Source organism: Staurois parvus, unplaced genomic scaffold, assembly GCF_062004578.1.
Source record: "Staurois parvus isolate SC_StPar_1 unplaced genomic scaffold, SC_StPar_1.0 ptg000423l, whole genome shotgun sequence".
NCBI lineage: Eukaryota > Metazoa > Chordata > Amphibia > Anura > Ranidae > Staurois > Staurois parvus.
In genome coordinates this window covers 4,836,209-4,907,050 of record NW_028318219.1, presented here as the reverse complement: position 1 = coordinate 4,907,050, position 70,842 = coordinate 4,836,209, and the positions used below count along the sequence as shown (strand labels likewise).

The window sequence follows — 70,842 nt, the reverse complement described above, 5'->3', positions numbered from 1 at the left end:
GAGAGCTGGACAGGGCTGTAGAAGGTTCTTAACCCATCAGCAGGACCGGTATCTGCTCCTTTGTGTAAGGAGGAACAGGATGAGCACTGCTAGAGCCCTACAAAATGACCTCCAGCAGGCCACTGGTGTGAATGTCTCTGACCAAACAATCAGAAACAGACTTCATGAGGGTGGCCTGAGGGCCCGACGTCCTCTAGTGGGCCCTGTGCTCACTGCCTGGCACCATAGAGCTCGATTGGCATTTGCCATTGAACACCAGAACTGGCAGGTCCACCACTGGCGCCCTGTACTTTTCACAGATGAGAGCAGGTTCACCCTGAGCCCATGTGACAGACATGAAAGGGTCTGGGGAAGCCATGGAGAATGTTATGCTGCCTGTAACATGGTTCAGCATGACCGTTTTGGTGGTGGGTCAGTGCTGGTCTGGGGAGGCATATCCATGGAGGGATGCACAGATCTCTACAGGCTAGACAATGGTATGCTGACTGCCATTAGGTATCAGGATGAAATCCTTGGACCCATTGTCAGACCCTACGCTGGTGCAGTGGGTTCCTCCTGGTGCGCGACAATGCCCGGCCTCATGTGGTGACAGTATGCAGGCAGTTCCTGGAGGATGAAGCAATTGATACCATTAAATGGCCCCCACGCTTGCCTGACCTAAATCCAATAGAACACCTCTGGGATTTCATATTTTGGTCCATCCGACACCGCCATGTTGCACCTCAGACTGTCCAGGAGCTCAGCGATGCCCTGGTCCAGATCTGGGAGGGAATACCCCAGGACACCATCCATCATCTCATTAGGAGCTTGCCCCGACGTTGTCAGGCATGCATACAAGTATGTGGGGGCCATACAAACTACTGAGGACCATTCTGAGTTGCTGCAATGAAATTTCAGCAAAATAGACTAGCCTGCTGCATCATATTTTCACTTTGATTTTGGGGGTGTCTATGAATTCAGTCCTCTGTAGGTTGATAATTGTCATTTCCATCAAACGATGGGGCATCCTTACGTTCCTAACACATTACCCCGTCCATATCAGTATTGAGATCCAGCAGGAGATTTTTCCCCATTAAAATCTGATGTGTTTTTAAAGTGTTCCTTTGATTTTTTTCAGCAGTGTTTTTAAATAATGTATTGAATATTACTATATATCCAGTTTGTGTGTGCCAGATGTCTTTGCAAACCCAGATATTGCCATATAAAAGAGCAATGACATCATCATTGTGCTGGACATAGCCTGTGCAGAGAGCAGAGCTGTGGGAGGGATGCAGCAGGCTCCACCCACTACAGGCTGCTTTCAGAAAACTACAGGAGGGGGCGGAGACAAGACCAGTCACCCTGCACAAGGAGAGAGAGCAGCAGTGAGTGGTCTTTATTACAGGAAGCTCCTGGACAGAGGCAGAGTTTCACACTTTGCTTATCAAGGAATTTAGCTTAATGCAGAACTTCACCCAAAAGGGGAAGTTTTGCTTCCTTACATCCCCCTCCACTGCTACAATTGGCACTGTTTTGGGGGAGGGGAGAGCAGGTACCTGGTTTTGACTTCCAATCAGATGCGCCGCAGTAATCTGAGCCAGAAGTTTGCCCGCCCTTCTTCCCCCGCAGCCTTCTGGGACACTTCACAGGTCCCAGAAGACTGCTGGACCATTCACAAAGTGAAGCGCGTCTCGCGAATGGACAATATGGGACCGGCTGTGAAGCCACAAGGCTTCACTTCCGGTTTCCCTTACTGAGGAGGCCGGCAGCCGAAGCAGATTGAAAAATTGGCTCAGAGTCAGGACATCACTGGACCCCTGGACAGGTACTGTAAGTGTCCTTATACTAAAAGTCAGCAACTACAGTATTTGTAGCTTCCGACTTTTTTTGGGGGGGAGCCTGGAACTCCTCTTTAAGAAAGCTAAAAAATATCCAACTTCCGCACCACCAAAACACAGTCAACTATTAACCACTTGCCCGCTGCCCTTTAGTAGAACTACTTTTACAAGGCGGCAGGGCTGGGCAAAATCACATATATATGTGATTTGCATTTCCGGGTAGGGGGCGCACGCTCCGCCATTGGCGGCTAGGGATATCCATCACTGGGTCCCAGCCGGAGATTCCCGGCAGAACCTGGTGATCGCCATGTAGAACTGACAGGGGAGAGACCTGTGTGTAAACAACAAGGACATGCTGCTGTGTATTTCTCCCTAGTAAAACACACACAGCACACTGATCACTGTATTAGTGTCGTTGGGATGTAAGTGACAGAAAGTTGCCACCCAGTGTCAGAATGCCAGCCGCAGTCCTGCAGTCCCGCTATAAGTCGCTGTTCGCCACCATTACTAGTATAAAAAAATAAAAATTCCAGTACATATACTGCCATTTGTAGACGCTATAACTTTCACGTAAACCAATTAATTTTTTTTTAGTAAAGACATGTTGCAGAATACATTTTGGCCTAAACTTATGAAGAAATTTGATTTTTAAAATTTTTTTACTGAATATGTTTTATAGCAAAAAGTCAAAAATATCGTTTTTTTTTTAATTGTCAGTCTATTTTTTTTATAGCGCAAAAAATAAAAAACACAAAGGTGATCAAATACCACCGAAAGAAAGCTCTACTTGTGTGGAAAAAAGGACATAAATATAATTTATGTACAGCATTACATGACCACGCAATTGGCAGCTAAAGTAACACAGCGCCGTATAAAAAATGGCCTGTTCAGGAAGAGAGGTAAATCCTCTGGCGGGCAAGTGGTTAAAAGTGCATAAACATAACAAAAAATAATGAAAAATTGGCTGCAAGCATGCAAAGTAATATCACTTTACCGTAAATAAAATAAAATATAAAATAACCAAAAAGTGCAGGAACAGCCACTAATAATGAAATTAATCCATATGCAACAAAATATTTAAACAAAAAATAAAAGTACATCAACAAATACGCATTACATGCATTATGCGACAAACAAATTCATACATGTAAATAAAGTCTAATAAAAATAATTTTAAAAAAATGTGAATTTCAACATTCTAATAGTTCATGAAAATCGCACAAACTTTTGGATGTGATTTTCACAGACTATAAGACCTCATGCACACGGGACGTTTTGATAACGCTGGTAACGTTAGTTGTGTAAAGTCATGTTAAAAATGTGAGTTTTTCAGCGTTTTTGCATTAGCGTTTAGTGATGTTTTTTGCCGTTTGTGTTTCTTAGAGTTTTTTTACCAAAATAAATTTTTTTGGGTCAAAAAACTTCCAAAATCACCGGTTTCTTGTGTTTTACCACATTTTGCTGCATTTTTCTGCATTGGAGCGTTTTTACAGCTAAAAAACTCCTCTAGAAACCCACTAGTCTTTTTTTTTCCAGCCAAAAAACATTCCAGCCAAAAAATGCTGATTACAGTCTATGTGTGCATGGACACATAGGACAACATGCTGGGGGGTTTACTAGCTGTAGAAAAAAAACATCAAAAGCAAAAGACAGCCGCTGTAAAAACGTCCCGTGTGCATGAGGACTAAGAATGCTGGAATTCACTTTTTTTTTTTGTATTGGTACACTTTATTTATATATGATTCAATTTGTCACATAATGACTGTAATGTGTATTCGATTGATTGATCAATCGTTAGTGAATAGCCCTGTACTTTTTGGTTATTTTAGCTTTACAAAGTAATTTAACTGTCATCGGTGTCCCCACCAGAGAGATTCCCTCACTTACCCATCATCTAATAGACCCCAGATTTTTCCACAAAGAGGACCTGTCACGGCCCATGCTATTACAAGTGACATTGTTTATCCCTTGTGATAGCAATAAGTTGCAAAAATATATAAAATAGAGCATAAAAAATTAATTTATAAATCAAATAATTAAAAAAAAAGAAAAATTAAAGCACCTGTAAAGGAAATTTGTAAATTCTGTAAAAAAAATTGTGTTCTATTTTGTATGCTTTGCCTATGTATTGTACACTGCGCTCATTGTGCACTAATAATGTTTTGATTACATTTGCATTCCTTCAAGTCGTGATTAGAAATTAGCCTGCCTACAGTATGTAATGCCCCGTGTTACCATAAAAGTACAATTGTAATATTCATGTGATACCTATATAATCATATGTATAAAGACTTCAAATGCGCCGAATATACAGAACAGTTATTTGCAAAGATGCTGAATGTATCTTTTTGTGTCTGTTCCCTACTGCAGTAGTTATTAAAACACACAGAAAGTAGGTTTAAGGGTTGTCAGTGTCAAAGTTCACATCAGTGCTTGCAGTTCCAGTGCGTTTCAGTTGCAGCAAAAGAAGTAGAACAGGCTGCAATTTTTCTGCACAGAATTGTACTGGAACACGGTAAAACGCATCAAAAAGGCACCGGAACACACCGAAACCAGAACTGGAATGCACATGTCCTTTTTTAACCTCCCTAACGGTGTTCCCGAGTGTAGCTCGGGGTAAAATGTCAGTACCAAAAGCGGTAACTCCGAGCTACACTCGGGCTTACCATGCGGCGCTGCATAGGGAGTCCCTGCAGAGCTTACCTTGTCCTTCGCTCCCGCGATGTGTCCCCTGCAGCGTCCCCGGCCATGTCCTCCGGCTGATGCCGGCATCCGGCTTCTGTGTTCCAGTCCCTGTGACGTCGGGACGTACGGGCGCCGCCGGCGGCAGGAAATTTGAAAATTTTAAAAAAATGTCATTTTTTTTCAAAACGATTTTACATAGTAAAACATTGCTGTTTCAACCCATTTCACATACATTTTCTCCCGAGTGCTTTGTCCGGCGCCCTGCCTGCATTTTTACTGTTCTTTCTGCCTGGAAACTGAGAAACGTCCAAGGCGTCCAAAAAGTGTCTTTGCTCAGCGATGTGTGAACTTGGCGCAATATTTCAAATTTCAGTGTTTTTGGTTTGATTATATGTAATATTATTATATTATTATTTATTATGATTATTTATTAAATTATAATTTATGATTTCGTGTTTCAAATTTTATCATACCCGGGATGTTTAACAGACTCTTGTTCGGACAGATTTCAGTGAGTTATTCCTAAATATTACAGCCTACAATAAAAAAACTACATATTTCCATCCAAAATAATGGTACCGCTTTCAGCACCGAAAATCTGAAATAATCATACCGCCAGGGAGGTTAAAAGGAAAAAAAGAGAGGGGGAAAAAAATCTGGAATGCATAAAAAACACAGTGGAATGCAACAAAAACGCATAAAAAAAGTGCATGCAGAAATGCATCCAGAATGCATCTGGACTACATTTCTATAGTGTGCACCGGCCCTAACTCTAAACTGGTAACCTGTAAAGGCTTTTTATGCGTCGCCTATGGAGATTTTTTAGGTATTGCAGTTTGTCGCTATTCCATGGGCGTGACGTGTTAGGAATGTATTTACTTGGCGTAACATCATATTTTATATTTTACAAAAAAAATGGGTATTACTGCTTGTGTGTACTATAATTCACCAAATTGCACTAAAAAATAAAGCATATTTTCCCCAAAAATGTGCATTTAAAAAATTGCTGTGCAAATTTATTTATTTTATTTATTTCAGATACTTATATAGCGCCATCAATTTACGCAGCTTTTTACATATCGTGCTGCATAAAAAATTGCAACAACCACCATTTTTTTCTCCAGGGCCTTTCCTTTATGCTTCAAAGTTTGGGGGTTTCAAGTAATCATCTAGTTTAAAAAAATGCAGTTTTTCCATGTATGTGAGAAGTGTCTGAATTATTTTGGGCAGCAAAGGGTTAAACAAAAACAAACAAACAAGTAAATGTCTGGAGTGTAACTTCTTTCCTGGTGACACAGCAGGAAGTGAAAGACGATTTCTCCAAAGTGTGCAGAAATCCCCTCTTAGATGTCACCACAACACTAGTAGGTGATTCTCCTTCACCTACATTATTGTTCTGGTGACCACTGTAAAATTTGGGGCTTCCCATCATTATCTGTCCCACAGCAAACCACCACTAAGACCAACCTTCTCAGCATGGGACATACACTATATTGCCAAAATTATTGGGCCAGCCCTCCAAATCATGTGATTCAGGTGTTCCAATCACCTCCATGGCCACAGGTGTATAAAATCATCACCTAGGCATGCAGACTGCTTCTACAAACATTTGTGAAAGAATGGGTCGCTCTCAGGAGCTCAGTGACTCCAAGCGTGGTCCCGTGATAGGTTGTCACCTGTGCAATAAGTCCATCCGTGACATTTCCTGGGTACTAAATATTCCACGCTCAACTGTTAGTGGCATTACAAAAAAATGGAAGCAACTGGGAACAACAGTAACTCAGCCACGAAGTGGTAGACCACATAAAATGACAGAGCGGGCTCAGTGCATGCTGAAACGCACAGTGCGCAGAAGTCGCCAACTGTCTGCAGAGTCAATAGCTAAAGACCTCCAAACTTCGTGTGGCCTTCAGATTAGCACACCAACATGGTGTAGAGAGCTTCATGGAATGGGTTTCCATGGCCGAGCAGCTGCATCCAAGCCTTACATCACCAAGTGCAATGCAAAGCATCGGATGCCGTGGTGTAAAGCATGCCGCCACTGGACTCTAGAGCAGTGGAAACTTGTTCTCTGGAGTGACCAATCACGCTTCTCTGTCTGGCAATCCGATGGACGTGTCTGGGTTTGGCAGTTGCCAGGAGAACTGTACTTGCCTGACTGCATTGTGCCAAGTGTAAAGTTTGGTGGAGGGGGGATTATGGTGTGGGGTTGTTTTTCAGGGGTTGGGCTTGGCCCCCTAGTTCCAGTGAAGGGAACTCTTAAGGCGTCAACATACCAAGACATTTTGGACAATTTCACGTTCCCAACTTTGTGGGAACAGTTTGGGGATGGCCCCTTTCTGCTCCAACATGACTGCGTACCAGTGGACAAAGCAAGGTCCATAAAGACATGGAGGAGCCAGTTTGGGGTGGAGGAACGTGACTGGCCTGCACAGAGTCCTGACCTCAACCCCATAGAACACCTTTGGGATGAATTAGAGCGGAGACTGTGAGCCAGGCCTCCTCCCCGACATCAGTGCCTGACCTCACAAATGTGCTTCTGGAAGAATGGTCAAACCTTCCCATAGACACCCTCCTAAACCTTGTGGACGGCCTTCCCAGAAGAGTTGAAGCTGTTATATCTGCAAAGGGCGGGGCCAACTCAATATTGAACCCTACGGACTAAGACTGGGGGGCCATTAAATTTCATGTGTGTGTAAAGGTCGGCGGAACAATACTTTTGGCAATATAGTGTGTATATATATATTTATAAAATCTTAGTTATGCAGATTAATAATGGAGTTATTGCTGCTAAATTTGGTCTGGGCATCTAGACATCAATTAACTTTTGTCATGAAAGGGTTAAATTTACACTAAAAAAATTGTTGTTTTATGTCTTTTTAAATAAACTTAAAACAGAAAGCACCCATGACCTGGAATGTTTAACTGCAGTCTGGGTTTTCTAGAGAGAACACAGTTGTAACTGATTAACTTGTCCCTCTAGCTAAAAACTCTATATGGAGTTACACAGGACATAGCTTGGTCATTCAGCTATTTAGATATTCAGTTCTGTAAACAGGCTCTTTTTTCAGCAAAGCAGTTAAGTGTAGCCTGGTACTCATGTGGAGGGAAGCTCAGAGATCTTCCTGCTGGATGAAAGTAGTAACTAGGAAACGCGGGTATGTAATAAATTATACTTGACTAAAAGTGCATTTTTAAATGATATCTTCTAGTCCTGAATAATATACAGAAAAACGAAAAAAATACAAAACCCTTTAATGGTGAAGTCCAGGCAAATATAAAAGACTCACATGAATGCAGCTCTGCAATCCTCAATACACAATTAAGGCTTCATGTACACAAGCAGCTCCTAAACTTGATTTTAGAAGCTTTTAGCATTTTTTTCCAAAGCTCCTAAACTCCATAGAAGCCTATGTGTCCATGTACAGATAAGCTTTTAGCAGAGTTAGAAGAGGGTAAACCTCTCCCTATCTGGGTATTACTCGTCTTGCAGGGTGAGCTACAATTACCCGGCAGGGGCTATATTAGGCCTTCCTGTGTCCAAACTGGGTACCCAAATCTCAAGAGAGCTTTGTGTCCAATCTGACACAGGCTAACCCAAAATGGCTCCGGGGATCTGAGTACAGAGGACAAGTCAGTAATTCCGTTTGGTGGTGCCGCCGCCAGTTCACCATCGCCTTACCCATGGTGGTATGTTGCATTGTCGAAAAAAGTGCAAGTACAGTTTTCCTGAGGCTGTGTTCACCCTACTTCAATGTGATTTTGATGGAATTTGCATTGTAATTATGTCATGTGGCCTTGATGCAACTTTGGTTGCGTTTAGGATGTGGTTTGCATATTCTATGGGGCCAAATCACACTGTAAATTGTACCATACTAGCACAGGGCCACTTCCCAAATCGCAAGTTTCACTGCATTGATGTGAACAGGCACCTCTGGAAGCAATGTCATGTAATTCAGTGTGACCCAAGTCGCATCTGAAATTGCACCAGTGTGAGCCAGGCCTTAATGAGCGAGCTGCCTTAAAGCTAGGTTCACATCTATGCAGTTTGTGTTTGATCCGTTTCTACACATGCATTTCTGATGCGTTTTTGCCGCGTTTATGATGCATTTTGCGTTTTTTTTTTTACTTGTTGCTGGGCAGATTAAAACAGAAAATACATCAAACACGAATAAAAAACGCACTATGTGCTTTTCTGCAGCACCTCCATTGAAGTCTATTGAACCAAAAACGTTTTGCGTTTAAAAAAGTCCCTGACCCTTTCCAAAAAATGCACCGGGTGAAAACGCGGAGATGGGAACCTGTCCCATAGGAGATCATGTTAAATGGACTGCTGTGCATTTCCATGAAATGTAAGGTGCTGCGGGAAACGCATAGGTGTGAAGCTGGGGTAAAGCGGTATTAAAGCCAAAACCAAAAATGTAACATATTGCAGCTTACCAATCATTAGATGTGGTGGTTGCATTCGTTTTCTTTTCTTTAGGCTTTTCCCTGATTTTCACCTGTGATCTGGCCAGTAACACACCTCCTGTATTAGGGCGCCCCCACTTTGGATGAAGGAGCAACAGAGACACTTTTGGACAGCAGCATTAACCATTAGCCGCCCGGCCTATAGCCGTTTGGCGGCCGCAAAAATGGTTTAGCTTTCCGGGGTGTACACCAGTCAGTGTCCCTGATCACCGCCATGCCAGTTATATGATGACGCTGTACTGCACTGGTGACAGTATGTAAAAAAAAAAATTGTGAAAATAATTTTTTAAATTTTTTCATTTTCTGAAAAATTATGACAAAAAAAATACAACTTCAAAAAACTTGCCATGCCTCTTATGAAGTACGTCGGACTGTCTACTCTGCAAAAAGGGGTCATTTGGGGATATCTGTACTGTTCTGACATTCTTGGACCTCAAGAAATTGGCTGTCAGTACTTCAGGATTGATCAATTTTCAGATCTATCCAATAATTTGTGAACTCTATAACTTTCCTACAAACTAAATAATACATCCTAATTTGGATGTAGCAGAAAACATCTCGGCCTAAATTTACGAAGAACAATTATTTATTTGTAAACTTTTATAACAAAAACAAAGAAAAACGTGTTTTTTTTTCAACATTTTTGGTCTTTTTTTGTTAATTTAGCAAAAAATAAAAACCCCAGCGGTGATTAAATACCACCAAAAGAAAGCTCTAGTTGTGTGAAGAAAATGATAAAATTTTAGTTTGGGTACAATGTTGTATGACTGCACAATTGTCATTCAAAGTGTGAGAGCGCTGAAACCTGAAAAATGGCCTGGGCAGGAAGGTGTAAAATTGCACGGTATTGAAATGGTTAACAGTCTGGGGGGAGGGGAGAGTTAGATGTAGTAGCATATTTAAATACACTAACAAACTGAAGTCACACTTTTCGGATAAATGTTTTACATAAAAAAATAAAAGCATCCCTGCTAGCGTTATATGATTTGTCTCAACCCTCTGACTGCTACATCTGCAGGACAGCTTATTCTATTGAAAAACAACAGACTTAATGACTACCAGGTAGAAAAAAAAAAACCTAAAAAAATAGAAAATGAATGCAGCCATCACATCTAAGCATTGGTACGCCACATTATAATAAATGTTTGCTTTTGGGTTTAACCCTCTCACTGCCAGAGCCGTTTTTGCTTTTTTTTTTATCTTGCACATGCTTCAAAAAATTATTTTAGGCCTGAAGATTATATGAAGATGATATATTTTCTGAAAGCAGAGACCCTAGAGAATAAAATAGTCGTAGTTCAAATTTTTTATGTCACACGATATTACCGCAAAGGTCAAGGAAACACACTAAAGTGAATTTTAGGACAAACAAATGCACTTAATTACCTACATTTTTGGTAAAATATAAAAGATGATGAGGTTGTGTCGAGTAAATTGATACCCAACATACCAAACCTTGAATTTTGCGCACCTATGAAATGGCAACAAATTTCAGTCCCCTATACTTTCTATAGACGATGCTTCAAAAGTCCCCATAGGTCATCAGTTCAGAGTTACGGAGAAGGTCTTGTGCTAGAATTGTTCCCACTCAGGCGGGCGCGGTGATTGGTAATGTGCATCGAAATCAACATTTTTTGGGGGGGGGAGGGAATATATGTTTTTTGCAAAAAAAATTTTTTTTGTTACTTAATTTTTTTTTTTTCATCACATAGGGGATAAAAAGTCCCCCATGTTATGTTTTTTTAGATGACAGGTTTTTCTTTAATGAGATATGCAGGATCTAAAAGACCCCCAATGTCTCTTCTGGGCTCCGCAATGCAGACCGCAGCCGTCGCTTCCGGGTCGCAGAAAAAAGGGTAGGAGAGCGGACGTTCGTTTGCTCTCCTCCCTCCCCCTCCACCCGCCAGCACCCGCCATAGCACTCCCCGGGCCCGCAGATGGGCAAGCGGAGCCTGAATACATGGCAGACGTGCACACGTGAGGGGAGGGGCACCGGTATCAGGGGCTTTGGAAGCAATCAGGCGGCAACATAGCTTCTGCCTGTCATTTTTAGACACAATTCTGGTGGCTGCAGGACCTGGATTGTGTGTAACCCCCCCCCCCCCTTCCCCCGCTGTCAGGTCCGTACGCACCTGGCAGCGAAAGGGTTAATATCTCTTTAATGCAGTTTTAAATACCAAAAGTTGATCATTGTAAGCACCACTGTCATTGTTAAATGGCTAGCCTCAACCTTCTATCGGCTACTTCCATAGGGCAGCTCGTTGTGTTAACCCCTTGCCCTCCAGAGGATTTACCCCCCTTCCTGACCAGGCCATTTTTTGCGATACGGCGCTGCTTAGTTTAACTGACAATTGTGTGGTCATGCAGCTCTGCACCCAAATGAAATTTATGTTCTTTTTTTCCCATGAATTGAGCTTTCTTTCGGTGGTTTTCGATCGCCTGTGCGTTTTTATTTTTTGCTCTATAAACAAAAAAGTCCAAGAATTTTGAGGAAAAAAAAAACAATATTTTTGACTTTTTGCTATTAAACATGTTCAGTAAAAAAAATTTAAAAAATCAAATTTTGTCATAAATTTAGGCTGAAATGTATTCTGCTACATATCTTTGCTAAACAAAAAAATACCAATACGTGCAACTTAATTGGTTAAGTGAAAGTTATAGCGTTTACAAATGGCGGTGTAGATACTGCAACTTTTTTTTTCTTTTTTTACTAGTAATGGCGATCAGCGACTTATAGCGGGACTGCGGGAGGCATTCTGACACTGGGGGGAACTGACTTGGTGTCACTGACATCCCCAGTGACACCAATACAGTGATCAGTACTAAGAAAAAGCACTGACACTGTACTAATGGCACTGGGCAGGAAGGGGTTAACATGTGGGGTGAGCAAAGGGTTAACTGTGTGCTGTTTCACTGTGTGCTGTGTGTGCCTCACTGCAAGCACACTGCTTTGTATGGCTCTGCAGCAGGGGCGGACTGACTATTGGGGAACTCGGGCATTGCCCGAGGGCCCGGGGTCAGTAGGGGGCCCCATGAGATGTCCCTGGTACCTTTCATAGGCTTTTTTGGGTGTGATTTGAGTGTGGGTGAGGATACAGGGGCCCCATGATCCCCTATTGCCTGCGGGCCCCATGAGTTGTCAGTTCGCCCCTGCTCTGCAGTGCAGTGTGCAGGAGCTGACTGGGGAGAGATCTGTGTTGTTTATACACAGGTCTCTCCCCCGTCGTAAATACTCGGCGATCATCGGGTGCCGGCGAGTAATCACCGGCCTGGACCCAGTGACTGACGAGGCAGTGAATCAATATACGTGATTTTGCACACCCGTGCCGCCAGTATTCTGTTATAGTGCGGTGCAGAACCGGTTAAAAAAAAAAGAAAAAAGCAGACTCACCGGCTGCATCACCAGGTGAAAAAAAAGGAAAGAAAGCCTAAAAAAGAAAACTAATGAAACCATCACATCCAAGAATTAGTAAGCTGCAATTTAATAAATGTTTTATTTTAGGTTTAGCAGTGTGCCTTAACGCATGAAAAGCTGTGCATTGAGGTACATGCATTAATGTATCCCCCCCACGGTGTGAATGCAGCTTTTTTCGGATTAAGCCGATCACAGTTATCTGTGTATGAAAACTGTGAAAGTGACAACAGACAATAAGAGCGATTTTCTGTGAAATAAGGTTTAAAGCATACACGCTGTAAGAACGATAATAACTGAAAATCTCCCTTCTAGAATACAAAACACTAAAGAGATAAGTCATTGTTTACCCAAAGAAACCAGGCCGCTTTTACAGAAATGAATTCTCTCTTCTACAATCAATACCGGCGGTAAGCTGGAGATGCCATGAAAAAGCTTTAACTATAAAGAAATGAAAAATCACTGGACTGTGAAATATTTTAGGAAATGTCATAGCAGAAGCATCTTCATCTTCCTGTACAGATTTCCTTTTCTTTTACTCCAATACATATAAGCTTTTATCACGACTTGATTTCTTTGATGCCGCCGCCGTAATAAAATTTAAAGTGAGACTGTCTCGTGATCACAGTCATGTGGAGAGGGTGGAGTGGCGGCAGAATTTTAAAATTCCATTGAGAAGTTATTCTTTTAATATGAATGAGAATCAGCAGATAAACATAAGCATCACTTAAATTCTTCTTGACCCTAGTGAAGGGGCGGAGTTGGGAACTCAGCAGAAGATTGATATTAAAGTCTACAATTTAGCTTTTATCCCAAGTGTAGAGAGGGTAGAGTGGCTGCAAAATTTTAAAATTCCATTGAGAAGTTTATTTTTTTAATATGAATGAGAATCAGCAGATAGACATAAAAGCTTGACCTAAATTCTTCATGACACTAACGAGGGGGCGGAGTTGGGAACTCAGCTGAAAAGAGATTGATATTAAAGTCTACAATGTAGCTTTTATCCCAAGTGTAGAGAGGGTGGAGTGGCTGCAAAATTTTAAAATTCCATTTAGAAGTTTATTCTTTTAATATGAATGAGAATCAGCAGATAGACATAAAAGCTTGACCTAAATTCTTCATGGCCCTAGTGAGGGGGCGGAGTTGGGAACTCAGCAGAAGATTGATATTAAAGTCTACAATGAAGCTTTTATCCCAAGTGTAGAGAGGGTGGAGTGGCTGCAAAATTTTAAAATGCCATTGAGAAGTTTATTCTTTTAATATGAATGAGATTCAGCAGATAGAAATAAAAACTGGACCTAAATTCTTCATGACCCTAGTGAGGGGGCGGAGTTGGGAACTCAGTTGACGATTGATATTAAAGTCTACAATTAAGCTTTTATCCCAAGTGGAGAGAGGGTGGAGTGGCGGCAGAATTTTAAAATTCCATTGAGAAGTTTATTCCTTTAATATGAATGAGAATCAGCAGATAAACATAAGCATCACTTAAATTCTTCATGGCCCTAGTGAGGGGGCGGAGTTGGGAACTCAGCTGAAGATTGATATTAAAGTCTACAATGAAGCTTTTATCCCAAGTGTAGAGAGGGTGGAGTGGCTGCAAAATTTTCAAATTTCATTGAGAGGTTTATTCTTTTAATATGAATGAGAATCAGCAGATAGACATAAAAGCTTCACCTAAATTCTTCATGACCCTAGTGAGGGGGCAGAGTTGGGAACTCAGCTGAAGATTGATATTAAAGTCTACAATGAAGCTTTTATCCCATGTGGAGAGAGAGTAGAGTGGCGGCAGAATTTTAAAATTCCATTGAAAAGTTTATTCTTTTAATATGAATGAGAATCAGCAGATAGACATAAGCATCATTTAAATTCTCCATGACCCTAGTGAGGGAGCGGAGTTGGGAACTCAGCTGAAGAGAGATTGATATTAAAGTCTACAATGAAGCTTTTATTCCAAATGTAGAGAGGGTGGAGAGGCTGCAGAATTTTCTTTCAAATGTTCTGTTGAGAAGTTTATTTCTTTCCCATGAGTGAAAATCTTTAGGAACATAAAGAGTAACATGAATTCGGGGGCGGAGCTAGGAACTCTGGGGAGCGGAAGAAAGCTTCATATTAAAGGTGGAGTGACTGCAGAATTTTCATCTAAAATTTACCGTGCCATGGCTGAGTAGTTTGTTCCTTTAACATGAGCGAGGATCAGCAGGACAACATAGGAGAATCACTTGATTTCTTCATGGTCCTTGGAAGGGGGTGGAGTTGGGAACTCAACTGCAGAGAGCTCGATATTAAAGTCCACAATGATTACAAATAGGATTTTATCACAATTTTATTTCTCTGTAGAGTAGGAGAGCAAGTGGAGTGGCTGCAGAATTTTAAAATTCCATTGAGAAGTTTATTCCTTTAATATGAATGAGAATCATCAGATAAACATAAGCATCACTTAAATTCTTCATGGCCCTAGCGAGGGGGCGGAGTTGGGAACTCAGCTGAAGATTGATATTAAAGTCTACAATGAAGCTTTTATCCCAGGTGTAGAGAGAGGGTGGAGTGGCAGCAGAATTTAAAAATTCTATTGAGAAGTTTATTCTTTTAATATGAATGAGAATCAGCAGATAGACATAAAAGCTTCACCTAAATTCTTCATGACCCTAGTGAGGGGGCGGAGTTGGGAACTCAGCTGAAGATTGATATTAAAGTGTACAATGAAGCTTTTTTCCCAAGTGTAGAGAGGGTGGAGTGGCTGCAGAATTTTTTTTCAAACTTTCTGTTGAGAATTTTATATCTTTCCCATGAGTGAGAATCCGTAGGAACATAAAGAGCAACATGAATTTGGGGGTGGAGCTGGAAACTCTGGGGAGCGAAAGAGAGCTTGATATTAAAAGGTGGAGTGACTGCAGAATTTTCTTCTAAAATTTACCGGGCCATGGCTGAGTAGTTTGTTCCTTTAACATGAGCGAGGATCAGCAGGACAACATAAGAGAATCACTTGATTTCTTCATGGTCCTTGGAAGGGGGTGGAGTTGGGAACTCAACTGCAGAGAGCTCAATATTAAAGTCCACAATGATTACAAATAGGCTTTTATCACAACTTTATTTCTCTGTAGAGTAGGAGAGCAAGTGGAGTGGCTGCAGAATTTTCTTTTACATTTTTTGAGAAGTATATTCCTTTCACATGAGTTTAAATCAGCTGAAGAACATAAGAGAATCACATGAATTCTTCATGGCCTTGGCAAGGGGGCGGAGCTGGGAACTCAGCTGAAGAGAGCTTGATATTTAAGGTGGAGTAACTGCAGAATTTACTTTTAAAATTTACTCCTCCATGGTTGAGATGTTCAATCCTTTTACATGACTGAGAATCAGCAAAGGAACATAAGAGCATCGCTTATACTCTTCATACCCTGGCAAGGGTATGCTTGGGAGCTGGGAACTCAGTTTGATAATAAAGTAGGAGTGGCTGCAAATGTTTCTTTTACTTCTGTAATATACCCTGCCAAGTTAATTCCTTTAACATGAGTGAGAATCAGTGAACATAAGAGAACCACTTGATCTCTTCATGGTTCTGGGAAGGGGCGGAGCTGGGAACTCAAGAACTGAATATTAAAGTCCACAATAATTACAAATAATAGTTATCACAAGTTTATTAATTTGTAGAATAGGAGAGCAGCTGGAGTGGCTTCAAACTTTTCTTTTAAAATTGAATTGAGAAGTTCGTTCATTTCACATGAATGAGAATCAGAAGAACATAAGATAATCACATAATTTCTCCATGGCCTTGGGTAGGAGGCGGATCTGGGAACCCAGCCAAAGAAAGTTTGATATTAAAGGGGGATTTGCGTTCGGCCGGCGTTAATCAACCCCATATTATATATATATTTATATATAAATCACTAAGATATCGCATATTGTCCTTTCATTTGCTGTGATGCTAGGTGCAGCCTATAGATTTCTGGGCTAGTCGAGGCTTCGTGGAATCCTTCAGTGAGATGAGTAGTGAGGACATCAGCCGCATATAGGAAAGCTATCTCCCCGGAATGGAGACTGCATATTGTACATTTTGGAGTTGGTGATCTATAACCAACAATGTTCCAGGAAAAAATTGAAAACCTGCCTCTGTCTTGACTTTAAGTAAACTCAATTTTTACGGTTCAATATTTACTTTGTGGATGAAGCACCGTGTCATTTTTCATTCGCTGCCTCTGTATATAAAAAAAAAATTGACCCGAGAGATAGGTACGTTGTCTCTTTCTTCTAGAAGGCGTTGTTGAGAATTTGAATGATATAGCAAGACGGTGTTTAAAAAATGGGAGAAACCCTCCAGAAAAGAGTCGGACAAATTTGAAATGACTGCTGGGAAAATCTTTAATGAACCCAAAACGTCTAAAGATTTGTAAACGGCCTAGGTGCTAAATCACCAGGCACCAGACAAAGAGAGAAAAAAAAAGAGGTAACACGAAACTCCAGGCAGCACCAAAAGACAGAACCCTGTATTTATTAATATAGCATTTAAAATATTTTTTTTTTTAAAGAGAAATGATTTTGCATTTTACATGATTATGTGCAGCAAAGCTTAGGCAGACAGAGGAAGAAGCAGCACAAAGAGCCAAGCAGTTCACAGTGCATGCTGATAGAAGGAGAGAGAAAAGTGATGAACTTATAAGTCTGCTGCTTCTACTTTCATTGTCCATGACCCCTTGACTATACCCTGTGGGTGGGGTGAAACGCGTCGGAAACGTGGCCTGGGAAGAGCCAGGCTGAAGCCGTTTTGTTTCTTCTATACACTGCTTCTTTGGAGTGCAGCAGTTCCTTCTCTCTTACTTTTATTGTCCTGAGAGAGGAGAAAGATCTGTAGTGGTATTAACCACTTCCCGTCTGGTCCATGTACATAAACGGCCGGACGGGAGCAGTGCAGAAGTGGGTGGATGTTTATAAACGGCCTCCGCATTCACTGCCTGTGCGCGCTCCCTGGGAGCACACGGCACCGCAATACGGTGCCCGCTGTGTCCCAATTGCTGTACGGGACCTCTGTGTGAGGTCCCGATCATGTGATCACTGATTGGCCCATCAGTGATCACATGAACAGTAGTAAACAAGATGTCACTTCTGATATCATTGCTTACTACTACTGAAATCATGAATGATCACAGAGATCACATGGTACAAGACTATACAACACAGCCTTGTACCATGTGACAAGCTGTGACCAATCACAGCTCGCACAGTATTTCTCAGTGGCTGCAAGAATGCAGCCAGAGAGAAGGAGAAATGATTGCTTTTACAGCCTTTATGGGTGTAAAAGCAATCAGTGTAAAAAAAGAAAAAAAAAATCTTCATCACCCCCCCACAAGTAGTACAGTGTCACTATGGTGACACTGTACTGCTAGGGCGATGGTATGTTAAAAAAAAAAACAAATCATAAATAATGATATAAAATAAAATTGTAAAAAAATGGTTTTTAAAATTATAATTTTTGATTATAAACTAATTTGGGTTATTTTTTTTTACTAAAAAGATAACTGAATACATTTTGGACAATATTTATGAAGAAAGATTATTTATTTGCAAAATTTTATAAGAAAAACACTATTTTTTTCAAAATGTTTGGACTTTTTCATTTACACAGCAAAAAAATAAAAATCCCAGGGGGGAATAAATACCACCAAAATAAAGTTTTATCTGTCTCAAAAAAATGCTAACAAATTCATATGGGTACAGTGTTGCACGACCACGCAATTGTCATTCAAAGTGTGATAACACTGAAAGCTGAAAATTGGCCTGGACAGGAAGGGGGTGAAAGTGTCCAGACTTGAAGTGGTTAAATTGCAGCAGAAAAAAAAAACAGGTCTCTTTGTAAACTGCATAGATAGAATTTAACAGAAACATAACCTTTTTTTGCTCTTCCCTTGACAGCTGGATTGTCCTAAAAAAGTATATATTCATCTGTGCAGTGAATCCAGCGTTCTCTGATGTAAGCTGCTGTTCCGCCATCTTTTCTTCTGATGTCATCAGGAGGCCGGATGTGTCTTCTGGGTTCCAGTGACACACTTTGGCGCATGTGCAGTTTGGCGGAGATTGCCCAAAGCCTCCTGGGATAGGTGACATCAGTATCCCAGGAGAATTTGGGGGAAGGTATATCGTTCTCACCTATGTGGGAAAGCCAGAAGTGGCATCTCAGGACCCACTAGAAAGGTACTTAACAACCCCCCTCCCAAAAAAAAAAAATCCAATTGTATATCAGGGAAGGGGTAGGGAAGTCGTGGAAAGTAAAATGTAATATGTGGTGATGGTCCACTTTAAAGCTGAACTCAACACACAAATAAATATTAATTAACTACACTGCTCCAAAAAATTAAAGGAACAGTTTTTAATCAGAGTCTAGCATCAAGTCAATGACACTCCTGGGATATTGATCTGGTCAGTGAAGTAGCAGAGGGGGTTGTTAGTCAGTTTCAGCTGCTTTGGTGTTTGGAAATTAACAACAGGTGCACTAGATGGGCAACAATGAGATGACCCCCAAAACAGGAATGGTGTTTTACAGGTGGAGGCCACTGACATTTTTTCCCCTACTCATCTTTTCTGACTGTTTTTCACTAGTTTTGCATTTGGCTAGGGTCAGTGTCACTACTGGTAGCATGAGGTGATACCTGGACCCTACAGAGGTTGCACAGGCAGTCCAACTCCTCCAGGATGGCACATCAATACAGTATTGGATGGCATATCAATACATCAATGCCAGAAGGTTTTCTGTGTCTCCCAGCACAGTCTCAAGAGCATGGAGGAGATTCCAGGAGACAGACGGTTCCTTTTGGACAGCTGGACAGGGCTGTAGATTGTCCTTAACCCATCAGCAGGACTGGTATCTGCTTCTTTGAGCAAGAAGGAACAGGATGAGGCCTGCCAGAGCCCTACAAAATTACTTCCAGCAGGCCACTGGTGTGAATGTCTCTGACCAAACAATCAAACAGACGTCATGAGGGTGGCCTGAGACCCTCTAGTGGGCCCTGTGCTCACTGCCCGGCACCATAGAGCTCGATTGGCATTTGCCATTGAACGCCAGAACCGACAGGTCTGTCACTGGCGCCTTGTGCTTTTCACAGATGAGAGCAGATTCACCCTGAGCACATGTGACAGACATGAAAGGGCCTGGAGAATCCATGGAGAACGTTATGCTGCCTGTAACATCATTCAGCATGACCGTTTTGGTGGTGGGTCAGTGCTGGTCTGGGGAGGCATATCCATGGAGGGACGCACAGACCTCTACAGGCTGGACAATGGCACCCTGACTGCCATTAGGTATCAGGATGAAATCCTTGGACCCATTGTTGGACCCTAAGCTGGTGCAGTGGGTTCCTCCTGCTGCATGACAATGCCTGGCCTCATGTGGACAAAGTATGCAGGCAGTTCCTGGAGGATGAAGGAATTGATACCATTGAATGGCCCCCACGCTCGCCTGACCTAAATCCAATAAAACACCTCTGGGATATCATGTTTCAGTCCATCCGATGCCATCAGGTTGCATCTCAGACTGTCCAGGAGCTCAGTGATGCCCTGGTCCAGATCTGGGGGGCAATACCCCAGGACACCATCCGTTGTCTCCTTAGGAGCATGTCCCGACGTTGTCAGGCATGCATACAAGCACGTGGGGCCATACATTCTACTGAGGACCATTCTGAGTTGCTGCAATGAAATTTCAGCAAAATGGACTAGCCTGCTGCATCATTTTTTCACTTTGATTTTTGGGGTGTCTTTGAATTCAGTCCTCTGTAGGTTGATAATTGTCATTTCCATCAAACGATGGGGCATCCTTACGTTCCTAACACATTACCCAGTCCATATCAGTATAGATATCCAGCATGAGATTTTTCCTCATTGAGATCTGATGTGTTTTCAAAGTGCTCCTTTCATTTTTTTGAGCAGTGCACTTCCCAACCAGGCCATAGTGAAAAGACGTCCTCAGTGCAAAGTGGAGTACCGGGGTTATGGCTGTAACAATGTGCCATAACCCCGTATTGTTTTTTTTTTCAGGCAGTGATTCTCTAACTGATAAAAGTGGTCCAAGTGGAGTACCAGAGCAACATCATGATGTCACTTCCGGGTTCTGGCCTAATGTAAACAAGGCCTTTTTTTTTTAAAGCACTAGATCAATTATTGACCCCCAGATCTTTCCATAAAGAGGACTTGTCACTGCTTATTTCTATCACAAGGGATGTTTACATTCCTTGTGATAGGAATAAAAGTGGTCAAAACATTTTCTTTTTTAAAAGGACAGTGTAAAAATAAAAAAAAGTAATTAAAAAAAATTCCTTTTAAGCGCTCCCATTTCCTCATGCGCGTGTGCGCAGTGGTGAACGCATACGTAAATGGTGTTCAAGTTACACATGTGAGGTATGGGTGCGAACAGCGAGAGCAATAATTCTAGTTCTAGTTCTAGATTTCCTCTGTAGCTCTAAACTGGTAACCTGGTTAAATGTTTAAATTGTCTTCCATGGAGATTTTTAAGTACCATAGTTTGGCGCCACTCCACAAGCATGCGCAATTTTAAAGCATGACATGTTGGGTATCTATTTACTTGGCATAGCATCATCTTTCATATTTTTAAAAAATTGGGTTATATATTGTGGGTTTTTTTTTTTCTAATCATTAAAGTGTATTTTTCAAAAAAACTGTGTTTATAAAATTGCTGCACAAATTCCGATAAAAAAATATATATATATATATAATGTGTGGGGGATCTAAGTAATTTTCTAGGAAAAAAAACACTGATTTTTACATATATGAGAGAAGTGTCAAAATTGGTCCAGTAAGGAATTGGTTAAATATAATCCTCAATATAGCCACAAAGGATATAAACACACTTCATATGCATGAAATGCCTTTGCAAACCCAGATATTATCTTATAAAATTAACTGTGATGTCATCACTATGCTTTACATAGCCTGTGCAGAAAGCAGAGCTGTGGGCGGGACCAAACAGGCTCCACCCACTACTGGCTGCCTGCAGAAAATGACAGGAGGAAACTTCCTGATAAGGGTGAAGATCTGCTTTAAATCAAGAAAGTCCCTTGTATTGCTCTCATCCTCCTCTAAACCTCCAAATTCCTTCTTTTTTTTTTGCTGCTGTGGTCTGACTTCTTGTTGGAGGGTGGCTACATTCATTCTCCATGGTCCCACTGTATAAAGGAACGTGGCCACCCTCTCTTGTTCACTCCCGAGATGGACTATGGGGATTGCAGTTTGCATAGAGCAGTGTACATGACCTCAACTAACATACACTGCTCGTTCCAAATATATGGAAAAGGAGAGGTGTGGGAGCTCATGGAGGCAGAAAAATACAAGAAACTATTTCATGAAAAACAAATTACAGGGCCATTAAGTAGTGGATGTGTATGGATTTTCTTTGGATAAGAAGGATAGCATTTAGCGGAGTATTAGCAAATATAGACATGCATTTAATTTGTCTCTTTTTTATCTTTTTGGAGTCCAGCTTTAAATGCAGTCTTGCAGAGAGCCCAAGAGGCACCTCATACATTTCAGTATGGGGGTACATGACAGATTTACATATATACGTATAGCTAAAAAAAAAAAACATTGTCCATTTTAAAAAACCTATACATTCACTGTCTGTATATTATATTGTGAATGGTATTCTCATGAGACCACGTTGTTTCTTATGTTTGTGCACTGCAGTATGTGAAACTAAATGAGTGTTAGGTGGAAGAACAGCATTGCTGTTAAAATACAATACACCACTTCCTCATTTTCATTTCAAGCAGAAGGCAGCAGAGACTAAGAGACACGCAAGAGGGGCGCTCAGGAGTGGACTCAATATTGGAGCGAAGGTATGGGAAGTATGGCCACCTTAAATCAACCTTGATAGCATAAGGCAGCCATTTTCAACCAGGGTTACGTAGACACCTAGGGTTCCTTTATAGGTTGCTAGGGGTTCCTTGAGCTGTGGCTGATTAACCTCCCATTTGATGGTGCATGGATAGTTCTGGGGTCATCAACACCACTTGACAGAGCCAGCTGCAGGAAGCCAATGTTCTTATTAGCTGTCTGCAACGGTGGCATTATGACCACCACTATATGAGCATTCTTTCCACTGGTCACCAATGTAAGGGGCATTCTTTCCACTGACTACCAATGTAAGGAGCATTCTTCCTACTTGCCACCAATGTAAGGAATATTCTTTCAACTGGTCACCAATGTAAAGGGCATTCTTCCTACTGGCCACCAACACAAGGGGCATTCTTTCCACTGGCCACCAATGTAAAGGGCATTGTTTCCACTGACCTCCAATGCAAGGGGCATTCTTCCTACTGGCCACCAACGTAATGGGCATTCTTTCCACTGGCCACCAATGTAAGGGGCATTCTTTTCACTGGCCATCAATGTAAGGGGCTTTTTTTTCCACTGGCCACCAATATAAGGGACATTATTTTCACTAGACCCCCAATGCAAGGGGCATTCTTCCTACTGGCCAACAACATAAGGGGCATTCTTTCAACTGGCCACCAACATAAGGGGCAACCTTTCCAATATCCACCAATGTAAGGGACATACTTCCCACTAGCCACCAATGTAAAGGGTATTCTTTTCACTAACCTCCAATGCAAGGGGCATTCTTCCTACTGGCCACCAACGTAAGGGGCATTCTTTCCACTGGCCACCAATGTAAGGGACATTCTTTCCATTGGCCATCAATGTAAGGAGCATTATTTCCACTGACCACCAATGTAAGGGACATTCTTCCCACTAGCCACCAATCTAAGGGACATTCTTCCCACTGACCACTAATGTAAGGGGTATTTTCCCACTCACCTCCAATGAACATGTTTTTGCAGTGGTGTCTCTGAGATTGAAAAATAATTTCCGGGGCTCCTTTTGGGTAAAAAAGGTTAAGAAAGGCTGGCATAGAAGTTTTTTTTTTTTCATTTAACAGTGAGCATCCTGATTACGTTAACAGTTCCCAATTTTCCCTCTTGTGGAACCAAACGCCTTTAACTTCTTTTTTCCATAGATGACCCTTTTTTAGGTCTAATATATGTATCAGTGTAAGTGAATGCTCTATTGTTAACATATATATCATGTATATTCTTAAAGTGTTACTAAACACAGGACCCTGCCTTCACTATATCCAATCTTCCACAGTACACAGAACATGGAAATGCAATTATTTTATTTCATATAAACGGCTAAATACCTTTTCTCCTCAGCAGTATATAGCACTCTTGTGACTTCTGTCAGTGTCCAGCTGAGCACTGGTTAGTTTTGTAGGAGTTTTTTGGTTTCTTCTGACTGTCCTATGAGGCTACATAACCCCTGACCCTCTGTCTGGACTGATTGGGAGAGCATTTGCAGACTTGCCACTGCTGCTCTAATTATGGTAGATGGATGAGGGACAATAGAAGAAAGGCAGGATCAGAGAAGACAGGATCAAACGGCCTTTTTACACAATGCAGAGGATTAACCCCTTAGGTTCCACAGTGAGTATAACAAGCATGCTTTACTGCATATACAGACTGACTTTACTGTTGTGAGTTTAGTAACACTTTAATGTTCATCTTTTAAATAATTGTAAGTTGTCTTTTAAGTAGTACAAAGGAAAAGGGAACAGTGTACAAAACAGCAACATATTAAGTGATCAGCACTTTTGTTTTGCTGATATTGACAATTTAGATATCAATGCATACATTGAAATGTTTTATTGGTATATTAAAGTGTTACTAAACCCCGGACCCTGCATTCACTATATCTGGTCTCCCCGGACCCTGCATTCATCATATCTGGTCTCCCCGGACCCTGCGTTCACTATATCTGGTCTCCCCAGACCCTGCATTCACTATATCTGGTCTCCCCAGACACTGCATTCACTATATCTGGTCTTTCCGGACCCTGCATTCACTATATCTGGTCTCCCCGGACCCTGCATTCACTATATCTGGTCTCCCCGGACCCTGCATTCACTATATCTGGTCTCCCCGGACCCTGCATTCACTATATCTGGTCTCCCCGGACCCTGCATTCATCATATCTGGTCTCCCCAGACCCTGCGTTCACTATATCTGGTCTCCCCAGACCCTGCATTCACTATATCTGGTCTCCCTTGACCCTGCATTCACTATATCTGGTCTTCCCGGACCCTGCATTCACTATATCTGGTCTCCCAGGACCCGGCATTCACTATATCTGGTCTCCCCGGACCCTGCATTCACTATATCTGGTCTCCCCGGACCCGGCATTCACTATATCTGGTCTCCCAGGACCCGGCATTCACTATATCTGGTCTCCCCGGACCCTGCATTCACTATATCTGGTCTCCCCGGACCCTGCATTCACTATATCTGGTCTCCCCGGACCCGGCATTCACTATATCTGGTCTCCCCGGACCCTGCATTCACTATATCTGATCTACCAGAACACTGCATTCACTATATCTGATCTCCCCGGACCCTGCATTCATTATATCTGGTCTCCCCAGATTCTGCATTAACTATATCTGGTCTCGCACAGTACACAGAACATGGAAGTGTAATTATTTTAGTAAATATAAACTGCTAAATACCTTTTCTCATCAGCAGTATATAGCAGTCTTGTGACTTCTATCAGTGTCCAGCAGAGCACTGGCTAAAGCTTGTAGGAGGAGTTTTCTCTAGGAGGATGCAGAACCCCTGACCTCTGTCTGGACAGTGCCGATTGGCCCTGTGCTGATCACATGCACCCCCCCCCCTCCCAAAAAAAAACAAAAAAAAAAAACCTCTCTAGCAATACACACCAAAGTGAGCATGTGAAGAGTGACTTCACATGATATGTCTTAGCAGGAGATAAGAAGAAGGGGAGGATCAGAGAAGTCAGAATCAAACAGCATTTTTACATAATGCAGAAGAATAACCCCTTAGGTTCCACAGTGAGTGTATAACAAGCATGTTTTACTGCATATACAGACTGATTTTACTGTTGTTGGTTTAGTAACACTTTCATTGTTCGTGATGGGTATGATTTGGGGTTTGGCCATTTTTTGCCTTAATATTTGGGAAATAAAAGTTGTCCATTTTAAGAAAAGCTTGGAAGGGTGCATCAGTACTGTGATACAGATAAGTAGATCACTCAAAATGATTCTGGAACCAAACCAGCCAGTAGAGCCATTTTTTGAGGAGCATGTGGTCATGGCAGGCAATCCACTTTGGAAAGTACACAAGTAAGACCAGAGAACAAGGCACAGAGAACAGAGAATAGATAACCATCATGATTAAAATGTACTGTATGTAAATATCTATTCAGGTATATCCATCCTTCAGCAATTCTATGAGCCAGTGCCGTGGGCACCATGTTTGATACACTTGAGAGACTTTTCCATAGAAATTTTCTTGGACATTTTTTACAAAGTAGGTTGCCAGGTCTTTCCTCAACCCTCCCCAATTACTCAGAGTGGGACTGGCATACAGAATGCAATAGCACATGTGCATAGCCAACTTGTACACAAACTAGGGCCAATTTAGACAGCAAACCAATGCAGAACATGCAAACGCCATGCAGATAGTGTCCTGGCTGAGCTCTGAAGAAAGTAACCCAGGGCTGCAAGACATAAATTCTAACTACTAAGCCACTGTGCCAACCCAAATAAAGCATATCTAAACTGTAAAACAAAAATGTAATATATTGCAAACAGTGTTTAGATGTGGTAGCTGCGTTCGTTTTCACATTTCGGGCAGATAACATTTTCAGCAAACACATAAATTATCTGTTGGTTCTGCCAGACATAAACTATCTTTTGCCCCTTTCACACGGATGTCCTGGTTTTTTCAGGAATCCGTTCCCCTTCCATCCAGTGAATTGGATCGGATGGCAGTCAGATGGAAATGGACAGTTGGTCTGATTCCATATGACCTTCCAGCTGTATCCGTGTCCGCTCTGCATAAGCAGAGAGGACATGAACCTGTCATCCGCTTGCACAGTGGATGATCTGTCTGCTGACCGGTTTGCTCCATATGAAAGGGGCCTAAGTAATTTCATGTCAACTGAAAAAACAGCATAGCAAACTTTGGTGTTCGTTTATGATCATAGTTACATACAGTTGTGTTCAAAATAATAGCAGTCAGACATCACTAACCTGATCAATCACTGTTTTTGGTACAAATGATATTTCTACATGGCAAATAATTTCCTAGCAGGTGTAGTAGAGTAATAGAAATCCAACAGACCCAACAGTCATGACATGCATGCTGCTGATTCTGTGTAATTGAATCACTCATTAAAAGGGGCATGTTCAAAATAATAGCAGTGTGGAGTTCTATTAGTGAGGTCATTCATTCTTTGAAAAACAGGTGGCAATTATTGTCCTTATTTAAGTAAGGAAGGCAACAAATGTTGTACATGCTGGTTACAGTGCATTTCTCTCTGAAATTCTGAGGAAAATGGGTCGTTCCAGACATTGTTCAGGAGAACTGCGTACCTTGATTAAAAAGTTGATTGGAGAGGGGAAAACATATAAAGAAGTGCAGAAAATGATAGGCTGCTCAGCTAAAATTATCGCAAATGCTTTAAAATGGCAACCAAAACCTGAAAGACGTGGAAGAAAGCGAAAAACTACCATTCGAATGGATAGAAGAATAGCCAAAATGGCAAGGACTCAGCCGACAATCAGCTCCAGGAAGATGAAAGAAGGTGTGACGTTCCCTGTGAGGACTGTTACAATTAGAAGACGCCTATGTGAAGCCAAGCTATGTGCAAGAAGCCCCCGAAAAGTCCCACTGGTGAAAAAAAGACATGTGCTGAAGAGGTTACAATTTGCCAAAGAGCACATTGACTGGCCTAAAGAGAAATGGCGCAACATTTTGTGGACTGATGAAAGTAAGATTGTTCTTTTTGGGACTAGTGGCCGGAGACAGTTTGTCAGACGACCCCCAAACACTGAATTCGAGCCACAGTACACTGTGAAGACAGTGAAGCATGGTGGTGCAAGCATCATGATATGGGGATGTTTCTCATACTATGGTGTTAGGACTATTTATCGCATACCAGGGATCATGGATCAGTTTGAATACATCAGAATACTTGAAGAGGTCATGCTGCCTTATGCTGAAGAGGAAATGCCCTTGAAATGGGTGTTCCAACACGACAACGACCCAAAACACACCAGTAAACGTGCAACATCTTGGTTCCAGACCAACAAGATTGACGTTATGGAGTGGCCAGCCCAATCCCCGGATCTTAATCCAATAGAAAACTTGTGGGGTGACATCAAAAATGCAGTTTCTGAGGCAAAACCAAGAAATAGAGAAGAACTATGGAATGTAGTCCAATCATCCTGGGCTGGAATACCTGATCACAGGTGCCAGAAGTTGGGTGACTCCATGCAACACAGATGTACAGCAGTTCTCAGAAACAGTGCGACTACAACCAAATATTCATTAAGTCATTCAAAGGAAAGCAAAATCTTCAAACATTTTTTAGTTTATATAGTGAATGTTTGAGTTTGTAAAGAAGAATACAAACACTGCAATTTTTTTGAACAGTCTAATATTCACTTTTCTTCAATTTTTTTAGAGGAACAACATAAATTTGATATATTTTTCTTCATGTTTTGATTTGGAATAGAATGTGTCGTGTTCCCAATGCATTTGTGTGGATGAAATAAAAGCTATTAGAAGGATTTTGAGCTTTATTCACTTTTTTCAACACACTGCTATTATTTTGAACACAACTGTACATACTGCTCCTTCCCAGTTGTCCCCTACTGGACTACAGAGTGCAATACTGGACTACAGAGTGCAATATTCCCATTGCACACGTTCCTGGAAAAGGGTGACACTATGAATCAATATATATAACACCAGCACACCATGGATTATCAAAATTAACATCCAAGCATTTATCTGAGAAGGTGACATCACAGCGGTAAGATGCAACATTTTGTGGTCATGCAGGACCCCTTCATCAGGTATATGATGACCACAAGCCTGACAAAGGGGTCCTGGATAGTCTGAGATGTTGCACATTACCGTTGTGATGTGACCTTCTCAAATAAACATTTTGACATTCGTTTTGAGAATCCCCTGTGTGGCTGGTGATGTACAGTATACTTTAACTCAGTGGCGTCCCGAGGCAGGTGCGGGGGGTACGGCCCGCACCAGGTGACACCTACCGCACGGGGTGACACCGGACCCGCTCCACGAAAAGGTAAGTTGTAAAGCAAGCCGTCGATCCCCGCAGGATGGATCCGATCCATCCTGCGGAGATCGTCGGCTTTCTTTACAACTTAGCTTTTCATGGAGCGGGTCTGGTGTCACCCCGTCTAGGTTGCATGCCAACGATCTCCGCAGGATGGATTGGATCTGCGGACTGGGGAGCATAATGAATCAGACTCCGATCCATTATGCTCAATCCACAGATCCAAACCATCCTGTGGGGATCGTCGGCTTTCTTTACAACTTACCTTTTCGTGGAGCGGGTCCGGTGTCACCCCGTATAGGTTGCATGCCGACGATCTCCGCAGGATGGATCGGATATGCGGATTGAGGAGCATAATGGATCAGACTCCGATCCATAATGCTCAATCCGCAGATCCAAACCATCCTGCGGGGATCATCGGCATGCAACCTATACGGGGTGACACCGGACCCGCTCCACGAAAAGGTAAGTTGTAAAGAAAGCCGACGATCCGTGCAGGATGGTTTGGATCTGCGTATTGAGCATTATGGATCCGAGTCCAATCCATTAAGCTCAATCCGCAGATCCGATCCATTCTGCGGGGATCGTCGGAGGGAGTGTCACCAAGTGTTATCGCACCGGGTGACACCAACCCTAGGGACGCCCCTGCTTTAACTACTGGACTACAGAACACATCCCCTTATGTTATGAGGAACGGGATGGGGGGGTTGTTCTGTAGTCCCGAAGGGATGAATTGTGCATGGCTGAAAACATTGCTTGGAATTTCAATGCTGTAGAGGCAGCATTGTCAATTTACTACAGGATGTATAAAGATCAGGATCAACATGAATTTTTAAAGAGACAAAATGTGTATCTATTGCAGAGATGTACTGAATATGATTTTTTTTTTTTGCCCTTATGTTTTTTGGCCGGCCATGTTTCATCTGATCTCTTTTATACAACATATGTCTGTAAATTACAGCCTTGGCCTCTTGCAATGTGACTATGTGATGGAATGTTTCAAAGAATATTTGTCAGAGGGCTTATCGAAGCATCACAAAGAAAATGGAAATTCCCTGCAAAAACCTGCATGACAAGACAGTGCTTACATGACAGCAAGACAAAGCTCAAATGACAGCCTCAGATAAAAGCCATATACTATGCCGTAATCAATCCTCAACAATATTAACCAGAAACCTGTGTTTGTGAACCCCGTCCATGAACGCACAGGGCTCTAAATGGTACAGCGTTCAGCCCCATTCAACATTAGCCTGCCATAGACTTTGACAGGCTGCCTGCCGCAGGGCTGAATGCTGTACCTGTCACCCGCAGACCCATCTACAAGGAGCCTAAGTCACATGCTCCTCAATACCTGGAAATACTGGAAATTCCTTTGCCGTTGTTTCTTAGTAGAGAGGTGAAAAGTGAAAGAAAGGTGAACATGCACTGCTACAGAGGAGATTAAGCTCCCTAGCGGTCTGATTATGTCAGTATTTCTGTGCTCAAAGCGGTACTTTTTTTGCATGGAAATATTATTTTTTATTATTATTATACAGTATTTATAAAGCGCCAATAGTTTGCTCAGCACTGTACATTACAAAGGGGGACAGAACATGTGACAGAACAACAACAATACAAACAATGCAAAACATGAGGGGATCGAGGGCCCTGCTCTTTCGAGCTTAAATATGTATTTTTTTTATTGTAGGCCTGTAATTCTTAGGAATAACTCACTGAAATCCGTCCGAACAAGAGTCTAGTAAACATCCCGGGTAGGATAAAATTTGAAACACGAAATCATAAATTATAATTTAATAAATAATCATAAAAATAATAATATAATAATAATACATTTAATTCAATAATATAATCAAACCAAAAACACTGAAATTTGAAATATAGCGCCAAGTTCTTACATCGCTGAGCAAAGTCGCAAAATTGTTTTCAGTGTCTGATGACGAATTTCCCCCACAAATCATTATCACTCAATTCTGCAAGTGGTTCTAATTTACTATCGCTGTTCTCTAGCCGGTCTAAAACCGCTTTTGACCTAAAGGGACGCTTTTTGGACGCCATGGACGTTTCTCAGTTTCCAGGCAGAAAGAACGGTAAAAATGCAGGCAGGGCGCCGCACAAAGCACTCGGGACAAAATGTATGTGAAATGGTTTGATACAGTAATGTTTTGCTATGAAATAATCGTTTTTAAAAAAATGTCATTTTTTAAAAATTTTTAAATTTGCCGACGTCACAGGGACCGGAACACGGAAGCCAGATGCCGGCATCGGCCGGAGGAGATGGCCGGGGACACTACAGGGAACACATCGCGGGAGCGAAGGACAAGGTAAGCGCTGCAGGGAATCCCTGAGCAACGCCGCATGGTAAGCCCGAGTGTAGCTCGGGGTTACCGCTTTTGGTACTGAAACTTTACCCCGAGCTACACTCGGGAATACCGTCAGGGAGGTTAACGTTTCCAGTTTCTCAGTTTCCAGGAACAGTAAAAATGCAGGCAGAGCACAGGACAAAGCACTCGGGACAAAATGTATGTGAAATGGTTTGATGCAGTAATGTTTTACTATGTGATTTTAGTGTATTGAGTGAATGTCACATTTTTACATTTTTGAATTTCCCGCCGGTTCCGTCCCCCGTATGTCCCGACGCTTGCAGGGAATGGAACCCGGAAGACGGATGCCGGCATTGGCCGGAGGAGATGGCCGGGGACGCTGCAGGGGGGACATCGTGGGAGCGAAGGACAAGGTAAGTGATCGAGGAAATCCCTGAGCAATGCTGCAGGGTAATCCTGAGTCTAGCTCGGGGTTACCGCTTCTGGTACTGAACGTTAACCCCGAGCTACACTCGGGGTACCGCCAGGGGGTTAAAGTGATATTAAAGGCAATAAAAAAAAAAAAAGCATGTCATACTTGCCTGCTGTGTGCAGTGGTTTTAAACAGAGCGCTCCTGGCCCCTTCCTCCTGCCGAGTGCCCTCAGAGCAAGCAGCTTGCTATGGGGGCACCCAAACAGGCTCGCTCCCGAACTGCTGTTCTGTATGTCCATTCGCATACAGAGCCATAGCTTGGCCCTGCCTCACCCTCTCTCTCTCCTCATTGGCTCACTGGCTGTGATTGACAGCAGTTGGAGCCAGTGGCTCCAGCTGGTGTCTCAGCCAATGAGGAAGGAGAGTCACTGGAGAGCCGAGGCTTTTGTGCATATCGCTGAATCTCGATGGGGTTCAAATAAGTATAACGGGGCCTGGGGGGTGCTGCTGCACACAGAAAGTTTTTTTACCTTCAAGCATAGAATGCATAAAGGTCCAAAACCAAAAGTTTTTACAACCACTTTAAACAAGTTGCTTTGCTCTTCATTGGAAAGTACATTTAGGCAGACCATAGATGATTTGTTTTTTTTTCCTTCCACTATGGATGGAAGGAAATAAAATCACTTGATTTCTCAAGCTATGTCATTTCATCACACTCACTGTGTTGATGGGGGAATCCCTCTGGCAACACTATTGTGTTCGGCTGGAGGGGAGCATTCCCTGCCAGCAGAACACAATGATCACTGCTAGCGGCTATAGCCACTGGCAGTAATCACAAAAATCCAACAGGCTGGTTGTACCCAAGTCGGTCCATGGATCGACTTGGGCACAATCAGCCTGCCCATAGAAAGATCAAATCTCGGCTGGTCCCTGCTGAACCAGCCAAGGTTCAAACCATCTATGGCCGGCTTTACTTTAACATTGGTGATCAGTCTAAAACTGATGATAGGATGGATATAGTATGGCGCCCAACCCCCAATATATTCATACACAAAAAAATTAAATAAATATATATATATATATATATATATATATATATATAAAGATGTGATATATAATCAATTATATAGGAATGCAAATTCCCCAAAAAAGTATTGTAAAAAAAATCTTCACCTAAGCAAAACCAGTGAATGGGTGTAGCTGCACCTTTAAGAGCACATATATACTCTTACATAAAGCTTTACGGAAACATCAAGAGAGTGCTATCCCTAGACTATTCTTGTCATTAAATCATAGTATAGTCAGTATTCATACAATAGGAAACAAAGTCCATCAAACATGAAAAAAAAGTAATTTTTGTTCCAAAAACCAACACAAATCCAGTGGTTGCGCTTTATTCCAAACCTAATTATTCTTAGAAGTGCTTCACCACTTGTGCCAATCCAGTGAACTCACAGCAGATCCATGACCACTTTAACTAAAAGGAAGTTCATATAGCGTTTGTTATCCCAGCCACAGTGGTACTTCTCACTCGTGCCAGTCTGGTTAACTCAGAAATCACATACAGTTGTGTTCAAAATAATAGCAGTGTGTTGAAAAAAGTGAATAAAGCTCAAAATCCTTCTAATAGCTTTTATTTCCATCCACACAAATGCATTGGGAACACGACACATTCTATTCCAAATCAAAACATGAAGAAAAATAGATCAAATTTGTGTTGTTCCTCTAAACAAAATTGAAGAAAAGTGAATATTAGACGGTTCAAAAAAATCGCAGTGTTTGTATTCTTCTTTACAAACTCAAACATTCACTATATAAACTGAAAAATGTTTGAAGATTTTGCTTTCCTTTGAATGACTTAATGAATATTTGGTTGTAGTCGCACTGTTTCTGAGAACTGCTGTACATCTGTGTTGCATGGAGTCACCCAACTTCTGCCCCTGTGATCAGGTATTCCAGCCCAGGATGATTGGACTACATTCCACAGATCTTCTCTATTTCTTGGTTTTGCCTCAGAAACTGCATTTTTGATGTCACCCCACAAGTTTTCTATTGGATTAAGATCCGTGGATTGGGCTGGCCACTCCATAACGTCAATCTTGTTGGTCTGGAACCAAGATGTTGCACATTTACTGGTGTGTTTTGGGTCGTTGTCTTGTTGGAACACCCATTTCAAGGGCATTTCCTCTTCAGCATAAGGCAGCATGACCTCTTCAAGTATTCTGATGTATTCAAACTGATCCATGATCCCTGATATGCGATAAATAGGCCCAACACCGTAGTATGAGAAACATCCCCATATCATGATGCTTGCACCGTCATGCTTCACTGTCTTCACAGTGTACTGTGGCTCGAATTCAGTGTTTGGGGGTCGTCTGACAAACTGTCTCCGGCCACTAGACCCAAAAAGAACAAATGTTGCGCCATTTCTCTTTAGGCCAGTCAATGTGCTCTTTGGCAAATTGTAACCTCTTCAGCACGTCTTTTTTTCAACAGTGGGACTTTGCGGGGGCTTCTTGCAGATAGCTTGGCTTCACATAGGCGTCTTCTAATTGTAACAGTACTCACAGGGAACTTTGCACCTTCTTTCATCTTCCTGGAGCTGATTGTTGGCTGAGTCCGCGCCATTTTGGCTATTCTTCTATCCATTCCAATGGTAGTTTTTCGCTTTCTTCCACGTCTCTCAGGTTTTGGTTGCCATTTTAAAGCATTTGCGATCATTTTAGCTGAGCAGCCTATCATTTTCTGCACTTCTTTATATGTTTTCCCCTCTCCAATCAACTTTTTAATCAAGGTACGCTGTTCTTTTGAACAATGTCTGGAATGACCCATTTTCCTCAGAATTTCAGAGAGAAATGCACTGTAACCAGCAAGTACAACATTTGCTGCCTTCCTTCCTTAAATAAGGGCAATAATTGCCACCTGTTTTTCAAAGAATGAATGACCTCACTAATAGAACTCCACACTGCTATTATTTTGAACATGCCCCTTTCAATGAGTGATTCAATGACACAGAATCAGCAGCATGCATGTCATGACTGTTGGATTTCTATTACTCTACTACACCTGCTAGTAAATTATTCGCCATGTAGAAATATCATTTCTACCAAAAACAGTGATTGATCCGGTTAGTGATGTCTGACTGCTATTATTTTGAACACAACTGTATATTATATATATATATATATACACACACAGTATAAGTTAAAAAAAAAGTGGAAACTTTTGTAGAACCCTCGTACTATGTTTATTTATACGTATACATATACATACGAATCTCCAAATTGTCTGAAAACTGAATTGTGATGGAATGAAACCCATATGGCTAATGGGCAGTTGAGACTAATAGTGAGGACTGGCTATGACATAAAATGTGGACCTAGAAATAAAGGCTTTATCCCACCAAAGCTCTACAAAGCCCTTGAGCTCCAGGACCCAAAATAACACTTATTAAGTGTCTGAAAAAAACAAAAGGATTTTTGTCTACAGTATTTCAGTCATAACCGTGGAGCTCTTCACTATGTGTATTTGAGGAATCTAGGTGAGAGATCACCATCCACATCACTGTCGGCCTGTGCCTCATCTATGGTTATGTTGTGGTTGCAGAGTTTTGTGCTGTATTGGTTACAGTTGCTATAGTTTTTATTTCCTCTTTCTCTTTCGTCCCCTGTGCATGTAAGTAAGTTTGCTAAAGTCTTTGTTCCTTTTTGTGATTTTGACCCCAGTAAAGCTTAGTATACCACAACTTGTAGTTCTCTCGGATGGGTCTGTCCTTTTATAATAATGGAAAATGATCCCCTTTTATACCATTTTTTTTACTCAATTTTAAAGTGTTACTAAACCCACAACAGTAAAATCAGGCTGTATATGCAGTAAGCATGCTTGTTATACTCACTGTGAAACCTAGGGGGTTAATCCTCTGCATTGTGTAAAAAGGCTGTTTGATTCTGACTTCTCTGATCCTCCTCTTGTTCAAATGTCCACACTGATAAGACAGACTGAACCCATAGCCCTTCGGCACATGCTCAGTTTAGTGTGTATTGCAAGAGAGGTTTTTTTTCTTTCTTGGAAGAGTTCATGTGATCAGCACAGGGCCAATCAGCACTGTCCAGACAGAGGTCAGGGGATTTACATCCTTCTAGAGCAGAAAGAAAACTCCTCCTACAAACTTTAACCAGTGCTCTTCTGAAGTCACAAGACTGCTCTAACTGCTGATTAGAAAAGATATTTAGCAGTTTATATTTACTAAAATAATTGCATTTCCATGTTGTGTGTACTGTGGGAGACTGGACATATTGAATGCAGGGTCCGGGGAGACCAGATATAGTGAATGCAGGGTCCTGGGGAGACCAGATATAGTGAATGCAGGGTTCGGGGAGACCAGATATAGTGAATGCAGGGTCCAGGGAGACCAAATGTAGTGAATGCAGGGTCCGGGAAGACCAGACACAGTGAATGCAGGGTCCATGGGGAGACCAGATATAGAGAATGCAGGGTCCGGGGAGACCAGATATAGTGAATGCAGGGTCCTGGGAGACCAGATATAGTGAATGCAGGATCCGGGGAGACCAGATATAGTGAATGCGGGGTCCTGGGAGACCGGATATAGTTAGTGAAGAGTCTGGGAAGACCAGATATAGTGAATGCAGGGTACGGAGAGAGTGGATATAGTGAATGCAGGGTCCAGGGAGACCAGATATAGTGAATGCAGGGTCCAGGGAGACCAGATATAGTGAATGTAGGGTCCAGGGAGACCAGATATAGTAACACTTTAAGTCATTCCTTTCTAGTTTTATCCTCTGGCTGATAAAGACATCCAGAAAGAGAAGGGTTTTAATTAGCACAAAGACTGAATGACTAAGTCCTGGTTCACATATATGTGGCTGTGCAGTCCGCGTTTCGCATGGCATGAGAGCCCATTCATTTGAATGGACTCCCGTGCCCCGTGACAAGCAGGGAAGAAGTCCCTGCACTTCTTCCGATAACACAGCCCGCATGGGAACCTCACTTCCCAGTATGGTTGAGTTTTCCAGTGCGGGCGGCGTGCCATTACAACTAATGGCACCCGCCCTCGGGTCCACATTTCTCTGTGCGGGTGGTGCGGCTGCATGGATTTTCGTGAGGATCCGCAGCAGCACCACCCGCACAGATGTGAACCTAGCCTTAGTGGACATGTTTCAAAAAAATAAATAAACATGTTAAAGAAGACCACCTCACTACTGGGCTTATGAATAGGTGTGAATATTAAGTTTAGGTAGTATATGTCCAATCGCTAAACCTCACATCAGCTTTTCCATGTTAATGTAATTTCCAAAACAATTGTCAAGATTTTTACATTTGTAATTTTCATTAAAATAATAAATGAAGGTGTTCCTGCTATGAAGGACCTTGTGCAAGCACTTCCTGTTTCAAGATGACAACACTCTGTCCCTGTCTCCCAATAGTGCTCCTTTGTTGTCACACTAGCTTGCACACTGCTTTTCACAACTAGCAAAAGTACCTGAATCTGTTTTTTTAACAGTTTCTTATTGTCTCTTGTAGGGCAGCTCTCAGGCTGGGAGAGGAAGGGGTAGCATTAGCAGTCAGCTGGATGCACATGAGCTGAGAGCGATCATGCTGATGGGAGGAGAGTGCAGAGCTCATGACATATCTGGGTGTTGAAGTGACATCACTCTATTCCTTAAAGCAATCTGCAAAGATATATATTGTTATACTTTCCCCCTGCATGTTGTGCAGCTCCCTTACCTTTTTGCAAACATTTAAATGAGGCTTCCTACCTGAAAAATGTGAAAAAAAAGAGGTCACATGATCGCCCTTGGCCGTTGTATCTTGTGCTACACTGGCATGTGGGAGGAGTCAGATGGAACCAGCACATCGCTGCGACAGACTCTTCCTACAGCTCTGAGCCTGCACCTCCATATGGGCTGTCAGTTTCAGAGCCACTGGAAGTGTCAATGAACTAAAAAGGTGTCCATCAGCGCCAATTCAGTCTATTGAAAAATACAAACTGTCTGCCACAGTAGAAGATGGGACATGTAGTTTCTTCCTTCACAGATTTCTGTGAGTATATGACAAAGCTGTGCGGGGCTGTGCACCAGTTTTGAAAATTTACAGCAGGTGGGTGCAGGGAAAGGATCCCCTGCCTGCTGTTATGGCGGGGGAGGGTATTATTGGGAGGTGAGTGCTGCAGGTAATGGAATATTCTACATGTCACTCCTTAAATACGGGTGTAACATGTAACATGTCCTAAAGGTGTATCCTTTAGCTATTTAAAGTGTTTCACAGCACTGAACCTTTCACAAAACCCAGAAATTCTTGCATTTTGGAAAACAAATAGAAAGGAAAAAGAGTGGTGAAAAAAAAACAAACTTTAATCAATGAAGACTCCATAAAAATGGAACTGTTGCCTACACTATGATATCACATAGGGGTTGGTCAGCCTCCCTGTGACAGTAAAACAGGTAAAGTGATACTAAACACGCTTAATTTGTATTCTCCCTTCTCTTTCTGTATGTGGATGATGGCACTGTAATTATTTAAAACAAAAAATAAAAACATCTAAGTACCTTTTTTCCTAATCAATATACAACTGTCACATGACCCAGCTCTTTCCCAGCTTGTCTGCAGGGAAACAGTGGCAGGAAGAGCTTCTAGTCCTCTGCTGCTGGTCAAATGTTCAAAATTAAAAAAAAAAAGCCTTTGGGATACAGAGTAAAATAAATAATTAATATCAAGTAACTGTTTAAATTGTCACACAAATTTATATTTGAAATCGAATCTTTGTTTTTTGGCAATAACATGGTGTGGGCAGGTTTCTGCCAATCACAGGCTTTGTCATGCCCCTCCAGCATGTGTCTTAGAAAAGCAGGGAGGAGGTGAAGTCTCCATCAATCAAGATGTAATATCTCAACACCCCCCCATTGTATTTAGTTGGTCAGTGAGTATTGAGGAAGAGGGAGGGAGTGGGCTGTCATTTACTACTGTGTATACGTGCACATGTGTGATTCTATAGTGCTTGCATGTGATCAAGGAGGAAATGCTCAGCATAGAAACACTGAGCATGTCTACTAGCTACCAACACTGCTCTGCAAAATCCCCAACTGCACTGGGGCCATGAACAGGGGTGGGAGACAGAGAAACAGCAGGATCAACCAGGTTTTTTACAAAATACAGAAAACGAATCCCAGAGTGACTGACTGAGCATGAACAGCATGTAACACAGCATCTCTTGATAGTTTTGTAATGACGTGGGTTTAATTACACTTTAAGTAAAAAAAAAAATAATAATAATAAATATAAATAAAATTGAAGGAAATATGCGCATGCCTAAACAATAGCTGTATAATACACATGTCAGAGTCAGATAAATAATTCTAGGGCAATAAATGGATGAGCTTTAAAGGTTTTTACTATTCATGCTGTATGGACCTATTCTGCGTATCCTGAATTTTGCTGTTTTAAGGTTAATCACATTTGGTATCTCCATGTAGTCTTGTCCTTTAAATTTTACAAAAAAAAAGGATGACAGATATTGTAATTTTGCGCACTGAATTTAATTTTAGTGTATCTTAAAAAATTGCACCTACCATGTTTTTATTCTACAGGTTCTCTGCTTTCAGATATACAATATGTTTGGGTACCAAAAAAATTATTAATATATGTTACGCTCCCAAACTGAGTGAAAATCTAAAAAATATATTTAAATCAACTCAATAAATCCCTAAAACATAATCTAAATAATAATACCAAAAAAAATCTTAATGATCAAATCCAAAAACAATGCGATCAAAAAACAATGTGATCAAATAAATATATAGTGACTACTATAAAAATAGATATTGAATAATGCAAAGAAGTCTCTGTTGAAATAAGGTGACAACTCCCAGTGATGTGATTCAAATAAAATATAAATTTCCGGTGATTCCTTACTCTGATTAAGTTGTGTGTTCACCTCCTTATTAGCCTATGATAGGCTTACTGCTCTTTTTGTTCACTTATGGAACTTTTGAAACCTGTGTTGCATCATATGAAAGGTGGTGGGTATCTTTCAGTTGGCTCCCCGTACTTCTATCCCCGCAGGGATCTCGCTCTCCTGCTACTATTCTCTTGTTTGAGTGCTCCATTCCAGGATGAATGGTGTAGTGAAGTCCAATCACAACCCCCTGATGAAGCCGTGTGACCTACGGCGTAACGCGTAGGGGAGGGGCTACGACGTCACAGACCATTCGTGGACGGCGAGTATACACAGAGCAAGCTGTTATCGGCTATTGATTTTAACAAAGCGATTTTAAATTATATTGAATGTGAGTGCATTTGGGCACATAATAAAGTAATTTAACCTTAAAAGGATAAGGCACTATTTTTGCATTTCTCTCCCACTGAGGACACACCTAAGGAGGAAAACAAGAGAGTAGCAGCAGGAGAGAGAGATCTCTGCGGGGATAGGAGTACGGGGAGCCAACTGAGAGATACCCACCACCTTTCATAGGATGCAACACAGGTTTCAAAAGTTCCATAAGTGAACAAAAAGAGCAGTAAGCCTGTCATAGGCTAATAAGGAGGTGAGCGCACAACTTAATCAGATTAAGGAATCACCGGAAATTTATATTTTATTTGAATCACATCACTGGAGTTGTCACCTTATTTCAACAGAGACTATTTATTTTTATAGTAGTCACTATATATTTATATGATCACATTGTTTTTTGATCACATTGTTTTTGGATTTGATCATTAAGATGTTTTTTTGGGATTATTATTTAGAATATGTTTTAGTGATTTATTGAGTTGATTTATACATATTTTTTATATTTTCACTCAGATTGGGAGTGCAACATATATTAATCATACTTATATACATGTGAATAGAGGATGTGTTTGATGTCAGCACACCTGTATTGATTTTAATTAGTGGCTCACAAGTAACACTCAATTCTGATCAATATGTTTGGGTGTTTTAAATTATTTTCATTTTATTTTATTTTTAATTTCACGTTCCAACATTTATGCAACCCCCCCTCCACCCCACACCCAAAGCTCCACCCAGTATTTTGTATTTAAAAATAAACTCTCTGTACATACCTCCAGGCAAAAACCTCTTTACGTGTCCTTGTTGCTGATTTCCTACCTTCACTGAATACGTCATCCATCTTCTGGTTCACTAAGTAGTTGCTCTAAAATAGTCTATTTGTTTTCAAATCAAACCGTTAATTCTGTTTTTGAAAGATCGGTGGTTGCTATGCTTCCTATTCCCCCAGCTACTGGTCTTGGCACATCCCTTCTGTAGTTCTTTCTCCAGCAAGCACTGATGTAATTGAGTCCCACTTGCAGTGGTGGGTGGACCGAGACTCTCAGACACATTCAACATGTACAGGCCTAGTGTACTGGCCCACATTCACTACAATGTCCTGTGGGTGATGGGAACTGTAGTTTCCTTTTATTGCAGAGAGAGAGGATAGGATATGATGTAATCACTGCTGTTACATCTTCTCCTTGGCAGAGCAGATGCTATTATCTTTTAAATTACAAAGATGAGGTCATGAAAATTCAATTAGACTTTTCTCCTAAATGGTAAGGATTTCCAAAATTGTATTACCTGTTTAATTTTTTGTGTAGGGGGTGTACTAATGGGTGATTTTGCCTATCTCAGTGTGCTCCTTTAATTTCTCTAATTGTCTCTTGTAGATTCCTTATCATCTCCATAACATCGACACCATGGACCTTGATATAACCATGTTACTGTTTTGGATCTTCACCTGCTACTTCTGGGTTAAAATATAATCAAGAACTCCTATCATAATCCAACATTAATGAGTAAATTAAGTTTGCTCAAGAAGATGATCCATCATCCCACCTGGTAATCTTGGAACTTTATTCAGATTAGAAAGAAAAAATGAAGTGTTTCTGGCTCCAACTGCTTTTTGGATCATTTTTCATATCACTTGTGACTGGACGTGGATATAGAAATTGCATTCAAACATTTGAGAGTAATAACACTTTTTTTTGTGTAAATCGTCTTGAGGTGACCATTCACAAAGTGGTGTTTGATCTACCCTCAGACACACTGAATCTGTCCATTTCATATAACATCATCAAAGAGCTGCCTTCTGCTAGTTTTGGAAATTTAACCAAACTACAATATCTGAAACTGGATCATAACAAACTGGAGACCCTCAGTCCTGGAGCTTTCAGTAACTTGACTAATTTGAAGTACTTGAACTTGTCCTATAACCAAATATCCAGTCTGTCCTTGGGGGTCTTTAAAGGCCTTGAAAAATTATGCTACCTCTATCTTCAGGAGAATTCAATTGCCTTCCTCCATCCTGAGGTATTTGGTCCTCTCTTTAGTTTACAAAGTCTCAACATGTCAAAAAATTTCTTATCCAAATTCTCAGAAGTTGTAAACTCAATTCAACCTTTGCAAAAATTAAAGACTCTTATGCTGTGCAGTAATCATATCAGTTTCTTAAATCATATTCATAAACTTCCTAGTAATTTAACTACAGTTTTCCTTTGCAAAAACAATCTACAAGATTTGAAATGCCACCAAGACTTCTTTGAAAACATCTCTTACCTTGACCTGTCATACAATAACATAACCACATCCTCCATACAAAATATAAATTTGAGTAAGGTTACATATCTACACATAGCTTTTAATCCTCATTTCGATGTACTGAAATATTTGGATAATTCCACGATAAGGCCTGAGAGCATTGATTATTCTGGATTAAAGTTAAACGCTTCCACTAAATTAAGCCAAGTATGCCAGCATTTAAGGGGCAAAAACATTTCTACCTTAAACTTGCTTGAAAATGGAATTAGGAATTTGTCAGAAAACATTCTTGAAAACTGCAGTCTGAGTGACACGTTGGATTTATCAAGAAATAGACTTAAAGATATTTTTTGTTTGAAGTTCCTTAAACCCCCGAGACTAGAATCATTAATTGTGGAACATAATCTTCTAAAACAACTCTTTAACTGCAGCAAAGTTGCCCGTTTTCCAAATCTCAAGTCAATTTCATTTCGATATAACAGGATATGGTCATTGAATTCCTATGCATTTGCCTTTTCCCCTAATCTAGAAGAACTGAAATTAAATATCAACAACATACTTTTTTTGGATAGTCATACATTTTGGGGTTTAAGTAAGCTAAAGTCATTGCGCTTGGACAATAACTTATTAACCGATCTATACAATAGCACATTTAAGGGTTTAAATGAGCTTACAAATCTCAATCTCCGTAATAATCGAGTGGCAGTTATTTTTGAAAATGTGTTCTGCCATCTAACTAACCTAATGATCTTGGATCTTGGTGGTAACAAGATTACACAGGTTAAAATTGGGGCATTTAATGGCATCAAACGTCTTTTCAAGTTATATCTTGATAGAAACCAGATTAAAACAATTACTGGGGAAATGTTCAGTGGTGTGGAGACAACCCTACAGGTTCTCGATCTGATGGCGAATCAACTGAATTTTGAATCATCAAGAGAGGAAGTATCTCCCTTTTCAAACCTTAGTAAAGTTTATGATCTGAAACTTCAGGCCCAGCAACCATTTGGTCTAACTGTCATCCCTAGAAAATTCTTAAGAGGATTGACTTCCCTTCAAGCTCTTTATTTGTCACAAAATCGTCTTACGCATTTAAGTTCTGACACATTTCATGGACTCAGCAATTTGAAGTTCCTGAGTTTGGGGGAAGATTGCAATGGCATCCAAAATCTCTCACCAGGAATTTTTAGCAACTTAAGCAGCTTGGAAATCTTAGACCTTGAAAACATGTGCCTACAAACGTTGGACTCAGATGTCTTTTCAAACCTTACCAGTCTCAAAAGACTTCAGTTGACAAAAAACGCTTTAAGGACAATAAATGTTGACCTATTAAAAAACATGACTAGCTTGCAGTATCTTGACTTATGGAGGTGTCCACTGACATGCACCTGTGAGAATGAAGATTTAAAAAACTGGCTGATAAATTCCTCACCGCAGATTAAGCATGTCTATAATCTGACATGTCCCAGTGACCCACATTCTTATTTTCATAATTTTGACACCCGTGTCTGTGATATTATTCTCAAGTTAACATTGTTTTGCTGTAGCTCTGTGACAGTGTTACTTCTCATGCTCATACCGATTATCTACATCAAATCCTATTGGCGCATCCGATACAACTACTTCCTTTTCCTTTCTTGGCTGCACGAACGATGGAACTTAGATAAGGATCTCTATAAGTATGATGCTTTTGTTTCCTACAACACCAAGGATGAAGAATGGGTGTATCAGAACATGTTGCCTGTGCTAGAGAATAGTAGTTCATCCAATGGACTTCGTCTTTGTCTTCACCATCGGGACTTTCAGCTGGGCAGGTATATCATAGACAACATCGTGGACAGTATTCACAATAGTCGGAAAACTCTCTGCGTGGTGAGCAGGAGCTACCTTAGAAGTGAATGGTGCTCTTTGGAGATGCAGCTGGCTAGTTATAAACTGTTTGATGAAATGCGAGATGTTCTTGTCCTGATATTTTTGGAGAACATCCCGGAGAGGGAGCTCTCTAACTACCATAGAATGAGAAAAGTGATGCTGAAAAAGACATACATTCAATGGCCTAAAGAGCCTGAGGGACAAAAACTTTTTTGGGCTAAACTTAAAAAAGCACTAAAGGGCTCCACCAAAGAGGATGTTGAAGATTCTTTATTAAGTTCTGAAGAACAAACTCCCCTTATTTTAAGCTGACATATTGGTTGGGGGAACCTTAGATAACAAAAAGTGGCCACTGCCCCAGTCTATAACTGGCCTTCAACAAAAAAAAGAAAGTTCCCAGTTCATCTTGCCAGCCAGCTAGGTAAACAACCGAATTAACCTGTCTAAACGTATGCGTTTAAAAACAAGGGTTTAATTAGCACAAATTTGCAAGTACATACGTAAGCCACAGAGCCACGTCACGGCACCCCGATATTCTGTGGTCCTAACTCTGCAAATTTTGAGAGCCCTCATAGTAGAGGCAGATGCATTTAATGGATAGAGCAAGGGCAGATGAACCTGAGGGAGGCCACCCCTCCGTAAAGGCACGGGAGTGCACTGGACACCCAGCATATAGCACAATGGCAGCCAGGGTGTTGGCTAGCTGGCTGGCAAGTTGAACTGGGAACTTTCTTTTCTTCTTTGTTGATATGCGTTGACCATCCACATGTTCCTTGTTGTAAAAGCCAGTTATAGACTGGGGCAGTGGCCACCTTCTGTATTGTTGAATTGTAAGTGAGTGGGTGCACTGGACACCCTGGCTGCCATCGTGCTATATGCTGGGTGTCCAGTGCGCTCCGGTGCCTTTAAGGAGGGGTGGGCTCCCTCAAGTTCAACTGCCCTTGATCTATCCATTAAATACATGTGTTTCTACTATGAGGGCTCTCAAAATTTGCAGAGTTGGACCACAGAATATTGGGGTGCCGTGACGTGGCTCTGTGGCTTACGTATGTATTTGCAAATGTGTGCTAACTAAACCCCTGTTTTTAAATGCATACGTTTAGACAGGTTAATTTAGTTGTTGGCTGCCTGGCTGGCAAGTTGAACTGGGAACTTTCTTTTCTTTTTTGTTGATATGTGTTGCCCGTCCATGTGTTCCTTGTTGTAAAAGCCAGTTATAGACTGGGGCAGTGGCCACCTTCTGTACTATAACTGGCCTTCACAGCAAAGAACACATGGATGGGTGACGCATGTCAAACAACAAAAGAGAAAAGTTCCCAGCTCAACTTGCCAGCCAGCTTGCAAACAAACCAAATTAACCCGTCTAACAGTATGGGTTAAAAACGGGTTTATTTAGCACACATTTGCAAATATAAGCTACAGAGCCACGTCACGGCACCCTGATATTCTGTAGTCCTAACTCTACAAATTTTGAGAGCCCCCATAGTAGAGGCACATGTAGTTAATGGATAGACCAAGGGAACCTTAGGTAACTTGCAAAAGTTTGCCTCTGTATTTTATTTTTTCTGAGTACTTGTGAAGTTTGCCCATGCAAAAGTACTGTCTCTACAATAGAGATAATTGGGGTCTATTGAGAATGCAGGTGTGAAAATTCATTAAGAATTCTGCATTCACTGTAAAGAGAAATTTCCTCTATGCTGCAATTTTCAAACTTTATTAGGGAGTCCCAAGATGTTAAATTGATCATGAAATTCTTCTAATCATTTGAAATAGCTCTCTTGGCTGCAATTTATCTTTAATGATCGTGTAAACATATATTCACTAAGATGAATGAATGGCAAAAAGATTGTTTTTTTTTTTTAGATTTGCTGTAAAATTACGCTAATAAAAATAACAATTCAAAATCTGACTTTTTTACAATTTAAAGTCAACTCTTTGGTCAGCGGAGGCAGAGAACACTTGAGGTTATTAGCTCATATCCGACTTCTTGCTATTCTTCAGGATTGACAGGTATTTTTTCTACTTTATTATCATTTTTATGTGTGATGGTAGGATCACTTTTGTAAAAATTAACTTTTACAAAAAAAATCATAAATGCACATTTTTTTGCAGGTAAAGTTTCTTTTTAGAGACCTGTAAAGCATTATACCCATGTTCAGATCATGGGTGTAATGTCATGGTCCTGCAGACTGTCTGTGTATTTTCTGCTCGTACCCCTGATATGGGGATATCTAACATTTATAGGTAAAGTTGATCCAAGGAATATCCAACTGCCTCTCAGGGGATCTGAAAGGAATTTTTTCCCCTGTAGGAGCAAATTGGATCATGCTTTGCTGGGTTTTTTTGCTTTCCTCTGGATCAACTGTGGGTGTAGGATTATAACTTTTTTTTTTTTTTTAATGGTTGAACTGGATGGACTTTTGTCTTTTTTCTGCCAGACTAACTATGTAACTATGGGCAGGCAGTTAGACTCTGACAGGAAACTCAATAAACTACCTAGAGCGCCAAACAGCTCCCTGGTAGTTCATTGAGAACTACAAGTCACTAAAGAGGTTGGGACAGAACTCTGTGAATGGATGGTGTAGGAGCCACGCACAGCCATGTTTTTCCAGATTGTGACAGCTAGCAGGGGGGAGAAAATCCCCTGCTTGCTGTCACAATGGGGGATCGGGGGGGGGGGGGTGCAGGGGCCAGCACTTTTTGTAATATGTTACACCATGAATACATGTTTAAAAAGGTGAACTTATCCTTAACCTTAAAAATTCTCCTTTGAATTGGGGCTACGCCTGCACTGCAGGGGTTAGAGGCTTGTTTATTTTAGGGGAGAGTAAAAGCACTTTTACATATCCGATCCTTCACTCCCCCAGCAGTCGACATTTGTCTCTGCTTCAGCAGTGGATTGTCCCTCGTCATCATGTCCAATGCAGGGACCCTGCCATGAGAACCTTAAACCACTTGATCATGGGGGAGAAGATGCTGCAGGGACTGGTCTTGCAGCGCAGAGGAGTAGAGGATCGGGTAAGTAAATCTTCTTTTCTTTGGCCCCTAGACCTAAACGAGCAGTTAGTTCTTGCAGTGCATGTGCAGCCTCACTGTAATTGAGAATTTTCTAGGAGTTTTCCCAAAGTGTCCTGGAGCTGGGCTTTAAAGTGGTAGTTAAAGCGGAGCTCCACCCAAAAGGGGAAGATGTGCTTTAAGCCTTTGTCTCCCGCTCCCCATTAAGGATTGGCACCTTTGGGGAGTGGGGGGGTACCCGAATTTGACAGGTACCCGCTCCCACTTCCGTTGCAATTGCCTAGGCGATCGGAAGTGGAAGTTGTCCTCCCCCCCCCCCCCCCTCTGTAGTTTTCTGGGACACGTGAAGACTATGGGGCCATTCACAAAGCGCAGTGCTTCTCGCGCATGCGCATTGGGAACCCGGCTGTGAAGCCGCAAGTTGTCACAGCCAGGTGCCCACACTGAAAATGCCGTCACCAGGGAGAGAAGACGGCCGGTGAAACCAGTAGTGGTGACAACACCGCTGGACCGAGGGACAGGTAAGTGTCTGTATTTTAAGAGTCAGCAGCTACAGTTTTTGTAGCTGCTTTTTTTTTTTTTCAGGTGGAACTCCGCTTTAAGGCTACTAAAGAACAAAAATTTTGTCCCCCTGCAAGTTAATGGGATAATGATTTACCTGTAGAACAAATCCTTCCTGCGGTGTACTGCCATCTTCAGTCTTCCAGTCTTCCTCCCAGACCTGTGGGCTCCAGCCTTTTGAATGGCAGAGTCATGGTGATGTCACTACTGAGTTGCAGCACAGAGCTCTGCATTGACAATAAATTAATTGTGCCCTCAGTTCAGAACGCAGTGCGTATGTGCTTGTGACTTCACTGGCTGCAAAACATGAGAATATCTTCTACACGGTGCATGTTTAGGAGGTATTCATTTTACCTACAGATAAGCTTTATTATAGGCTCACCAGTAGGTAAAAGTGACTGTTTACTGCCACAGTCCCTGATATGAGTTTTATTTTTAGATCCTATTTGGATTTTTTTAGAGGCTTTATGTAAGCCATGATCGGTTTAAAAACTTCACAAAGTCTTCGAATTGTCTGTGGAAGGATGGATATATTATTATTCTCTGGGCAGATGCTTTGTAGCCTGTCTAAATATGGAGTGCTTCAGTGATTTTCCGTATAATTTTATCTGCCAGGCACAGCATGCTATTGGTCTTACAACATTTAACAAACAAGTGGTGATTATCCATAAAGCAATTTATGAAAAGGTGTGTGGAGATATCACCGCTTGACATCCATAGTATATTATGTGATGAAAAATGACATTGTCATTTTGGGGTTAAAGTGTTACTAACCCAGGGCCCTGCATTCACTATATCTGGTCTCCCCAGACCCTGCATTCACTATATCTGGTCTCCCCAGGACCCTGCATTCACTATATCTGGTCTCTCCGGACCCTGTATTCACTATATCTGCCCCCCCCTGGACCCTGCATTCACTATATCTGGTCTCCCCGGACCCTGCATTCACTATATCTGGTCTCCCCGGACCCTGCATTCACTATATCTGGTCTCCCCGGACCCTGCATTCATTACATCTGGTCTCCCCGGGCCCTGCGTTTACTATATCTGGTCTCCCCGGACCCTGCATTTACTATATCTGGTCTCTCCGGACCCTGCATTCACTATATCTGTGCTCCCACAGTACACACAACATGGAAATGCAATTATTTTAGTAAATATAAACTGATAAATACATTTTCTCATCAGCAGTATATAGCAGTCTTGTGACTTCTATCTGTGTCCGGCAGAGCACTGGTTAAAGCTTGTGGGAGAAGTTTTCATTCTTCTCCGACTGTCCTATGAGGCTGCTTAACCCCTGACCCTCTGTCTACACAGTGCTGATTGGCTTTGTGCTGATGACATGCACCCTCCCAAAAAAAGTAAAAACTCTCTAGCCATACACACTAAACTGAGCATGTGCAGAGTGACTCCGAGAGCTCTGTACTATCAGCAGATGGATTGGGGACTCTGGAAGAAGGGAAGGGTCAGAGAAGACAGGATCAAAACAGCTTTTTTACACAATGTGGAGGATAAACCCCTTAGGTTCCACAGTGAGTATACCAATCATGCTTTACTACATATACTGTTTTCCTGTTGGGTGCATAGTAACTCTTTAAGAGGGTGCATGGAACCATGGATCAACTTCTGCATTTTCTTAGGTTCAGGGACATAAAGAAAGTAAAGATGCTGGTAACTTTGGTAAGCAGTAACGGGGGCGGTCAGGTAAAATGCTGAAATGAACACTAGAGCCACACCGTAGATAACATGTCATTTGATAAAACATGGACATGGATGTTGAGTCAGCTGGCCTGAATGTGGCCTTAAAATTGACCCTTGCCTGATGCCTCATAGATTTTAGGCCAAGGTTGTACAAAGGGACTTGACTTCCACCGAATATCAAAGAGTATCAGAATCTCAAAACAAAAAATGTAATTCATTGCAGTTTACAGGTCTCAAACCAGTGTCTTTTTTTCCATTTTTTCCCCATCCATATCCTGTTTGATATCACTAAAGCCTGTGAACACAAAAGAAAGTGAAAGGATAAATTTAGGTAAATCTCCTCTTAGGTGGTTGTCACAGGAACAAGTGTCCCTGATGGAAGGCTTCCCCTCTATTTGTTCTTCTGGTGGCAACTCTAAATTTTAGATCTTTCCTCAATATCAGTCTTAACAACAAAAGGAACCAAAACTCTACTCAGCAATGTAAACCTGATGGGGGTTTGATCTCCTTCCTGCTCTAATTCTAGAAAAAAAAATTGTCTTTAGATATTCTTTCAAATTAACTTTGTCAAAAGCCAAGACCCTATGTACAATCTAGGTGGATCTAAGGGTTTCCACAAGGATCAAATTGAAAACCAACATGGGTAAGTAACTTGTAAGTAGATACAGTATGTGTGGTATGTTTCGTTACAGATCAAAATTCGGACAACATTTTTGTTTGCGGCTGTATCCAAATTTCAGAATCACAATAGTAATGAATTACAATGAATCCGAAATAAATTATGATGAAACGAAATAACATAACGAAATAAAAAATTGTCCAAGTTCGAATATGAATTTGAATTCAAAATGGAAACATATTGCAATACATACAGCAAGTTATAAAGTGAAATAAGATGATGATTCTTACTTACAGTGGATATAAAAAGTCTACACATCCCTGTTAAAATGTTCGGCTTCTGTAAGGTAAAAAAACGAGACAAAGATAAATCATTTCAGAACTTTTTCCACCTTTAATGTGACCTACAGTGAAGGAAATAAGTATTTGATCCCCTGCTGATTTTGAATGTTTGCCCACTCACAAAGAAATGATCAGTCTAAAAATCGAAAAGGGAGTGCTGCTAATCTCATTTTGTTACCTGTAGAAATGACACCTGTCCAGGAGCAATCAAACAATCAGATTCCAAACTCTCCACCATGGCAAAGACCAAAGAGCTGTCCAAGGATGTCAGGGACAAGATTGTAGACCTACACAAGGCTGGACTGGGCTACCAAACTATGGGCAAGCAGCTTGGTGAGAAGGTGACAACAGTTGGTGCAATCATTCGCAAATGGAAGAAACACAAAACAACTGTCAGTCACCCTAGGTCTGGTGCACCATGCAAGATCTCACCTCGTGGAGTGTCAATCATCATGAGAACAGTGAGGAATCATCCCAGAACTACACGTGAGGATCTTGTCAATGATCTCCAGGCAGCTGGGACCACAATCACCAAGAAAACAATTGGTAACACACTACGCCGACAAGGATTGAAATGCTGCAGTGCCCGCAAGGTCCCTCTGCTCAAGAAAGCACATGTCCAGGCCCGTCTGAACTTTGCCACTGAACATCTGAATGATGCAGAGGAGGACTGGTGGAAGTGTTGTGGTCAGATGAGACCAAAATAGAGCTCTTTGGCATCAACTCAATACACCGTGTTTGGAGAAGGAGGAATGCTGCTTATGACCCCAAAAACACCATCCCAACTGTCAAACATGGTGGTGGAAACATTCTGCTTTGGGGGTGTTTTTCTGATAAGGGGACACTGCACCGCATCAAAGGGACGATGGAAGGGGCAATGTACCATCAAATCTTGGGTGAGAACCTTCTTCCCTCAGCCAGGTCATTTAAAATGGGTCGTGGATGGGTGTTCCAGCATGACAATGACCCAAAACACACGGCCAAGGCAACAAAGGAGTGGCTCAAGAAGAAGCACATTAAGGTCCTGGAGTGGCCTAGCCAGTCTCCAGACCTTAACGCGATTGAAAATCTGTGGAGGAGCTGAAAGTTCGAGTTGCCAAATATCAGCCACCAAACCTTAATGACTTGGAGAAGATCTGCCAAGAGGAGTGGGCCAAAATCCCTCCTGAGATGTGTGCAAACCTGGTGGCCAACTACAGGAAATGTCTGACCTCTGTGATTGCCAACAAGGGATTTGTCACCAAGTACTAAGTCATGTTTTGTGAAGGGGATCAAATACTTTTTTCCCTCATGAACATACAAATCAGTGCATAATTTGTTAGACATGCATTTCTTTTGAATTCTTTGTTGCTATTCTGTCTCAGTGTTACAATACACCTACCATTCGATTTTTAGACTGATCATTTCTTTGTGAATGGGCAAACATTCAAAATCAGCAGAGGATCAAATACTTATTTCCTTCACTGTATAACCTGTACAACTCAATTGAACAACAAACTGAAATCGTTTAGGTAGAGGGAAGTAAATATAAAAAACGAAAATAATATGGTTGCATACATGTGCACACCCTTAAACTGATACTTTGTTGAAACACTTTTTGATTTTATTCCAGCACTCCCGTCTTTTTGGGTCTATCAGCATGGCACATCTTGACTTGGCAATATTTGCCCACTCTTCCTTCTAAAAACACTCCAAATCTGTCAGATTTGTGAGGGCATCTCCTGTGCACAGCCCTCTTCAGATCACCCCACAGATTTTTGATTAGATTCAGGTCTGGGATCTGGCTGGGCCATTCCAAAATGTTAATCTTCGTCTGGTGAAACCATTCCTTTGTTGATTTGGATGTATGCTCTTGGTCGCTGTCATGCTGAAAGATGAAGTTCCTCTTCATGTTCAGCTTTCTAGCAGAAGCCTGAAGGTTTTGTGCAAATATTGACTGGTATTTGGAACTGTTCCTAATTCCCTCTACCTTGACTAAGGCCCCAGTTCCAGCTGAAGAAAAACAGCCCCAAAGTATGATGCTGCCACCACCATGCTTCACTGTGGGTATGGTGTTCTTTTGGTGATGTGCAGTGTTGTTTTTGTGCCAAACATATCTTTTGGAATTATGACCAAAAAGTTCAACCTTGGTTTCATCAGACCAGAACACATTTTCCCACATGCTTTTGGGAGACTTCAGATGTGTTTTTGCAAAATTTAGCTGGGCTTGGATGTTTTTCTTCGTAAGAAAAGGCTTCTGTCTTGCCACTCTACCCCATAGCCCAGACATATGAGATTATTGTCACATGTACCACACAGCCAGTACTTGCCAGATATGCCTGCAGCTCCCTTTTTGTTGCTGTAGGCCTCTTGGCAGCCTCCCAGACCAGTTTTCTTCTCATCTTTTCATGAATTTTGCAGGGACGTCCAGTTCTTGGCAATGTCACTGTTGCGCCATATTTTCTCCATATGCTGATGACTGTCTTCACTGTGTTCCATGGTATATCTAATTCCTTGGAAATTCTTTTGTACCCTTCTCCTGACTGATACCTTTTAACAATGAGATCCCTTTGATGCTTTGGAAGCTCTCTGTGGACCATGGCTTTTGCTGTAGGATGCGACTGAAAATGTCAGGAGAGACCTACTAGAACAGGTGAACTTTATTCGGGGTTAATCAGAGGCACTTTAAATGATGCCAGGTGTGTACTGACTCCTATTTAACATGATTTTGAATGTGATTGCCTAATTCTGAACACAGCTACATCCCCAATTATAAGAGGGCGTGCACACTTATGAAACCACATTATTTTAGGTTTTTATGTTTACTTCCCCCCCTGAAAGCTTTCAGTTTGTTTTTCAATTGAGTTGCACAGTTTATAGGTCACATTGAAGGTGGAAAAAATTCTGAAATTATTTATCTTTGTCTCATTTTGTTTACATTACAGAAACCTGATATTTTAACAGGGGTGTGTAGACTTTTTATATCCACTGTAGGTTGCTTTAACACTGCTCCATTGCAAAAATGTGACAAACGCATATGCATTTCTGCTATATTTTTGCCAAGTTTGCTGTGTTGTGTTTTTGATGAGTTTTATTATGTGTTTTTGCCACATTTGCATTGTGTCTTTCCCCTGGACATGTGACTGGACAAAGCACTTCCCACAGGTTTAATGCTTTTTTACCCGTTTCTATTCATTTTAATGGAAAGGTGCGTTTTTAGTGTGTTTTTTATCACATCAAGCATGCACCAAAAATGCAGCAAGCAGCACTATTAAGGGCCCTTTCAAGCTGATCAGTTTTTGATTAGTTTTTCATTTTAAAAAAGTGGAATAAAAAGGCATGGAAAATGCATCCATTTATATCCTATGGAACTCTTCACACTGGTCTGTTGCATTTCAGTTGCGTTTTTAAAAGTCCTGTTTGCTGTATTTTTAGGTTATGTTTGGTCCAGTAAAAAAGGCACTAAAAATGCACCTCTCCATTGAAATGAATGGAAAACGTGGCAAAAGCACCTCATAAACGCAACGCACCTATGGGAAGTGCTTTGTCCAGTCACAAGTCCAAGGGAAAAATACAACACAAAGGCATCAAAAACGCAGCACACCAAATGCATGCAACAAAGCAGTATGAAAGCAGCCTAAAAATGCAACTGAAATGCAAAAGACCAGTGAATCCACCCAAACCCAAACAGAGTTGTAGCAATACCCCCGAAGGGGCTGCTTAAGTTTGTTCACTCCGCCACTCTGCCTCTCAACCCCAAGAACTGTCTCAGCCCCAACTGACACACCTGGCAATAGTGTAAGTGGAAGGACCAATGAAAAGCACACACTTTATAATGAAACACAGAGATCAGCTTACTGATATGGTCTTTTCTGTCTAGTTCCCTAGTCTCCTCCTCCCATGCCCGCCTCCAGGACTTCTCCAGGGCATCACCCATACTCTGGAACTCCCTACCCCAATCCATCAGACTATCACCTACTCTCCTCTCCTTTAGGCGCATCCTGAAAACCCACCTCTTCAGGGAAGCCTACCCCACCCCCTGCTAATTCCCGATCTCCTCCACTCTTCCTACCACTCCATCCCCCACAGCTATTTCCTCCTGTACTACTATCCCCTCCCTCCTAGATTGTAAGCTCCAAGGAGCAGGGCCCTCGAACCCCTTGTGTATCGCATTGTATTGTTATTGTACTGTCGCATGTTCTGTCTCCCATTGTAATGTACAGCGCTGAGCGAACTGTTGGCGCTTTATAAATACTGTATAATAATAATACTGTAAGACCTCTATGGGAAGTAATAAACATTAACAACAGGTATACGTTAGGTGAATCAAGAGAACAACAAATACTGTGACCGAAAGCAATATAACTCACTTTTACACTTAGGCTGCTTTCAGGGGATTCCAACTGTGAATAACCCCAAGAGTAAAAAAAAGACCAAACTTTACTATTGCGTTTACTATATATTTTTTATAGCTGAAAGTAAAAAATATTGTTTTTCTGCAAAAAGTTTGGTCTTTTTTTGTTTATAGCGTGAAAAATAAAAAGCGCACAGGTGATCAAATACCACTGAAAGAAAGCTCTATTTGTGTGAAAAAAAGGACGTAAATTTAGTTTGAGTGCAGGATTGCATGACCGCGCAATTATCAGTTGAATTAGTGCAGCGCCGAGTAGCAAAAAGAGGCCTGGTCAGGAAGGGGGGTAAATCCTCAGGAGGGCAAGTGGTTAATAGCTACTATCCAAGGTAAAGCCATTCCCTCACACACCATGTAATATAGAGGCCTGAATACGCATGCGCGTGCCCGTAGGGCACCAGTAACTTCAGTCTCTTGGTAACAGGATGAATGTTGGGATCTTCAGCGAGACACTTTCATTGGTGCACTTAAACTCCTATGGTAAAGTATAATTGTAATCCAATGGCAGTATTTGTATATCATAGCAAATACTGTGTCTGTTCAGCAGGGCCATCTACACAGCCCAGTGCCTGGTGAGTATGGACAAAGTATGATGTCTCTGTATGTGTGGAGTGTTCCTGTCATCTGCCAGTGGGCAAAATCCCTCTCACCAGATCCTGTGACAAAGGCCCAAACGATCGTCCTGGAAATGACAGGTTCCTCTGGTCACCTCACGATGAGCACTTCACACTGTCAGTGTAGGCACCGTACTGTAGGCCACTTCTCTCAGTTTGGATGTTCCCTTGACTGATGCAGATAACTAAGCATGCAGTGCACTGACCAAAAGCACTTCTTTGCCAGGTCCAGACTCTCTCCTGCCACATGCAGTCTGCCTCCCCTCAGGAAAAAGCAAGATGGATCCCTTCACTCTGCTCTCACTACGCATGATGGTTTTTGTAGTTCTATTTCTTTATCAGCCTATCAGGCTGTTTCTGTTCAAGACTACATATTCCACAATGCTTTGCAGCTGCACCTCCTGCTTGAGAAAGTCCCTGTCATTGGCTCCTTTAATGGCTCTTCTGATTGGCTCTCTCTCTCTATTACAGTCTGAGAGGAGAAGGGGGGCTGAAATCCCTCACTGCCTTGTCTGTGTCCAGTCCAAGCGTCAGATTACACTGGTTGAGGTGATTGTAGCCATATTAGTGCATTTGCGACAGGAACAATTGAGTACTGACGTGATACTTTTTTTTTTTTGCACTAACATACAATTTTGAGGACAAGCTTTTGGGGAATGTACTGCTTAGACCTGACGAAGGGGACATTCCCCGAAAGCTTGTCCTCAAAATTGTATGCTCAGGTTACACTGGAGATGCCAGTCAGCAGATTACAGCAGTCACAGATAGGATTAATTTCCCCTGCTACAGAGTACATAAGTATTATCTCCTGAAATACTGTAACAGATTAACACATTAAGACAAATATAGCCATCTTCCCAAATTTGAATTTGAATCTAATCAAATCCAAACATACAAAACAAATCTCTGCATGTAGGCATCACCTCATCTGTTATTACTTTAGAAACTTTCTAGGCCAGGAGGTTCATTTTAAATGTAGACTGTTACTTGTTTACAAGAGAAGAGTGCAATGGAAGGACCGTAGTGTGGTGGTCTTCCTTCACTGTGCAGTCAGTAGGCTGGGAGTGGATCATTGACCAAGCTCTATGGGTTTAACAGCAGTAGAGGCAAGTGAGATCATCAACTTGCCTATGATGTCTGGATCACAAGACTACCTGAGTTACAACATTTGTGGCTTGTAAGACAGTTAGCACATACAAATTTCAACTGTGTATTTAGCTACTTGACTGAAGTTCAGGTTAAAAAAACAATTCAGCAATGGCAGCTTACTTATTTCTACCATATCAGGTTCAATTTAATTGAAACTCTTTTTTTTCTTGTGAGTGGTGACAAATACGACAATGGAAAAATACAACCATTATAGAGATCATCTAAAAATGAAGTCTATGGCGTCTCTGTACACCCTCAGATATTACCTAATTTGCTTAATGAGAAATTCAAGTCTGTACCCAGGGCTCTTGCTGTCTACATTTGCATTTTAAGGGATGTAGGCCTCTGGGGAGTTTCACTTGCGCTTCATTTGCCTGTAGATAAACAGCACTGCATCATGGCAGACACGTGGCCCAGTGTGAACCCTCCAGGTAATTTCCTATTATGAGTAAACATTAAATAATAATGCGTTTTTACACAGCTCCTGATGTGGAATTCCCTGCTGTTGTTTCTCAGTGGTGCAATGTAATCTTCTAATGAGTCTGTAATGAAAACAGCGTCTACTGTGTTCTACGTAGAGAATCAGTGAAGGGTATTTATCACATCCTCAGGAGCTTAAAATGAAACTGGATTTGGTAAAAAAAATAACTTTATAAAGGGTACTACTTGCAAAATTTAGGCTGCCCAGAGACAGTAGAGTGGGGTGATCAACTTACTTGATGTAGGGGCATCATGTGCAGCCCCTGATATCACCAAAGGGCCTGCTGATAATATTCAGTGAATGTAATGCTCTCAGATCTGTCAGAGACCATGGCCATGCTACAAGAAATCTTAAGAGCCTGCAAGTATGCTACAAGAAATGGTCACAAACTATGGCTATGCTACAAAAGATGGTTAGAGATGGTCACAAACTATGGTCATGCTACAAGAGATGGTCAAAAGATGGTCACACACTATGGTCATGCTACAAGAGCTGCTCAGAGATGGTCACAGACTATGGCCATGCTATAAGAGATGGTCAGAGATAGTCACAAACTATGGTCATGCTACAAGAGATGGTCAGAGATTGTCACAGACTATGGACATGCTACAAGAGATGGTCAGAGATGGTCACAGACTATGGACATTCTACAAAAGATGGTCAGAGATGGTCACAAACTATGGTCATGCTACAAGAGATGGTCAGAGATGGTCACAGACTATGGACATGCTACAAGAGATGGTCAGAGATGGTCACAAACTATGGTCATGCTACAAGAAGACGGTCAGAGATGGTCACAGACTATGACCATACTACAAAAGATGGTCAGAGATGGTCAGAGACTATGGCCATACTATAAGAGATGGTCAGAGACTATGGCCATGCTACAAGAGGTGGTCAGAGATTGTCACAGACTATGGTCATGCTACGAGAGATGGTCAGAGATGGTTACAGCCTATGGTCATGCTACAAGAGATGGTCAGAGGTTGCAGGTATGCTACAGGAGATGGTCAGGGACTGCAGACTAAAGGACTATAGACACATTGCATTAAGGCTTCTTGATGGGCCGACCAGTAATTCAGCATTGCTTTCTGTGGTTGCAGCTCTTTGAAACCCTATTGTGTTATACAGTGTCACAAATTACAAATCCACTCCCATGAAGGGTGGAGTGGCTGATCAAGACTGGTTAAAGCAGCAGGGCAGATGGTGGCAAAAGCTTTAGAGTAGACACAGAGTGTTTGGTATGCATGCTTGCTTAGAAAACATGGAAAAGGGCGTATTGCAAAATGTAAGATAGGCCTTTATATTGTAGGCAAATACCCAGGCTGAAGTCCTCACCCAAGTAGAAACTCACTTGCAGCGCTGGAGAACTGGATTCACAAGACAGCAGGGTACACAGGGAAATAGCAAGAAAGCACAGGATTACATTGAGAGACAAAAGAGAAACAGGCTGTGAGTGCTCATGTGCTGATAATGAAGTTGGCTGGAACTCACAGGGAAGAAACTGATGCAAAGATGCAAATAGCAATCAGGGATGAGCTCAGTTGAGATCGGGCACTACTCTGAACCTACCTGAGCTATTCCGCTGGGAAGCTGTCAGTGCCGACAGCCAACCATAGGTGGCAGAGGCAGTCCCCACCCTGCAGTCCCCACATATGTGAGGGGCATGTATACACACGACTACAAAGTGGGGAATGCTTCTGCTGCCTATGATTGGCTTTCAGCTTTGACAGCTTCCCGGTGGCCTAGATCATGCAGAACATGATACAGACTGAGGAACGCGAGGCTGGGAGCAAGCTGGGACACTCTGGGAGCAAAAGGCTGGAAGCTAGCTAGGAAACACTGAAGGCTGGGGATCACTAGAAACACACGAAGACACTAGAAGAGGACACAGGGGGGCTGTCTGCTAGTGTGTGGTTGTGTTTCTTGAACACCGAGCGACCCCCATGCTAGCCCTTTAAGACAGAACCCCCTCTGTGATTAGCTACAAGCCAGCAGCTGCACACAGAGGGAAAGACCTGGCAATGGAGCACGGAACTGGTGAGTGTGATATGCAGCCTTCAGGAGCCTGAGAGGGCATCACCGCTAGAAAGTCAATAGGAAGTGTCCACATCACTGCCTGGGTGATGTGGACATTTCCTATTGTCTGCCTGGTGGTAAAGCCTTCTCAGGCTCCTGGAGAATTCATGTCACACTCACTTGTTCCATGCTCCAGCCCGAGTTCTTTGTGGTCCACTGGTGAAGCTCTTTCAGTCTCCAGAAGACTACATAGCAAATGATCACAGATTTATATAAATAAAAAGGGGATTTAGTTTAGGATTTATAGGTAACAGCGATTAGCTGGAGAGGCAATGCATGATTGGGAATGGGGGGTAAATGCTTAGAGTTCAGCTTTGAAGTCAATTGAGGGACTTTCCGGCCTTTACACAACTACGTTCTTTACCTGGTAGCATTAGTAGCTTCCTGAATGCATTTGCTTAACCTAATAGTCTGGAATTTCTCCTAATGCAGTCTCCAAATGCATTTTCTACCATGACGTCATTATCGACCCCGTCACCCCAGCAGACAACTCTGCAGAACCCTTATAAATGGACATTATTCATTGCCGTCTATGGCACTGATGTCTGGCTAATGGATTTATATCTAACTTTAATGGTCGGATTATGTTATCGTTTTGTAGGCCTTTTTTTCCTTTCTTTCTTGATTATTCTAGCCTGTGGTTCTATTGAATTTATCGAAGCAGAAAACCTTTTCCAGCAACTTCAAACTTGAAAGAACGTAGAGCAAGAGAGGGCACCGCACAGAGGAATCCATAAAAGAGCAAAATGTCTATATAATTTTAATAGAGTTTAAAATTAAATTAAAATGAAATATATCATATGGGGGACTGTACTACTCAAAACTATAGAGGTGGCAAAATTCACTAGAAAAAAAAGTTTGTGAACATTTAATGGTTGCCTGGTGTGCTCGGGAATTCTAGTTCCTTATCGGCTTAAAGGGGAACAATAATATTTTCACTTTCAATAAATTTTTATTGAAGCATTTTCAAAAGACAGGTTATAACATGAGGAAATAGATGATTTATAGGCATCTTGTAAGAGATCAAACAATGCATGGACCAGTAAAAACTGTTGATTCCAACTATAAAAATACATTTATTACAATGGAAAAGTAAAAAAGGAAGTGATAGGACCTCCACAACAGGAAGGTATAGGAGAGTATCAGAAAAAGATAGAAAGCATTTAAAGTGGGTAGAAAGAGGTAAGGACATCAAGAACACCCAAGCCAGGGCTGGAAAACTCCAGTGCCAATAAGGAAGTATAATTTATTTTGGGCATTGAGGGGTTGGCATATTGTATTCATGGAATCCATAGCGCAATTCATTTTTTATAGATTTCTAAAAGAACGCTGGTGAGTTTTTAGTTAGTGAGAAAGGTGTTGACCCGTAATTGGACTTCCATGAAGTGGATAAACCGTTGTTTCCAGGCTTTAGTCATAGTCTGTTTTACTGCTAAGAGGACATATGTCACCAATCTGATTTGGGATTTAGTTTGATTTGGTGGTTTTAAATAGAGCAAAACAAACCAGGGGTTCCTGGGGAAAGGGTAATTGAATAGAGACTGCAAGAGTTTAAGGACTCCGAAACCGTGTAATCATAGGGTCCTCCACCATGTTTGTAAAGTGTCACCTGGGGAGGAGCAACACGTGCCAGGAAAGGATGCTAAATGGGACAGGACCATATATGATCTCGTTAACAGTCTTAAACATGGATTCAATTGTGGATATGTTATTGGAGCAGGAGGCCATTGTTGACCAAATTTGAAGCCAACCTTCCCTGAGTTTTCACTGAAGGTTGCCTTCCCAAGTGGAGATGTAAGTATGAGTGGTGTGGTTATAAGAGTTATTTAATTCTGAGTAAATGATAGATATGAGTTTAGGAAAGAGAGATATATGATAGCAGATTTGTTCAGAAAGTGAGAGCTGGGTTGTGAGATCCTTACTAGCGAACATAGTGGGGAGCCAATGTTTTATTTTTATTAATCAAAAAAAGTTCAGAAGATGGGGTCTAGTATTTTTCTCTAATTTCTGCCTAGGTGTAAATGGAGCAACCTTTTATAAAAGAGCACACAATGGAATTTAGGGAAGTGCCACCAAAAGAAGGAACTAATCCAGTCCCAGTGGAAATAATGGGTTGCTCAAAAGGGGTAAAAGAAGTAAATGAGGTGAGATAAATTTGCTATTTGGTGGTGTCCCAAATATTGACTATATGTCACATTAGGGGGCTCAATGGATGTCTGTCTGGATTTTGGTGGAAGCTATGGAAGTGAACGAAGGTAAACTGGGAATTAGCAAAATTTTGAGGTCAACCCAAAGAGGAGCTTGCTGTGAGGAGTATAAAGAGACCAGTGGAGTCCAGTGAACTTCAGCAAGTAAGGAACTCCAACCCTACCTATTATGTATAAACATAGTGTATTTGGAGATGTGGTTTTTTGTTGAACCTGATAAATTTCAGGATATGATTTTGAAAGGATCTTAAAGATGGAACGAGGATCGGAAGGGTGCAAAATAAGTATACAAGCTTTAGTAGGTTGGTAATTTTGATGGCATTCATTTTCCCTAGCCAGGATAAGTGGAGGCGAGACCAAGATGAAATCAAAGGAACTATATTATTTTCAAAAAATCCGCAGAGCTTATTCATTTAAAAACAAGTGATCCAGGATATGGCAGGAATTGCGTTTCGGCTTATAAAACCAAAGTATTATAATATTATATTATTATACAGTATTTATATAGCGCTAAAAGGTTTGCTCAGCGCTGTACATTGAAGTGGGGGACAGAACATGAGACAATACAGTAACAAAACACGAGGGGGTCAAGGGCCCTGCTCTTTCGAGCTTACAATCTAGGAGGGAGGGGATAGTGGTACAGGAGGAAATGGCTGTGGGGGATGGAGTGGTAGGAGGAGTGGAGGAGATCGGCTGTTAGGTGAGGGCGGGGTAGGCTTCCCTGAAGAGATGGGTTTTCAGGGTGCGCCTAAAAGTAAGTAAAAAAGTAAGTAAAAGTAAGGCTTTGTAAGCTGAAATGCGTTGATTTTTAATAAATAGACTCCAAACATAAATTATGTATGGGCTCCAGTGTTGTTTTTTCAATTACCAAGTGGATGGGGCTGACAAGAGCCCAGCTGGTAGGCCAACAACTGTTGTAGGATGATAATAGCCAATGGTAGAGCTAAGCTCATTTGTTTGGTGGAACTCTCATATTTGAAAAAAAATTTTCATAGATAAAAATGTGAAAGTTACCAGCCTAAATCAAACATTTTCCAGAGGAAATGGGGAGCCTTCTATTTCTGGTGTGCTCCAGCAAATGCCAATTACTTGGTTATAATGCTGACCTGCTGGCTTCAGTTTTGTCAGAGGCACCGACTTTTGTTATCTATTGGCTATGGTATTCTAACAACCGTCCCTGCCTGTCTTTATGCCCAAATGGAGCCTGCATTTGATTGGAGTGTTCAAGGGACAGCGTTGGACCCCTGGAGACTCAGGCCACCTGTGCTGTATGAGAGAGCGGCAATCCAATTCCCCAACATGCTGCTGGCACGGATGGGAATTTTAACCCTTGATGCTGCACAAAAAAAAAAGAAAAAGAGTTTATTTATTACTTTATATATAGCTTGACTGTATTACAGTAATAAATTGTTATTATTATACAGTATTTATAAAGCGCCAATGGTTTGCTCAGCGCTGTACATTACAAAGGGGGACAGAACATGTGACAGAACAATAACAATACAATGCAAAACATGGGGGGATTGAGGGCCCTGCTCTTTCGAGCTTACAATCTAGGAGGGAGGGGATGGTGGCACAGGAGGAGATAGCTGTGGGGGGATGGGGTGGTAGGAAGAGTGGAGGAGGCCGGCAAGTTAGCAGGGGGTGGGGTAGGCTTCCCTGAAGAGGTGGGTTTTCAGGGTGCGCCTAAAGGAGAGGAGAGTAGGTGATAATCTGATGGGTTGGGGCAGGGAGTTCCAGAGGATGGGTGACACCCTGGAGAAGTCCTGGAGGCGGGCATGGGAGGAGGAGACCAGGGAATAAATACAGACAAATGCTCCTCGCAAGAACTCACATTTGGTGGGTGGGTTTTTTTTCTGCCTGTAAACGCTCTTCTTCTAATATGTCTGTAAACATCTCTGTGAAAATGGACACATTGGCTTATATAGAGGTGTTTTTACAGGCTGAAAAAAAAAGCTCAACGCCTGTATACGTGGCCTTTTATAAGCTCCGTGTGCATAAGGTCTTATTGATACATGTTAAGAAAGTGAGAATTTATGAACTTAAAGTAAATCTAAGCCCTAACTGGATGATATTTAGGGCTTGTTCACATGTGTGGCATTACTGCTGCCCCCTCGAAAAGAGATCCATAGAGGATCCACGGAGGAAGGAGCCACGCTTGTGACATCATCTGCGACTATCTTGCATCCATGCACTGTGATCTTGAGCACTCGGTTATTCACTTTTTGTCAAATGTGCCTTCTTTGTAAGTGTGTTTTTTATTAATTTAATAAAAGTTTATTATACGGAGAGCACTATCCTTCTGCTTTTTCCTCTTTTCATATGCGGTTTGGATCGATGGGATGATACATCGTTCGAAACTGATTGGAGTCTTCAGTTCAAATGCCCCAGAGGGGAAATGCAATTTTTGACCTGTTCTGTTCGTTCAGCAGTTATATCCCGGAGGTGAGCGGTTGTAATTTAGTCTGGTGAAGGGAGTGTACACTATCTACACTTGGATATTTATGTACGCTATACCTTCAGTCACAGATTGTGTCCCATTAGCCTGCAATGAAATACTTCTCTGTGTTTTCTGTGGACTATTTTGCCCTTTTTATTTACCTTTGCGCTGCTTTGTATAATTGTTTTTAGGTATTGTGGAATGTGCCTTAGTGTCCAGCTAGTAAGTAATAGGTTTATTTATTTTATCTTCTTTGCGCTGATTTGTTTTTTCCTTTATTGAGCAGTATAATGAATCCCTTTTAGAGGTAATTTAACAGGCGGTGAGGACGCAATATGTTGTCTTCTCACCACCTGCTCCAACCCTCAAAATGCTCAAAGAGGTTCTAAAGCCGTGAGGTTTTTCTGCATTAGGGTAAAAATCTTTCTGTGTCAAGGATTTTCCTCAGCTCCCTCTTATACTTACCTGAGCCCAATCTCGATCCAGTGCTGCGCTCAACAGCAGTGACATTCTCTGCTCTCTCCTTCCTCACAGTGCAGATTGATAGCAGCGGGAGCCATTGGAGCTTGGAATGGGGTAGCATGTGACCTCCACCCAGGATGAAGTACTTGGGCCTGAAAGACCAGTCGTTATACCCCTATGACAGAATGACGAAACGCGTAGGACGTAACTTGGTAGCAGTCTGCAAATAAGAGTGGTTTCTATGCAGCTGGAGCTTTGTCTGTATATTGCCGATGTTAGAGCTAGCTATGTGAGCGGCATTAGAATGCTTTTAAAGTGATATTGGCAATTTTATTCAGTTATTTCTTTTCCTAATACAAATACTTCAGTGAGCACTATGTCAGTTTTTGTATCCTTTTGAGCACTGATCCATGTTCTATCACCTGAGCTGAGAGGATTGCTGGGTTTTTTGATTGAGAGTTCTGGGGAGTATTACTTGAGCCCTGGAAGAGTCCAGCTGGATTTACTGAGTCTGATTCATTTGAATAATGACCCATAAAGTGAGTGTGTGCCCAAAAGAGATGTGATGGAGGTGTCTGCTATTACACAATTTAATCTCATTGAACTGTCTATGTAGACTTGATCATGACTGCTGGATTGTATCACAGTTTTATTCACTGACATTTATATGAAGGATTTTAGGCATTGAAATTGGATTGCAATTACACCTACAGTATGTCTATAGTTAGCACAATTCTGATTTATGTTATTATGGTATTTTTTGTTAATGGTTTTTAGTATTCGACTCATCACAGCATATTTTTATACACATATATTGAGTGATTTTTCATTTTCATGCTTGCAGCTTTATTATACAGTGGGTATAGAAAAGAAGCACCCCTTTAAAATAATCACATTTTGTTGCTTTGCAGCCTCAAATAAGGACAGACACAGTTTTGTTTTATCCAGCTGTATTTATATAACATCCAAGTAAAAGATGTAACACCAACATGTCAGAAAAAATTTTATTGAACCACCTTTTGCTTTAATTCCAGCCTTTAGTCTGTTGGGATATGTCTCTACTAACTTTGCACTTCTAGACTTTGCAATATTTGCCCACTCTTCTTTTCAGAACTGCTCAAGATCAGTTAAATTTGATGGTGACCGTTCGTGGACTGCAGTCTTCAAGTCATTCCACAGATTTTCAATGGGGTTTAAGTCTGGGTTCTGGCTCAGCCATGCAAGGACATTCACCTTTTTCTCCTTCAACCATTGTGTGTTCACTTTTGCCGTGTGCTTTGGGTCATTGTCATGTTGGAAGGTAAACCATCTTCCTGTTGACAACTTTCTGGCAGAGTGCAGCAGATTTTCCTCATCAATTTGATGGTATTTTGCCCCATCCATTTTTTCCTTCTATCCTCACAAGTGCTCCAGTCCCTGCTGCAGAGAAACCCCCCATAACAGGATATTCCCACCTCCATGCTTTACTGTAGGAATGGTGGTATTTGGATGGTGAGCTCTATTGGTTTTCTGACAGTCATATCATTTAGAGTTGAGGCCAAATAATTCAGTTTTAGTCTTATCTGACCAGAACAACTTTTTTCATGTGGCCTCAGAATCTTCAAGGTGCGTTTGGCAAGGCTCAGTGGTGACTGTAAGTGGTCTTTCTTGAAGATTGGCTTTTTTCTTGCAACCCTCCCAAACAAGCCACATTTGTGGAGGATTTGTGATATTGTTACATGTACACGACTGCTCTTTTTCATAAATTCCTGCAACTACATCAGAGTTGCTGTAGGCCTCTTGGTTGCCTTTCTGACCAGTTTCTTTCTGGCACTTTCATCCATTTTGGAGCGATGTCCTAATCTAGGGAGGGTCTGTGATGTGTCAATAAACCTTCCACTTCTTAATAATAGACTTCACTCTGCTTCTAGGCATTGATAAAGCCTTTGAAATGTTTATTTGTATCCATCTCCTGACTTGTGCCTGTCCACAACTTTATCCCAGAGATCTTTTGACAGTGCCTTGACACCCATAGTTAATTGTTTGCTTCAATTGCACTACCAGGAGCTGAAATGCTCCAGGAAAACTCTTTTCATGCTGAAAAAGTGCAATAACCAAGCGCAATGAGGTTCCAGGGGATAAGTAGATAACCACAGTATGGGAAGCTCCAACAACTCATCTGACCAGCAATAAGACATGAGCACAAAACAATCACTAAAGGAGCGTTCCCAACCCTGTGGAAGTCAATAGAGTCACAAGCCCAGGAATAGTTCAAAATTGAAATCCGCTTTAATGTTGGGTTAAGAAGCATGACATGTCGGAGTGCCCAGATTGATACATCACCAAGCCAGTGGAGAGGAGAATTACATATTCCCAAAAATTGGAGAATGACACATAATCCTGGACCCAACAGTAGATCACTCAGCCTAGGAGCCTCAGGACAGTGGGTGTGCAAACGGCAGACACTGGGATCGGTGAGATGGCGTGTCTGCCAGAAGTCACATGCCGCAGATCCAGTTGTTATGTCATACACCTGGCGAGAGACAAGGAGCTGGTGAGGGCAAACTGAAAACCCAGGGGAGCAATCAAACCATGTCAAACCAAAGGAGAGAAGTCAGTCATCATGATAACATGTTTCAGGGACTTCCCATGCCATGATCTGAGGAAGGGGCAAGTCCCTGAAACTTGTTATGATGACTGGCTTCTCTACTTTGGTTTGACGTGGTTTCTGTTTCAATATTTCTATTAAAAAAGTTTTGTTTTAGGAATACAACAAGCTCAAGATATGCCCACGCAGGGGCAGAGCAGAACAATAACACACAAACAGATACATCCTGCTGACTTGTACTAGCCAAATAACGAAATGTCCAATGACATCAAGGAGGGACGGCAAAAATCCAAACCAAATAATAGCAGCAGTAATCCAACATATAACTGGAAAAAAAAGACGAAAGAAAAAAGGTTAGAAGAAAGGAAAAAGAAAATAAAACAACAAAAATAAAAAGGGAATCAGAAAGAAAACATGGAGGAAAGGGAGACTAGAAGAATCACGGATCCAGAGCTAGCACAGGCAGCGACTATAAGAGGCCATAACTAGTAGGAGGCCGGGATGGCAAGGAATAACATATCCAAGGTTCCCAAACCTTAAGGAATCTTGGATGAGAATCATGAAGAATGCTAAACATCTGTTCATTGATCAACATAGGTTTGACATGGTTTCAGTGCTCCCCAAGGCTGCCAGTTTGCCCTCACCAGCTCTTGTTCGGGCGGTCTCTAGCCAGGTGTATGACATAACAACCAGATCTGGGACGCGTGACATCCGGTGAACGGCCATCTCAATTATCCCAGTGTCTGCCATCTACACGCCCTTTCCACTGTCCTGAGGCTCCTGGGCTGAGTGATATACTGTTGGGTCCAGGATTATGTGTCATCCTTTAGCTTTTGGGAAAATGTGTTTCTCCTCTCCACTGGCTTGGTGATGTAACAATCTGGGCACTCCCACGTGTCATGCTTTTTAACCCAATATTAAAGTGAATTTCGATTTGAACTATTCCTGGGCTTGTGTCTATTGACTTCCACAGGGTTGGGAGTGCTCCTTTATTTGTTGTTTGTGCTCTTGTTTCTTTTCATGCTGAGCTAATCAAAATGACCACAGCTGATCACATTTGAAAGTCAGATGGCTTTGTGTGCCATTGAGAAGGCGATTAGATATACCTGATTGAGTTTACAAGTCATTTTTAGGAGGGGGTGATGCTTTTTCCAATTCAGTGATTCTGCTTTTGAATTTGGTAAATTTTTTTCTGACATGTTGATGTTATATCTTTCACTTGGATGTTATAAGTTGCATTGCGTAAATGTCTGTCTTCATTTTAGGCTGCAATGTAGCAAAATGTGATTACTTTAAAAGGGGGTGAGTCTTTTCTATACCCACTCTAGTTTACTACTGGTGCGTAGTCACATTTTTCACTTAGTTTATTTGAAAACCAAACACTGTCATCTGATCGAGAGGACAACGTCATCAATCTTGTAAAAACTTTGAGCTTGTCCCGAATGGGACAAAGTCTTTTAAAAATATTAATGTGGTTTGGTAATGCTGATATGTCCTATCAATTAAACTGAAGTACAACGTATGCATTTTAGTGACAGGTCCACTTTAAGAGCTAGGGTTTGCCCAGTGCTGATGAAAAGGTTGTATATTATCAGGAATGCTGTGGTCTGCCCAGTGCTGATGTAGATGGTCTATAATGTAAGCAGAGATTGCATTGCGCTTGGGGAATTGTAAGTCATCCAGTTTAACCTCTGGACGCGCGCTCGGGCGCTCAGCACAGTGAATTTCAGGCCCGGTGCTCTGCCAGGGAACTGTCTCGCAGCGGTTTAATGCTGATTCAGCCGAGATTTTCTGCCGAGTTTCTGGTATTTGCATCTCTGGAAGCCAATGGCCTAGATAGATCACAGGGACCTACAGGTTAGCCAATGCATCTGATAGCGAAAAGTCCCCAGCCTCATATCTCTCGCTACAAAGAAATATTCCTTCTGTCAGCCTGGCAGCTTTACAAGCACCGGCCGCAAGTCTATTCGCATTAGAAATAGCTGGTCTGCATCTAATGAAACATGTTGGGATTGTGTCACGTAATGCACTTGGCGGAGATAGTGCCTGCCAGGACCAGAGGGGGGTGTCTGGTGGAAGCTATGCATTTATTTCTCATACTCTGCTAGCGTTAGGATCCATAAAATTCACACTTAATAAAAGTACAGTAAAAAGTGCAACTCAAAGTTTTGTGAATTTCCCTATACCTGATCCCAGTGACAGTATTTACTAGGGTAAAAAATGAAAGTAATATGTTCACATCTGGGAGACAAACAACAATAAAAACTATATGGATGGAAAGGATAAAAGAGCCCCAAATTGTAGGGATCAATCCAGATATAATTTTAGTTATCACCAGGGGCGGACTGACCATTTGGAAACTCGGGCACTGCCCGTGGGCCATGGGTAAGTAGGGGGCCCCATGAGATGCTCCTGGTACCTTTTTCATAGGCTTTTTTGAGTTTGGGCAAGGACACAGGGGCCCCATGATCCCCTATTGCCCAGGGGCCCCATGTGTTGTCAGTCCGCCCCTGGTTATCACAATAAAAAAACTATCACGCATAAAATTCAATTCAAACTACTAACATTGATGTACAAAGCTATTCATAATACTGCCCCAAACTACCTCACCGACCTGATACCCAAATACCACCCAACACGTACTCTTCGCTCCTCACAAGACCTCCTACTCTCTAGCTCCCTGGTCTCCTCCTCCCACGCCCGACTCCAGGACTTCTCCAGGTCTTCCCACATCCTCCGGAACTCATTACCCCAATCCATCAGACTGTCACCTACCCTCCTCACCTTTAGGCGCACCCTGAAAATCCATCTCTTCAGGGAAGCCTACCTCGCCCTCAGCTAACAGCCGATCTCCTACCACTCCATCCCCCACATTTCCTCCCTCCTAGATTGTAAGCTCCAAGGAGCAGGGCCCTCGAACCCCTCATGTATTGTATTGTTACTGTATTGTCTCGTGTACTGTCTCCCACTATAATGTACAGCGCTGAGCAAACTTTTTGGCGCTATATAAATACTGTGTAATAATAATAATCAGGAGTTGACAGTCATGTGTTTTGGGGGTTATGCACAGATCCTCCTTTCTCAGGGCTTGGATTTATTGTGCAAGAGGAATCTGGATGGATGGGTAATCCTGGGTTTTATTTTTTGTAATCTGTAGTTAGATGCCTGTTCAGTTACATTGTCTGGAAGCACTTAATAGAACCTTTTATTTTGATAAATAAAATACATAGGATATTGTCAGGGGAAAAGACGAGGAAGCCCTGGCAAATGCGCCAATGCCCAATATGGCTGTGCTAATTCGCGCAAAAATTTGTACATAGGTGAACGGCACTTAATCACGCATCCCTGTGCGCGAGAGCGCACCAGCACACGCAGGGCGTGGCCTTTATTAGGACTGCAGCTCCTCACAGTAAATTGCTGGATTATCGTCAGCCTCCTGTTCCTGTGTTTGTTTATTTCAGGTACTTATATAGTGCCGTCAATTTACGCAGCGCTTTACATATATATATTGTACATTCACATCAGTCCCTAACCCTCAAGGGGTGTACAATCTAAGGTCCCTAACACACATTCATACATACACATACTAGGGCCAATTTAGACAGGAGCCAATTAACTTACCAGCATGTCTTTGGAGTGCAGAAGGAAACCAGAGTACCCGAAGGAAACCCACACAGGCACAGGGAGAACATGCAAACTTCAGGCAGGTGGTGCCGTGGTTGGGATTCGAACCAACGACCCTAGTACTGCCAGGCGGAAGTGCTAACCATTTAGCCCCTGTGCTGCCCCTGTGTTGCTGTGTATTATCCTACTGCTGATTGTCCGTTACCGACCCGGCTTGACCCTGACATGCTTTGGCTCTCCTCCTGGCTCTCTACCATGGCTTGACCCTGACCTAGCTCCTGTCTGCTACTCTGTGTATGACCCCTGCTTGATCCAAACCTTGCTCCTGCCTGATGTTCTGTGTATGCTCACATGGAAGAAAAATATATTTGAAATATATTTTAAAAATATTTTTCCCAAATATAGCGCCTTATATTTTAAATGCTACAATTTTGGAATGTGATCAGCATACCAGCCTATCCTTTCCTGTTGTACCAGAGGAGTCCCTAGGGTTGGTGTCACCCGGAGCGGTAAGAAGTGGTGTCACCCCTCCAGAGAGGAAGGAGCGGTGCCGGTGTAGCAGTAAAATGAGTATCCCTTGAAGATATGTATCCCCTGAAGCAACTGCGCATGTGCCGGTTTCAGGCCGAAGAAGCCGATCTCCAACTTTAGCACAGAGCCGGCGATCGCCTTCTTCAGCCTGAAATCGGCACATGCGCAGTTGCTTCAGGGGATACTCATTTTACCGCTACACCGGGGCAGGGGCCGCTGTCACTGTGTCGGCATCCTGCTCCTGCACCCCCTGTGATGGTGTCACCCGGTGTGGCCTGCACCCCCCTAGGGACGCCACTGTGTTATACTATACTATTCTACACTATACTCTAG

The 70,842-nt window shown here is 41.8% G+C and overlaps 1 protein-coding gene across 1 annotated transcript; it reads left to right on the top strand.

The window, feature by feature from the left end:
* The first annotated feature begins 22,154 nt into the window (after positions 1-22,154).
* Positions 22,155-44,702, top strand: LOC149454588 (uncharacterized). Its single transcript, XM_089687373.1, has 2 exons — positions 22,155-22,217; positions 40,966-44,702. Exon 2 carries the CDS (start codon positions 41,174-41,176, stop codon positions 44,018-44,020), a length of 2,847 nt encoding a protein of 948 aa, XP_089543499.1. The 5' UTR covers positions 22,155-22,217; positions 40,966-41,173; the 3' UTR covers positions 44,021-44,702.
* The last annotated feature ends 26,140 nt before the right edge of the window (positions 44,703-70,842 follow it).

What these genes read in the sequence shown, in the direction of transcription:
- LOC149454588 (XM_089687373.1), top strand. Translation starts at nt 41,174, where the DNA reads ATGAAGTGTTTCTGGCTCCAACTGCTTTTTGGATCATTTTTCATATCA.